The sequence below is a fragment of the Bos taurus genome, chromosome X (assembly GCF_002263795.3).
Source record: "Bos taurus isolate L1 Dominette 01449 registration number 42190680 breed Hereford chromosome X, ARS-UCD2.0, whole genome shotgun sequence".
NCBI lineage: Eukaryota > Metazoa > Chordata > Mammalia > Artiodactyla > Bovidae > Bos > Bos taurus.
This window is the reverse complement of record NC_037357.1, coordinates 18097435-18169523: the sequence shown is the minus strand read 5'-3', so window position 1 is coordinate 18169523 and position 72089 is coordinate 18097435. Positions and strand designations below refer to the sequence as shown.

The following is a 72089-nucleotide window of genomic DNA, read 5'->3' as shown; positions in this document are numbered from 1 at the left end:
ATTGGAGTATAATTGCTTTACACTGTTGTGTTGGTTTCTGCTGTACCACATGAATCAGCCACATGTATATGTATGTCCCATCCCTCTTAGACCTCCCTCCTGGTGGCTCAGACGGTAAAGAATCTGCCTGCAATGCAGGAGACCCAGGTTCGATCCCTGGGTTGGAAAGATCCCCTGGAGAAGGCAATGGCAACCCACTCCAGTATTCTTGCCTGGAGAATTCCATGGACAGAGGAGCCTGGCGGGCTACAGTCCATGGGATCGAAAAGTCAGACACAACTGAGTGAATAACACAACACCCGCCTCCCCCAATCAGTTCCCTCTAGGTCATCACAGAGCATCAGGCTAAGCTCCCTGTGTCATACAGCAGGCTCCTTCTAGCTATCTATTTAACACATGTAGTGTACATTCGTCTAAGCTACTCTCAATTCATTCCACCCGCTCCTTCCCCACGTCTGTTCTCGGTGTCTGTGCCTCTATTCGGGCTCCCCTGATAGCTCAGTTGGTAAAGAATCCTACATTGCAAATAGGTTTATCGGTACCATTGTTCTAGACTTCATATATATTTAGCCACATTTCAAATGCTCAATAGCCATTTTCAGCTAGTGGCTACTGTATTAGTGTGGACACAGAACATTTCCATCACTGTAGAAAGCAGAGTGGGTCTTCTGGAAGGAATGCCAAAGAACAGTCTCAGAGCCTCATGAGAAAGGAAGCAGGCTTCTCAGTGTAAGCGGATACTGATCCCAGGTGCATAAAACTGACAGACTGTTCCAGTGTACCAAAGATTCACAATTTCCAGGACTATTTTAGTGTAGAGGGAGATGAGTTCACAAAAGCAGATGACTATGGGGGGAACACATGTATACCTGTGGGTGATTCATGTTGATGTATGGCAAAAACCATCACAATACTGTAAGTAACCTCCAATTAAAATAAATTAATTAATTTTTTAAAAAGTAGATGACTACTCCAAGTGGAAAACAAAATAGGACTGAGTAAAATGGATGAGATATCTATGTATGGCAAAACCAATACAATATTGTAAAGTAATTAGCTTCCAATTAAAATAAATAAATTTATATTAAAAAAAAAGAAATCTAGTTGTGGTTGTTTTAGACTCTTTTCAGAATTGCTTTCAATATTCTATTTTCCAACAAAGGCCCCATTCTTTTTGCTTCATTTGTAACCCTCAGTTTAGCAGGTGGCGTCAATGCCCTTGAAATGAACATTTGCTCAAAAATCACTATCAGTGGACTTCCAACTGAAACAATATTTCTAAAACAAAAAGCATAAATTCCTCAGACTGATACGTTATTTTTCCATTATCTGAGGGAGGAACAGAAACAGGAGAGTGAGAGTTGTGGGCAAGGATACAGAGCCCCGGACTAATCTCCTGCAGGAGTCCTGCCTTCAAGCCCGGATGACAAGATTTTGTATTCTGGTATCCCTGGCTACCTGGGAAGATGGGGAGTGGACCCTCTCAAGCTCCTATCAGTCAAGCGCAAGAAACCAGAGGTCCCTGTGGAAGGTACACTTGGAGCTAATGTGGGATGGGGGCATAGCTAGTAAGGGGCCTGGCAGGGCACTGCCAGCTCAGAGCCATAGGCTACACAAAATAGCTACCAGTGGAAATGAAGTATCATGGGATTTTCCTTGGAAACACCTTCCTAATATAGGAAACTAGTTTGAAGGAATATTATCAGTATAACTAAAAATAATGCTAGAAATGACTTTGTTACTATATAATTAAGACTATGCCTAATTTCCACCATTTACTAGAAGCAGCTGCTTTTTAAATAACTCATTTTCACCAGTAGCTATTGCAAAATAATTTAATGTTTGGCTGAATCCAGGTAAGATTCTGTAATTTTCATGAACATATAGAAATGTTTCCATTCAACTTTGTGTGTGAACTTTTAAAGGTATAGTATCTGACAGACGTTTGTGATAATTATTTAGCAATTGTATTTTGCCTCTATTATTTTAATTGTACCTCCTAATATTCTTAAGTATCTTTGGGGAGTTTAAATTGGCATTAAACTAGATAAATAAGCACTTGATTTTATATATCTACCAGAATTGCCTGTAACATATACCTATATAACACATAATATAGGGGTACTTACATATGTAAGTGAATTTTGACCTTTAAGATGATATCAAACAAAACCCCAAGAACTTGTGTTTGCTTCTTCCTCCTCAAATCTGGGGAAATTCAGATAATAGCAAACACTTAAATAGCACTTACCATTGGAGAAATTTAAACACTGGAGGGGTTCAATAATATTATTGTGATTATATTTTTTAAAGTCTTCATGCTATATATATATATATATATACATATATATATATAAAATAATGGGATTTGATTCAAAATAAACCATGGTGTGTGGGAGAGGAATAGGTAGGGGTGTATATGAAACAAGATTGGAAATTAGTAATTGTTGTATCTGGCTACTGTGTTCACAATAAAAATTTTCTGCAGGGCACTTAGTTATGTGAAATAACGGACTTTAAAAAATGTGCACAGAACTTTGACTTGGGAGTTTCTGTTAGAAATTTACCTTAAGGAGATAATCAGACAGGGAAGAAAGCTGTATGTTTAAGAATGTTCATCTCAGCATTATTTTTAAATATTTTTTACTCATGTATCCTATAAGAAAAAAAGAAATGTTACTTTAATAAAATGAAAAAGGAATCTAAGATGAAGACATGAAATACAAAGCAAAACAGTGGCAGGTGACGGGTCAAAACAGCTCAAAAGACCAGTTCCCTCTATTTTGGGTGTATGTCAGTAGAAAAGGTAGAGAATCCTCTGATTCTTGATTCCCTGATTCCTAAATGGGAAAGGAGAGAGTCCTCTCTAGGCCACCTGATCCAAATATAGTTTATACCCTTTCCTCCAGATGTGGTTCCTTAGTGAAACATCCTGATGACTCACCAAGGCTTACTCATATTTCCTGAGATCCAGCCTTCTTCAGGCTCCCTTAACAAGAACTGCTGTTTCTGCTGGTGTGTTTAACTTTAAAAATAAATAATAATTTCAAAATTACAGATAAGTTACAAGAATAGTACAAAAAAAAAAAAAAAAGAATAGTACAAAGAACTCCCGTACATCCTTTACCAAGACTTACCAACCTGTGACATTTTGCTCTATTTGTTTTATGTCTTTTTATACATACACACACATGGATTACTTTTTGAACCAGTTAAAATGCAGACATGACACACCTTTACTCCTAAACAGCTCAGTATGTATTTTCTAAGAACAAGGATATTCTCTTATATAACAATAATAATCACAATCAGAAAATTAACATTGAGACAATATCATCTAATATTCAATCCATATTTACATTTAGTTCACAGTCCCCCAAATGTCCTTCATAGCGAGAATTCTTTTTCTGAACCAGGATCCAACTCAGGATTGCACATTGCTTTTACTTGTCATGTCTCTTTGGTCACTTTTAACTTGAAACAGTTCCTCTGCCTTTGTTTTTCAAGACGTTGATTTTTCTGAACAGTACAGGCCAGTTGTTCTGTAGAATATTCTTCAATCTAGAGTTCCCTGTTGTCTCTTCATGATTAGATCAGCCCTCTTTGCACTTGCAAAATAATGGCAACCTAACCTGCAACCAACTTAACTGTATGATGATAGGGAAATGGTTAAATAAACTGTGATACAACCACAAAATGTACTATCATGCAACCAACAAAAATGATAGAGTATATTTACTGAGCTGTGAAGACACTTTCAATTTTTAATTGAAAAAAAGCAGAATACAAATCAATAGTTATAACATGAGCCCATTTTATATAATTACATATATGCATAGAAACCCTGAAGATTTTACAAAAAAATATAATGGTGACCTATGGTCAACAGGAATATGATGGATTAAATTATTTTTTTCTTTTTTTTTTGGTGCCATGACTGAGATGATGGATTAAATTTTTTAAAATTTATCTGTATTTTCTATGACTATACTACCAAATGCAATCTACAGATTCAATGTGATCCCTATCAAATTATCAATGACATTTTTCACAGAACTAGAACAAAAAATTTCACAATTCATATGGAAACACAAGACTCCAAATAGCCAAAGCAGCCTTGAGAAAGAAGAATGGAGCTGGAGGAATCAACCTTCCTGACTTCAGACTATACTACAAAGCTATAGTCATCAAGACAGTATGGTCCTGGCACAAAACAGAAATACAGACCAATGGAACAAGATAGAGAACCCAGAGATAAACCCATGCACCTGTGGGTACCTTATTTTTGACAAAAGAGGCACAAATATATGATGGGGCAAAGATAGCCTCTTCAATAAGTGGTGCTGGGAAAACTGGACAGCTACGTGCAAAAGAATGAAATTAGAACACTACCTAATGCCATACACAAAGATAAACTCAAAATGGACTAAAGACCTAAATGTAAGACCAGAAACTACAAAACTCTTAGAGGAAAACATAGGCAGAACACTCAATGACATAAATCAAAGCAAGATCTTCTATGACCCACCTCCTAGAGTAATGGAAATAATAACAAAAATAAACAAGTGGGACCTAATTAAACTTAAAAGCTTTTGCACAGCAAAGGAAACTACAAATAAAGTGAAAAGACAACCGTCAGAATGGGAGAAAATACTGGTAAAGGAAACAACTGACAAATAATTTCCAAAATATACAAGCAGCTCATACAACTCAATACCAGAAAAGCAAACAACCCAATTAAAAAGTGGGAAAGGGACCTGAAGAGACATTTCTCCAAAGAAGACATACAGATGGCTAGCAGGCACATGAAAAGATGCTCAGCATCACTCATTATTAGAGAAACGCAAATCAAAACTACAAGGAGATATGCCTCACACCGGTCAGAATGGCCATCATCAAAAAGTCTACAAACAATAAATGCTGGAGAGGGTGTGGAGAAAAGGGAACCCTCTTGCATTGCTGGTAAACTAATGGATGTAAACTGGTAAACTGGAATGTAAACTGATACAGCCACTATGAAAGACGGCATGGAGATTCCTTAAAAGACTAGGCATAAAACCACCGTATGACCCAGCAATCCCACTCCTAGGCATATACCCTGAGGAAACCAAAATTGAAAAAGACACATGTACCCCAATGTTCGCTGCAGCACTATTTGCAACAGCTAGAACATGGAAGCAACCTAGATGTCCACTGACAGATGAATGGAAAAAGAAGTTGTGGTACATATGTACAATGGAATATTATTACTCAGCCATAAAAAGGAACACATTTGAATTAGTTCTAATGAGGTGGATGAACCTACAGCCTAATATACAGAGTGAAGTAAGTCAGAAAGAGAAATATAAATATCGTATACTGACACATATATATGGAATCTAAAAAGATGGCACTGATTAATTTATTTTCAGGGCAGCAATGGAGAAACAGACATAGAGTACACACCTATGGACATGGCGGGAGGGGAGGAGGGAGAAGGGGAGATGTATGGAGAACATAATATGGAAATTTACAATACCATATGTAAAATAGATAGCCAATGGGAATTTGCTGTATGACTCAGGGACCTCAAACAGGGGCTCTGTGACAGGCTGAAGGGTGGGATGGGGAGGGAGATAGAAGGGAGGTTTGGGAGGGAGGGGACATGGGTGTACCTATGGCTGATTCTTGTTGATGTACTGAACAGAAAACCACAAAATTCTGTAAAGCAATTATCCTTCAATTTAAAAAAAATTTTTAAACTTAAAAAATTATCTGCATTTTTCTAATTTTGTCATATGAGCATCAAGTCATCTGTGAATAGTGAAAATATCTTTTAAAAACTTTAAAAAGTAACAGGATGGCTTCACTTTTATATCTGAAGGATCACCATGTGGAAAAGGAAATACTTATTACTTTCCTGTACCATGAACCAGCTAATTTCACTTAAAATCACTTCATCTTATTTGCTTTTTATGACAACCCAGTGGTTTAAGGGATATATATTACATATAACATGGATACTATTTTGACAGAGGTGTAGGGGCTGAGACTGAGAGGAGGAAGGTACCTTGCTCAGAGTTTACCACTTACTGGACACAAAGCTAGGACTCAAATCCAGGACTTTCAGACCATAAAGTTCCTAATTTATCCACTTCACTCTGCTCTTGTGTGGCTCTTTTTCAGGTGTCTGCTGCCTGACTCTATCTCATAATGGGCTTAGAATTTTGACAGTTTCCCAGATTTTGGTCTTACCATCATACCTCTGATGATTTTCATAGGTTTCATAAATAGGCACATACCTTAACTTTTATTTTTCTACTAAGCAAGATTTATATATGTGTATCTATGTACATTGGAGGAGGAAATGATAACCCACTCTAGTATAGTCTTGCCTGGAAAAATCCCATGGACAGAGGAGCCTGGTGGGCTTCAGCCCATGGGATCACAAAGAGTCGGACACAACTGAGTGACTCAGCATCGGTGTACATTAAATGACTTTGCTTTCTGATGTGCCTCAAGCTTTGAGTTATCTTTATTATGTGGCATTTTCCCAAGCAAGGTGGCTAATCAAATTCATTACCTCATGACAGCGCTGGCCTCAACATCTTCCTTCTCTCAACTTTCCCTTCCACCATTTTACCTCTCAGGTACCTACGGTTCCCTCCACTCTGTCTTTGTAGGTCCTCTGCCAAGGAAAGGAAACCAGATGGTGATTTTGCACAGGCACCTATTAAACCTCTGCTATTGGGGAGGGGCTAGGTAGACAGTCCATGCACAGTCCCAACCAACAGAAGGACTTTTCAGTTTCGGTCTTGTCATCTAGTGGGTTACTCTTCTCTTCGGGTCATCTGCAAAAGCAGATTGGCAGAGAACCGTGTGATGGAGCGTGGACTATATGGACACTAAATAGAGTCAAGGAAGTCAAGTAAAACAGGAACTCAAAAGCGCAAATTGGCTTTAGCAACAGTCACTGGTGAACTGTGCCCGAGTGGTTTTAGTGTAGTTGAGAGAAATGGAGAGATGTAGACAGAAGTGCGTACAGTGAGCTAAAGAGTGTATAATAAAAATATTGAAGTGGAAATATCAAGTGAAGACTTGACTTTCAAGAAAATTATATGAAAAGAGAAGGTAAAGTAAAACTAGAAGGAAGCACAGGAACAAGGGACAGTGTATTAGGGGATGGAGATCTTCAGTCTGTGTTCTCTCCTCTAATTCTCACAGCTCTATGCACAGAGTACTAGTTTCAACTGCATTTAAAAGATGAGAGATAATGGAAGTGGAGAGTCAGCAACCTCATCAAGGCCACCGAAATCCGGAGGCCATCTGTAAGTACAAAGGACTGCAGACTGATATGGAGAATCTGAGACCAAACACCAGTATTTATGGGGCATGAGTCTGCATTGGGATTTCCTCTAGCAGGTCATCTTCCACCAAAGTAAGAGTACGGTAAACTCTAGGCAGAGGAGAAGCAAACAGTGGAAGAGAATTACGAGAAGTGGGAAGCTGAGGCCAGTGGTGTCAAGGGGTAATGGAGCTCATTAACCATCTTATCCAAACTGAGTATTTAAGGAAGCAAGACCAAAGAAAATGAAGGAACTAAGAGTCTGGTGAACATGGGCACAGAGTACAAGTTAGGAATCTTGGCCAAAAGTTCAAAAGAAAAACATACAAACAAACAAAACCCAGTAGAATCCAAATTAGTTTATCAGTGGTAAAAATAGATCCAAAAGACAGAATGAGATTCTAAAGAAGTATATGTGGAAATCAAAGCAGATCAATTTTATCACTATGATTGATGGTATCATTAACAGGCAGATAAAATTCAGGTCAGGACAATTTGATGTGACACTCATGCTTGAGTAGCCAGCACATTGGGTAAAAATGTCCAGAAGAATAGCATAGTGTCCCATTTGAGACGCAGCTTCAGTGAATGGAGCAGACTGCCGATAGGGACTGGAACTAATCACCTGCGGTCACACAGGTGACAGTTTGATCAGTTGATTGTGGTGACAAGTAAGAACAATACAAGAGGGCAAAGACCAGGACACCATGGAACATTTAGATCAAGGTAGGGGGAAGAGTCAGGAAAGGAGTAGTCTTGAAAGAGTGGTATAGATCATGGAAATAGTTTCCAGGAGGGCATCAAAGGAAAAAAAGAATAAAGATAGGAACGTTTTAAAGTTTTATGTCAACCACCTTTCTAGGAAATGGCCTACAAACAGTTGGCTGCATTTCCAAGTTTCATGAAATGGAGTGACTCTGGTTATTAAATGCAGTAAAGGCAGCCTAAATCCTTTCCTACCTTGCCTCTTTCCCAGGGAAAAAGAAAACCTGTCAAGCCTTTTTCCTAAGCAACCAAGGTTTTTTTAACCCCTTTCCCTGCCCCTTGGCCCCCACCCTCATCTCCACCCCCAGCATACTGGATTCCTGCCCTAGGCTGCTTGGACACATGGGATAAGGTGAATCACTTAAGAACCATTCTTCCAAGGGAGGTCTGAGAAGACTATTGTGTTTGAGGATAATGCCAAAATTTCAGCTCTTTGATCTGCAAACTTTCAGACACTGCTTATCTTCTATGCTTGCTCTCTAACAGAGAACATGAGACCAGGGTCCAAAGAATTACTGCTTCCTGGTAATACTAAATCAATACTAAATATAGAACATCAGCCTATTGGGCTTAAGGATCAGGAACATTTGAAAATAAGCCTTTCTGTTAAGTTGTCTGGCTAAACTCTGAAATGAAAATAATACCAGTCTTCATTATTACTAAAGTTTCAAGTTACAAAAATGAACTCTCTAGTGTAGTTATCCTGTTTGTGGCTACTCCTTAAAGACTTAATTATTTCATAAGCATATGAAAAAAAGGGGAGGAAACATAACCAAAGGTCAAGTTATTGGTAAAATATTCAAAAGAATTTTTTGTAAAAAAAAAAAGAAAAAAGAAAAGCTATTTGTAATATTATACATCTGACTTAAATCTATTTAAGTAAAATAATTGGCTAAAGTCATAAATACCCAATTAGCACAAAATGTTAAACTAATGGCATCAAGTCCTGGTTCCAAATCAGGAAAGGAGTATATCAAGGCTGTATATTGTCACCCTGCTTATTTAACTTATATGCAGAGAAGGCAATGGCACCCCACTCCAGTACTCTTGCCTGGAAAATCCCATGGGTGGAGGAGCCTGGTGGGCTGCAGTCCATGGGGTCTCGAAGAGTCAGACACAACTGAGCGACTTCACTTTCACTTTTCACTTTCATGCATTGGAGAAGGAAATGGCAACCCACTCCAGTGTCCTTGCCTGGAGAATCCCAGGGACAGGGGAGCCTGGTGGGCTACCATCTATGGGGTCGCCCAGAGTCGGACATGACTGAAGCGACTTAGCAGCAGAGTACATCATGAGAAACGCTGGGCTGGATGAAGCACAAGCTGGAATCAAATTGCCAGGAGAAATATCAATAACCTCAGATATGCAGATGACACCACCCTTATGGCAGAAAGCAAAGAACTAAAGAGCCTCCTGATGAAAGTCAAAGAGGAGAGTGAAAAAGTTGGCTTAAAACTCAACATTCAGAAAACTAAGATCATGGTATCCAGTCCCATCAGTTCATGGCAAATAGATGGGGAAGCAATGGAAATAGTGAGAGACTTTATTTTGGGGGTCTCCAAAATCACTGCAGATGGTGACTGCAGCCATGAAATTAAAAGACGCTTGCTTCTTGGAAGAAAAGCTATGACCAACCTAGACAGCATATTAAAAAGCAGAGACATTACTTTGCCAACTAAGGTACATCTAGTCAAGCTGTGGTTTTTCCAGTAGTCATGTATGGATGTGAGAGCTGGACTATAAAGAAAGCTGAGTGCTGAAGAATTGATGCTTTTGAAATGTGGTGTTGGAGAAGACTCTTGGGAGTCCTTTGGACTGCAAGGAGATCCAACCAGTCCATCCCAAAGGAAATCAGTCCTGAATAGTCATTGGAAGGACTGATGCTGAAGCTGAAACTCCAATACTTTGGCCACCTGATACAAAGAACTGACTCATTTGAAAAGACTCTGATGCTGGGAAAGATTGAAGGCAGGAGGAGAAGGGGACGACAGAGGATGAGATGGTTGGATGGCATCACCAACTCAATGGACATGAGTTTGAGTACACTCCAGGAGTTGGTGATGGACAGGAAGGCCTGGCGTGCTGTAGTCCATGGGGTCGCAAAGAGTTGGACACGACTGAGTGACTGAACTGAACTGACTGAGTGGCATCAATTCATTCTTGAGTAAATTCAATTTATTCTTTAGAAACTTTCTTGATAACCAAATATTCACGTTATTTTTTCCCCTAATTTATTTATTTACTTATGGCTGTGCTGGGTCTTCCTTGCTGCTCAGGCCTGTCTCTAGTTGTGGCGAGCAGGGGCTCCTCTCTAGTTGCACTGTACAGGCTTCTCATTCTGTGGTTTCTCTTGTTGAAGCACAGGCTCTAGAGCACTTGGACTTCAGTAGTTGCAGCACCTGGGCTCAGTAGTTGTGGCTCCCGGGCTCTAGAGCACAAGCTCAATAGTTGTGGCTTATGGGCTTGGTTGCTCCATGGCATGTGGGATCTTTCCGGACCAGGGATCAAACCCGTGTCTCCTGAATTCACAAGTGGATTCTCTACCACTGAGCTACCAGGGAGGCCCCTATTCATGTTATTTTTACTCTTATTTCTTATTTTATATTCAGACATGCAGGTAACTGGTGCTTGAAATTCTTAAATGAAAAAAAATTCTAGCAGATAAGCTAAAAGCATGTTATGTATATCAAGTCATTTTTTCTAGTTAGTCTTAGATTTTATTCATACAAGGACAAACCAACTAGTTGAAAAGGTCAAGTGATTCTACCTTATTTTTTACATAATTGACCAGTTGTTAGACAGTGTTTGGGGAGTAGGAACCATCTCAACAGAAAAAGGTCATAGGAATTCTTCAACAAAACAGTACACAACCCCTTCAAGTACACTGAACTGAGTCACATCTGACCCTGGACACACAGTAAATCCATCTGGCAACAATGAACAGCTATGAGCAAGCTGTTACTTTTCAGAAAGCAGAATGAAGGCAAATGATTCACCAATAATTAATACAAATAATAATACATACAAAACTGTTGATAGTACATATGAAACAAAGCCTTTTGACTTAATCTTTTCACAAATGAAATATAATGTCCAGTTTCTCAAAGATAATTCATATTCCACTTTGAGATATAGTCTATTTGGTCTTTACAGCAAAATCAAAACTCCACAGAATTCTCTATAGAGCATGTATGTTTTTTTTAAAGGCTCCACACCTCTTTTTCATTAAAAAGCACTCCTTTGGAGTAGCAGAGCAGGGAAGCTTAGTCCCTACAGGTGGACTTTTAAATTGGTACTAATTTTTTGGATGGTGATTTTTTTAATCAAAATTTTAAATGTACATACCCTTTACTTAGAAGTTCCACTTCTGAAATATAGCCTAAGAAATTACTTAAGAACATGAAGATGTACATGAGACTGGACAGAACTGCAGTTCATCCATACACTCCAATGCCATGGCGCTGCTAAACAGAATGTGAGAAATCTCGTTGTGCTGACACTTTCTAGTGTTGTTCAAGTGAAAAAGACAAGGTGCAGAACTGGAAGTACAGCATAAGACTATTTATGCTAGGTTATATCTTAACATAAGCATTTGGCAGAATACACATCAAGTACAGGGGAATAGGCTGGTGGAAAAAGGGGGATTTTAGCATTTTGCTTTATACATCTGTGTATTTTCATGTTGCACAATGACTACATTTTTTTAAACTGAGGTAAAGTTCACATAACATAAAATTCACCCTTTGAAGTATATAATTTGTGGTTTTTAGTATAGTCACAAAGTTGTATAACCATCACTACTATTTAATTTCACACATTTTCATCACCCCCAAAAGAAACTCCATGCCAGTTATTTCTTACCCGCCCCCGCCCCCCACAGATCCTGGCACCCACTAATCTGCATTCCGTCTCTATGAATTTGCCTCTTCTGGACATTTCATATAAACAGAATCCTACACTATGATGATCATAGTGTAGTAAGCTGGCTTCATCCAGTTAGTATGAATCAGCACTTCATTTCTTCTTATGGCTATATATGACTTTAATAGCTCCAATTTTAAAGCTACTCAAACAGAAAAACCTTACTCTTTTGTATACACGACTTTATAGAAACTCAACAGCTCTAAATCCAGTGTCCATATTACAGTTTATTTCTACCTCCCTGCTCCTAACACTCCCTTGAACATTTACTCTCTCAGGTCCCATTTAAAAGGTTGCCTCTTCAAACAGTACTTTTGTTTTCACATAAATCTCTTAGACTATTATCATTCACACAGCAGAACGCTTTTTGCCCAGTTGTACCTTCCCTATCTCCACACCACTGGCCCCACCCCCAACATAAAACACATTTGTAAGTCTATAGACTTTTCACTTTCACTTTCATGCATTGGAGAAGGAAATGGCAACCCACTCCAGTGTTCCTGCCTGGAGAATCCCGGGGATGGGGGAGTCTGGTGGGCTGCCGTCTATGGGGTCGCACAGAGTCGGACACGACTCAAGTGACTTAGCAGCAGCAGCAGACATGTATAGGCAAAGGCAGAATTTGGGAGTTTATGGATCCGCTATGTTGACAAGGACCCAGGTCTGGCTGACTTCAGTACATTTACCACAGGCAGAAATGTCTGCTACAGTGTAACAAAGTAAAATGCTATCGTTAACTTCCATAGTAACTTATTATTAACTTCCATAGGTATTTTATAGCTTTCATCTTCTGAATAAAAATCAAGACTATATTTTTGCCTTGTCCTTCAAGTTCGGTTACCTCATTATCTGAACAAGGCAAAATTATGTAATACTGGTTGATACATAAAGCAGCACTGTCACAGGGACTGGGTTTTTCTCTTAAAAACATGGACTGGCCATAGAATTTTCCTAGGAAATTCTACCACATTTATGCTTTGGAATGACCTCAGCAATGCTGAAAAAAGAAAACAAAAATACCCCAATCCCAAACCCCAGCTGTGAATAGTTTCAATTAGCTAAAGAAAAACCACATAATTCTCTTCTCCATATTTTTATTGGGTAATTAAAATGAAGCTCAGTAATGGATTTTCAATGTGCGCACACATGCACACACACACACACTCACTCACTCAAACATGACAGGTAACATTTGCAATAAAGCACACTATAGTTCTAGTTCCAGCATTAATCAGCAATCTCTTGCTTGATTTCTTTTTCCTCTTGAGTAGGGATGCAGGCATGCAGGTTAGAAATTATATGTATGGAATGAGTATATTCTACCAACCAAAACTTTGATTTCTGCCCTCAATAGGACCACCTCAATATATGAGCACTACTGCTAGAAGTGTCCACAGTAAAGGAAGTATATTTAAATCTTTAAGATGGAATTCCTTTATGACAAGGATATTAACCTTGCACCCTTATGAGCAAGCTGATAAACTATACTAGGAGTTTGGGTTTATCTTTAAAATCGCCTTGTAACTAGGTTTCAGAGGATCTGATGTAAGTCATAGGTATCTGAATCATGTAATGATAAAAGAAACAAGATGTAATGCAGTTCTATTATACTTTTGAAAGATTTGCTGTTTCTCTCCCTGATAAAGCCTTATGTGTGAAACGTCAAAATTAACTCAAATTCACATTTTTCTCTCTTTCATACTTATTTAACCACAAAGTTATTAAACAAACTAGGCATTTCACCTTGAAATAATAGCAAGACTAAAAGGAACATAATACTATTGCAGTTACAGATAAGCTTCATCATACCCTTGTACAAAAAAGACATAAGTACAAACATGAAAGTCATAACTCATTTATTGAATGAATAGTATATGCAAGAATACCAATAAAAGGAAACTAATACTACAAACTACAATTTTGAAAATAAAGCCAATATAACAGGAACAAAATATACATAATATGAGAGGAATGTTTGATTTTGACCCATAATGCATTCCTTATCTTTACAATAACCTAAATGTCTGTTAGAACAAAACTGTATACCTTGGTCTAACTTTAGTGCTTCTTAAAAAAGCAACAACATTCTAGAACACTTTTCTTTTGCTTTGAGATATTTAAGATTCACACATTTGTTCAAGTACATAGATTCTGATTTAACAGTAGATCTACATATCTTGTTATTCTCTTAATATCTTGAGTAACATGTACTCCAGAGCAAGTACTATCTGAAATTCTAAAACTGATGATCATTGAAATAAAATGTACTTCAGTTGTGGGTTTTTAATAAATTGAGATGAAAGTAAAACTCACCCTTCCCACCCCCCTCCCCCCAGGAACAAAGAGCTCATTAAAGTATAGAAACTCAAGTCTATCTTTCTACTCTAAAGAACATTTCTTACTAACATTTCTGGTAAGGCAATAAATGCTCCAGAATAATCTTCAATATATGCTTGCAAAGATTACACTGTTTAATATCGATAACAAAAACAAAACAAAAAAAAAGGAAAAAAGAAAAAATGCTTCAAAATTTTAAGCTAAAATATGCATAAAGGACAGTCATGGCAGTATTTTTTGAAATGATGTAAATGTTATATACTTATCAAATAATGTCATGCTTATTAAAACTACAGTTAAGGACTTAAGAGATGAACAGTAAATACACTGCTGAGGTCCATTTTTCTAAATATTCATACCACAATGTAATTACTACCCAAAAGATGATGATGCTACTTGGGAACATAAGTACTGTACAATTTTTACATTGTAAGGCACTTTTACTCAGCATGTGACGAAAACATGGATAGAGAATCAAAATATTGGAAGTTTACAACCGAAGGTGATTTTTCATGTGACTTCAATTTACATTTCAATTTTTAATGAAAGACTGTTTAGCCAATGACACCACAGTGAGAAAAATAGGTAGCCAGCCACTTATCTAGCCAACCAAATGGTAAAGTGCTATTCTGGTTGCTAGTGGCAGAGAAAGGGTTGAAGAAACCCATACAAAGTCATACACTTTATTACATAACAAATTTATTAACTGACAGCTATAGTATTTGAAGTTCATTATATGATTATTGACTGGCCATTATTACCCCTTGGCACCTTCCATTTTTCCTAAAAATATCATTACAGTAGTTGTCCAAAAATGAAGGTGCTCTATTATTCCGTGGGTAAGTCTATGGCACACAATGTAAAAATGATCTAGACACAGTGATTCAAAGATTTAAAATAATGGGTTTCAAGCTGCTGTAAGGAAATAAAGTACAGATCCTTTGGGAAAAGTCACATAGCTTGGTAAACAAACATCTAGATCTGTCGTTGCACTTCAAGTCATGGTGAATTTTGAAAATTCATCACATACATACACAAAAAAATCCAATGGTATATTTAGAGCAAAAGGAGAACAACGTATAGGGCAATCCACTACTAAAGCTAGTTTCCTTCTAAAAATAATAAAAGATGGTTAAAATAAAGCAATCATTGAGTCCCTTGATTTAAGTAAATGTGTGAATACACACTTGACAAATGTGACTTTAAGGGACTGGCAGTTAAAAAAAATCAGTCATTAAGCACAGTGTAATTTTCCACCTGTTACATTTTTAAAATGCTTTTCCATAATCTGCAGAACATCTCAATGTACAGTCAAGTTAACATGTTATTTCTTGTTGGCTAATCTGCTTTAATGTGGTAGGTTAATAAACCAGAAATCAGAATCCCTACCCTTGATACTGAGGTGCTATGGTAATATTAGGCAGAACACAACTAAAGTTTTTTTGGTTTTGCCACAAAGAAATAGATAAATGTGCTTCAGCAGGTAAATGGAAGAAAATATCACTAGCTAGAAATGCCAGTGTGAAAATCCTTTCTAAAAAGCTGGGTTCTTAGGCTTTGAGAAACAATTCTGATGATCAATGAAACAATACCGAACATTACCAGAAGGAAAATAGGACACAGAAGCCTATTTTATAGATAAGCAAAGCAATGAATGAAAACATTAAAAATATTAAATAAAGTTTCTAAAATAGTGGTCACAAAATTAAAAATAAATACTGTTTTATGCAAAGACTGTTTTTTTTTTTTTTACTTCTACAGCACATGAGACCTCCTTACATACTTTGGGCCAATATATGAAGTGTTCCACAAAAACACGGCACTTGAGAGGAACAAGTTTCAGACATGGTGGCTAAAGTCCTTAGTAAGTGGTAACCCCTTAAATCTTAAAGAGGTTTCATTTGCTGTTGCCAAATGTTAGTTTAAACTTGAAAGGATCCAATCATTTTGCTAGAAGCTCTTTGTATGACATGAAAAGAGAAGAGGTTTACTGTCAAGAGAATTTTGGCATAAGCACTGGAGCTCAAAGCTTATAATCACCAGTTGCCCGAGTCCATGCTGGTCAGTGAAAACAACTTTAACAGGAACCAAATGAAAAGCTTTAGCACACTTCTTGGAAGAGATTTTTTAGCATGTGCTGTCAAAGCCAAGAGAAAAAGAAGGTTCTCTTCATTTCTAGCCTCCGTTACTTGAGCGTGGAAAAAAAAATTCAAAAATTCCCATGTGTTGCCACCAGAGGCATGTTTGTACTGTAAAGTGAAATTTGCTTACGCTTTCCCTTGAGTATGAATCCACTAAACAAACTTAGACATTCTAAACAGTAGAACTTTGTTCAGTCCAGAAATATAGCTTACTTCATTTCAATGTCTGCTTTAACTGTTGACACTATACACAGGGTTAATAGTGTTTCAATTGCTTCCCAGAAACTGCAAACTACAGCTACGTAATATCAACATGTCAAACTCTGCCATCTAGTGAAGGCTCATAAAACAAACAAGATGCTTTTAGGCAGTTCAATGAAGGATCTAAGAGTTGGGCAGTAAAAAGTTACAAACCCTTTTTGATTTTAGAAAACAGTGAAAAAAGAATAGTAGTTATGGATGTCTTATTCATTCCCAGTTTTCTAACTCTGTCCCATGAACCTGTTTAAAAGATGATAAAAAAATGTAAAATATGATGCTTGAGGGGAGCACAATAAATAAAATGTTATTGAGGAGCAAGAATATCTTATTGGTTTGACACTACAACTACATTTATTGATAAAGTGGATAGCTTGTTTTTACAGTTACAAAATCAGCTAGTTAAAAGAAAAAAAAACTATGCAAGCCTACACATCCTCAGCATTCTAGTAACATGCTTAACTAAATATAATAGCATTAAAAAAAAACCAAACTGCACATTATTAGTTCAATATATATTTATCAGTGTGTACTGTATTCTGACAACACAGCCAATATAGTTAACTTTCATACCTAGTTTCCATTAAGCTGCTGCTGAGTTAGTTGTTGCTGATCAATTTCTACTTTTCCTCGGCTTTTACTCTCTCGTTCTTCATCTTCTTCATCTCTCTCATCATTTCCACTATGATTTTTACAATATAGTCTACAATGATGAAAGATAAGAATCTCAAAATGTTTTGTCATTATTGATGAGAACATATTTACATCATTAGTGGACGAGGTTGACGCCCATTTAAAATATGGTCTCCTCATCCAAAAACTCTCCACAATTAGGTAAAGGTTCATTTCTATTTAATAGAAAGGAAAGCACTCTATTAATGAGATACAAAAAGTTCATCTCAAATAAAACCTCTGGTTTAGGATGAAAGTTACCACATATGTTCAAATATAAGGCAATTCCTCACTTTGCCCAATGAGATTAAAAAGGTTTTCAGCCAACATAAAAATATCAATTTTCAGTATATATGTGAAAATGTCAGTTGCTCAGTTTTGTCTGACTCTTTTTGACCCCATGGACTGTAGCTCACCAGGTTCCTCTGCCCATGGAATTCTCCAGGCAAGAATACTAGAGTGGGTAGCCACTGCCTTCTCCAGGGGATGTTCCCAACTCAGGGATCGAACCCCGGTCTCCTGCATTAACAGGCGGATTCTTTACCATCTGAGCCACCAGGGAAGCTTTACTATTGGTGTTTTACTATATACGCACCAATATATTTTGCATAATCAATCATCTCCACCATAGTCAGAGAAGGGTGGGGGATGATCTGAGCTTAGTTTTAAGGCAATTATACACAAGATGACAAGATGGAACAATGCTTAAAAAATGTTCAGTAGATGCCCTCTTGTGGGCAGCAATGGATAAAAGATGATCACGTAAGAATTCATCTGCCACAGATGATGTAAGAGTAGCTTTAACATGAACGTTTCTAACAAGTGAGTAGAATAAACGGCAGAGGTGGGGTTGGGGGGGCAACAAGGATAATTGACTTCTGACATAGTTTTGCTCGTCACTTTTTATTCTTAAAACATTTTCAATAATTTTCAAAGAACTATGGAGAATTTCTACTCTTCAAACACTGCACATTAGGAATCACTTTTTAAATCATGACTTCAAGTATCAAGAGTGAGACTTTTTTATAGTGTACCTGTGAAGTATCTTCCTCCAAAATACAACCTGAATCTAATTAAGCCTTTGAACCAAGTTATAAATACAGGAAATACAGAGGGGTAGGAAATGAGGTATATGGTATATGAAACCACGAACAAGCAAATAGATAAAATCTAGAACAAGGGGCTTTTCCAAGACAACTTATCAGGGTTCTTCAATAAGGAGGAGGAAAAGGCAAGGGTGGAGTGGGGACTGTTCTTTATTGACAGAGACTTACTTAAGAGACTTCCATTAAATGCTATGTAAGGACTGTGAATGTATTGAAGTTTGAACAAATCAAGGCCAAAAGAACATTTTCAAGACAACTGGGGAAAGGTGCAAGCGGACTGGGTATGAGATGATACTAAGAATTTACTGTTAATTTTAAAAAGTGTGATAATAATTGCACAGTGATACTAAAGTATCTAAGGATAAAATGACAGAAGATCTGGGATTCTGCTTTAACATACCTCAGAAAGAAAAAAATGTAGATGAAACAACTGTGCAATAACTTGGTACCTGCTGAGACTAGGAGTTGTGTAGTTTTAGAAATTTTGATAACAGAATTTTATCTAAAAGATGAGCTCTTTGTTAGAAAAATATTAATCTTCTCTGGGATTATTTTTCACTCAAGGACTATTTCCCATAGATCTATTATGTGTCTTTCCTCAGTCGGGACACCCAGGCCACAGGTGTTGACCAGTCAAAGATCTCTGCTGTCACAGAACTTACTATTTTATGGTGGGAGGCTAACATTTTAGAAAACTATATATTTATATAGTTTAGAAATACAATAAAACAGGATACAAAGATCACTATATAATCTTCCCTTGCCTTTTTAATATGAATATATTCATGATCCATCCTAAAGGAAATCAGTACTGAATATTCATTGGAAGGACTGATGCTGAAGCTGAAACTCTTAATACTTTGGCCACCTGATGCAAAGAACTGACTCATTTGAAAAGACCCTGATGCTGGGAAAGATTGAAAGCGAGGAGAAGGGAACAACAGAGGATGAGATAGTTGGATGGCATCACCAACTCAATGGACATGAGTTTGAGTAAACTCTGGGAGTTGGTGATGGACAGGGAGGCCTGGCACGCTGTAGTCCATGGGGTCGCAAAGAGTCAGACATGACTGAGCGACTGAACTGAACTGATTAATGATCCAGAGAGGACTGGTAAAGAAAGAAGGGAAGGAAGCCATTTCATGTAGAAATATTCCTCCTTTCATTTCCTCCTATCTGCCCATTCTTCTCTCCCCAAACTACTCGGTTATGGACTTATTTGAACTCAATGGTGTCCATGAAAAAAGCTAGATTCCACCTTCTAATTTTAGAAACAAATTTCAATGTGAAAAAATAAAAAGAACATTTCAAATCATCGTAGATCCCAGTCCAAATATTTTTGTTCAGAGATGACCACTGCAACATGGTGTTCTAACAACTAAAAAAACCATCTAAACGTCTAAAAGAACTGATTAAACAGGCTAAATCACGCATTCAGTGGAATACTAGACAACCATTAAAATGGTGATGTGCTACTGTTTAACATCACAGAAAAAATGCCTCTACTAAAGATACAGGAAGTGGGAAACAGGTTATAAAATATTATATATAAGAAAGTTTGGTTTTTTAAATGTATACATGTAAATAATCACATAAATGTCTAGAAGAAAACATTCCAGAAGATTTAAAAGTTATCTTTGATGCTAGAATTAAAGTTGATACTAAGTTTTATTTTTATCTGTAGTTTCCATTTTCTTTCTGAAATGAAAATGGATAACTATTGTGAAAAGAATATCTAAATAAAGTTAAATTTTAAATACAATAATTCTCATATATTTGATTTTAAATATTTTAAATGAGCTTGTTATTTTAAAATATTATTGGGGGACTCCCCGGTGGTCCAGTGGCTAAGACTCCATGCTCCCTATTCAGGGGGCTGGGGTTCAATCCCTGGTCAGGGAACTAGGTCCCATATGCCACAACTAAGACCCAGCCCAGCCAAATAAAATAAATAACTAAATAAAATTAAAAATAAAACATTATTGGCTACTTTAAAAAATAATGTATTGCTCATGAACTATATAAAGGAGAATATAAAATTGTCTCTTCTTCCCTATGCAATGAATAAGAGGTGACAGCTATTACATTTGCTGACGATACTCCAAGAAATTCTTTTATGTATAAAAACCATGCGACTTCTCTGGTGGTCCAGTGATTAAGACTCTGTGCTTCAAATGCAGGGAGCATGGGTTTGATCCCTGGTCAGGAAGTTAAGATCCTACATACTGTGCAGTGTGGCCAAAAACAATCCTATAATGTGACGGGATCTAAATATAATTTGGACAAATAGGCTTTAAAAAATACACATATCTTGTATGCATGTACTTTTCATATGCTAAAATAGAATTATGCAACTTCCCCCCCTTGACTGGAAATACCTCTTTCATAACTCTACACATGGGTCTACTTTATTTAACTGCTGCATAGCATTCCACTAGATGCTTGTATGTACGAAAATTCATTTACTAAGTCTCTTGATGGAATTCTGATTTTTTTCCTTTCTTTCTTTTCTTCTTGCTATTGTAGGTGAAACGTTAATAAAAATATTTCCCCTTTCTGCATGAGAATTTCACCTTTGGTTAACTCTTTAGCTCTGTTCCCCTGGCAACTTAACAAACATTCAGTTCAGTTCAGTTCAACTGGTAGACTATATCTGGACTGGGGGCTTCCCTGATGGCTCAGCGGGTAAAGAGTCTGCCTGCAATGCAGGAGACAGAGGAGACACAGGTTTGATCCCTGGGTCAGGAAGATGCCCTGGAGAAGAAAATGACAACCCACTTCAGTATTCTTGCCTGAAAAATTAATCCCATGGACAGAGGAGCCTGGCGGGCTATAGTCCAAAGGGTCACAAAGAGTTGGATACGACTGAGTGACTCAGCACATGATTGAAACATTACAACTTCTCTAAGCAGAAAGCCTCCAACTCTGTGAACATTTCCATTTCTAAAATTAGTTTTAATGGTGTCCAAGTCCTTACTGGCAACACACACAAGTTAACCAGGAAAGGAAACTTCCCCTGTAAACTCTGCCTCCCCCCAAATAAAAGTAAAATATTTAAATTCTCTAAAGAACCACAGATATAAAATGGAGAGCAATTTATCATTGGAGACCTAAACCCTAAACAATATATATCTTTTACTACTAGTCTGCTTGTGTGGACTGAGCAGACAACAGTGCAAGAACATGTATGTGTAAGAAGTTTCATTGCATTGTTAGTGATAGCAGCAATACCCACTAAGGCATCTTCTTAGATTCTAAGATTCCAACAAAGATATGGATCTATCTTCAGTGATCTTTATCCCTGGGCCAGTACCATACTATTTTCATTACTATACAATATGATTGGCTTTGATATATAACAGGAAGATTTCTCTTCTCAATTGCATTAAAAATTTTCTTGGCTTCATGTGATAAAGATTAGTTGGCTGCTCCAATATCTATCCCTGCCCTTACCTACATAGTACTAAACCATAGTTTGGGTAGCAATGTGTCCACTAAGAGTATATTTCCCAGACTCCTTTGGACACATGACTAAATTCTGGCAAATGAGATGCTGAGTGTATGGAAATTCCAGGAAGGCTGATTAAAGCCTGACTCAGGTGGAGCAACAGCAACTTGGCCCTTTCATCTTCCTTTGCCCCTGCTTCCTCCTGCTTCCTATGGAAGGAAGAGACAATGGGAAGAAGGAAATGGGGACCAATGATAACACTGAAAAGCTGCCTACCAATCTGCATTGCTTTCCCCTGGACGTCTTTCGGGAAAGAAACAAACTTCTATCTTGTTTAAGTTTCCATTTCTTTTTCCAGGTATATAAGGTAACAATCATTACTAATAGACAATAATACTACATTTACTTTTTCAGATAAAACTGTCAAAAAGTTGGATTTCATTAAAATTGTATTAAAATGTATAACTTGGGATGAATAAGTATCTTTCAAAGTTGAGTCTATCAAGGATCATAATATACTTTGTCATTCATTGGGGTCCTGTGTAAGATGCTATTTTTTTAAAACAAAGTTCACCTTTGGTGTGTGTGTGTGTGTGTGTGAAGAGGAGTAAGAGTTTGGCAGGGGGAGTGGGAGACAGTTTTCCTTTACATTTTTTAACTAGCTATTTGTTGTTTAGTTGCTAAGTCATGTCTGAGTCTCTTGTAACCCCATGGACTATAGCCTGCCAGGCTTCTCTGTTCATGGCATTCTCCAGGCAAGTATACTGGAGTGTGTTGCCATGGAACTGTGGGGGTTTTTCGTCATGGAATTGTTTTTAAAAATTCATCTCATACTCAGCAGTCTTACTGAGTGAGCTCTTATAAACTGTTAATAAATTCAGAGTTGATTTCTTTGGATTTTCTTGGTAGACAATGAAATCAATAATATTGACAATTTTTTCTCCTTCACAATATTTACTATACATTTTCCTTCCTTTCCTTGTTGTACCAGCTTAACCCTCCAGAAGAACAGTGAAAGTGACTTTGGTAGTTGGCACCCTTGTCTTGTTGAAATGATCTGAATGAAATGAAATGAAATGAAATGATCTGAATGAAAGTGTATTGGTATAGTGGTTCTTAATTAGAGATGAACTTGAGAATCACTTAAGTGAAGTGAAGTGAAATCACTCAGTCATGCCCGACTCTTTGCGACCCCATGGATAGTAGCCTGCACCAAGCTCCTCCATCCATGGGATTTTCAAGGCAAGAGTACTGGAGTGGGTTGCCATTTCCTTCTCCAGGGAATCTTCCCAACCCAGGGATCGAACCTAGGTCTCTCACATTGTAGACAGACGCTTTACCATCTGAGCCACCAGGGAAGTCCTGGCAAGTCATAAAATACAAGGTTTGGGCCTCAACCTACTGTGAGGGTAGGGCCCAGGCATGACCATTTTTAAAGAGGGCTCTCTCTACCTTCTGGTTAAGAACCATGGTCCATTTACTTTAATGCCAAAGAAGCTGTTTTTTTCTTTTAACACTCTAGTAAGACTCCTAGCTTACAACCAAGAGTACTTTTGCTACCTTACTTTAAAATTCAGAAATGAATGTTGAATGATATCAAATGTCTTTTCAGTTTCCACTAGGAAAGTGCTAGGATTTTTCTTTATTAATTACAATGGGTCACAGTCCTAATTTTGAATAATCTTGAAACTGTTAGACTACAGCCCTGGATTTGATTTTCTAATATTTTGGATTTTGGTACATATATTTATAAAAGTAAGATCAGTCTCTAGTTCTTAAATTTCTGTTGTTAAATGGTATCTTTGTCAGATTTAGTGTCACAACTATGCAAGTGTTACAGAATGAATCAAGAAGTTTTCCATTTTTTGCTGTGTCCATGGGGTCGCTAGGAGTCGGGCACGACTAAGCGACTTCACTTTCACGCATTGCAGAAGGAAATGGCAACCCACTCCAGCGTTCTTGCCTGGAGAATCCCAGGGACGGGGGAGCCTAGTGGGCTGCAGTCTATGGGGTCGCACAGAGTAGGATACGACTGAAGCGACTTAGCAGCAGCAGGACTTAAAAATAACATTGGAATTATCTGTTCCTTAAAGGCTTGATAGAATTCATTTGAAAAACATGTGCCTTTATTATTAAGCAAAGTTTGGCCAAGTTTATAACACAGCATTAGCACCTCATGCAGTCACCCAAATGGCTTGGTGACTGCTGACACAAACTGCTTTGTCCATGAAGTAGCTGACTCTGGGTCACTGGTTTACTGCACACTGGGAATGTGAGAGCAAAGAAGTCCTTTACAACTTGCAAAGACAAACCAAATAAATATTCAGGGATCCCTATCAACTTACTCTCCATTTGATTAAACAATGGGAACCATTAGAGATTCATATTGATACCACTAGTCCAATGCAGCACAGGTAAGAAGACCATAAAAAAATGAAGGTAACATAGAATCCCAAATCTCCAAACCTTACTCTTTCATCAGTCTTCCAAGAGTACCTTTAGACTTCTATCTTCACAACTACTATTCTAATCTACCAGCAGTTCTCACCTGGACTTGCAGCAGTAGTCTCCTACCATCACCTCCCCCCTCCCCACCATTTGCACCCTGGCTTGTGTACCATCTTAGGGCCTTGCACACACTGTTCTCTCTGCCTAGAACACCTTCCCAACACCCACATCCATTTTGCCTTTGATATCTCAGCTCAAGCACTATTTCCTTAAGGAAATTCCTAGACACTTTTCCACTACAGACTAGGTTAGCTCCTCCTCCTTATATGCTCTCACAGCACTTTGTAACAGAACTTTTACATCAGGGGTCCCAACCCCTACCAGTACCAGTCCATGGCCTGTTAGGAACCAGGCTGCACAGCAGGACGTGAGCAAACCAAGCTTCATCTGTATTTACAGCTGCTCCCCTTTGCTTGCATTACCGCCTGAGCTCCACCTCCTGTCCGGTCAGTGGCAGCACTGAATTCTCATAGAAGGGCGAACTCTACCGTGAACTGCACATGCAAGGTATCTAGGTTGCACACTCCTTATGAGAATCTAATGCCTGATGGTTGGAGGTGGAGTTGAGGTGGTGATGCTATCGCTGGGGAGTGGCTGCAAATATAGATTATCATTAGTACAATAAATGTAATGCGCTTGAATCATCCTGAAACGATCCCCCCACCCCCACCCCAGTCCATGGGAAAATTTTCTTCTGGTTCGGAACCGGAAACCTGGTGCCAAAAAAGTTGAGGACCACTGTTTTATACCGTTTATGAAGTTTGTGATTGTATATTTATTTATGTGGCCATTTGACTGATATGTTTCTCCCACTAGACTGTGAGCTTCCATGAAGACACAGTCTGTGTCCATTTTGATCACTGTTGTATGCTCAGCTCCTAGCCCAATGCCAGGCACATAGGAAGCATAACAAACACTGGATAAACAAATGCTAATCCAGAGATGTCTAGGCAGAGGAAAATGCCACTGCAGTACTCATACAGCGTCCTCAGTATTCTATACGTGGCTAAACATCACCTAAGAAGCGTGAGCAAGTAAACTAATGTCATCTATTTAAGGGTGGTTACTTACTGACAAGTTTAGGAAAATGGACAATTGTTGTTCTCTTACTTGTAAATTCCTCGTGACATATTTTCAATGTATTTAGCTTTGTCTTGTACTCCACAGTGGTAATGGTAAGTCTTAACACAGGCTTTTATTTCACATCCAATAGTAGCACCAGGCTGACTGCAAAGTGTACATTTCTGTTTAGGGGAAGAGAAAGAATAATTATAAGCAGTATTTCCAAGTTTATGCAATCTTATTTTTTCTATTTTAGCCATATTTCAGCCAAACATTCCATGTTACAAAGAAAAGTTTTTCTATTGAAAGAGAGTACACTGAACTTATAGTATAGCATATATATTAAATAGTGTTACAATCTAAATCATACTTTGACTTTCTAATATGTAGTCACCCCTGATGTTTCCATTATTTAACTCTAGTAACCATTAGCAATCTGACATTGAAACATAAAGGGAACACTCCTTAATACTGGCAAACACACATAAAAATATATTCTATATTTTAGTGGTTGGCTTCTTCTCTTCCCTGCAATCAGTCCCTTTCTTATTATGACCAGGGGGAAGAATGAGAAGATAGGAAAGCAATGCCCCCCAGAAAGGGATTGCTACCAAGTAGGCAAAAGGGCAGAAAGAGACTAAGGGGCTGAAATTCTCGTAAGACTTAAGGTGATTGTTGGCAAAAGAGTTTCATACTCAAAGAAGTTTGAGAAATGCTAGTTTTAAACAGATTACTTGATTGCAGAACTTCTGACAGCCTTTCCTCCAGGAAGGAGGGTATAGTAAACAGTTTCCAAGTTTATTGAATTCCAGATGCCCTTTTAATTTTGGAGCAGTGGGAGAGCATCTTGATGGAGCGATTTCCTTTGAAGCACACATGGGAAAATGCTAGGTTAGTGCTGACACTAACGGTCAATAGTGTAGAAGCAAGCAAGCTGATCAAGAGAACTGAATGGCTATCCTAGTCACCTATTGGACTTCAGATGTATGACATAACAACATTGCTCAACATCATATGACTGTTTTCCCCTTTATTTTTTTTTAATACTCCACATTCTGTTTTAAAGGAGTTTCGTTTTTTAAAAGAATAATCAAAGTATCAAGAAACTGAACTGGATTTAAATGGAACAGATGATATCAATAATTTTTATACCTTCAAAAATGCAGTTCCACAGAGAAAAAGTCATTTCTAATCAATTCAGACAAAGATCAGCAATGTCTGAAACAGATCAAAGGGGAACTTCACAATGGAGGGATTGACTCACCACCTGAATCCAAGGATCAGACATTATGACTTGTCTGATGTGATAAAATATGGACGATATAGTCCCACCTGTGAAGAGTTCTTACCCCCCAAAATGTTGAAAACTGAATCTAATCAGTTTTTTACATCTAACTTCCACTTTAAAAGAAAATCTGGTGGATAGAGGGACAAGTTAAATGGCATTGTGAAAAAGCAAACAGACAAATAAAACATGTGGGATGTTCTATAGGACAATTAATTCATTTTCTTCACCAAACAAGTCAATGGCATACAACAAAACAGAAACAATAAAGACAGGGAGGACGGAGTGCCCTAAATTACCTAAGGGATATGTAACAACCAAATGCAATGTGTGAACCTCCTCTGATTCACACAAACCAACTTTAAAAAGATAGCTTTAAGACAGTTGGGGAAAAACAAATACAAACTAGGTATTAAATGATACTGAAGACTCATTGTTAATTTGTAAGTTGTAATAACATTGTGGTTAGGTAAGAAAATGCCCAACTTTTAAGAGATACATACTGAAATATGTAGAGGTGAAATGATATGAAGTCTCAGCTCTGCTTTAAAATACTTCAAGCAACAAGAATAAAAGGCATAGATGAAACGAGTGCCGCAAATTCTTGATGAGTCAAGGTGATGGACAGACATGTATTACTAGCCTTTCTAATTTTGATGTTTGAAAACTTTCACAATAAAAATTTTTTAAATAAAGTCATTTCTAGAGACAACTGCTGTCTTAAATATTTTGCATTCCTAGAACATTTTATAATATTCATAAACTGTAAAGGAGTAAGTGATCAAATAAAGATGCCAGTATTTCTTAAAGCTATTTATTAGTAATTCAGTATGTTTAAAAACACGAGATTTAGGCACATTTTATAAAGGAAACTTTAAAGCTATGATAAACATATTAAGAGACAACTATGTATGTGAACTTTAAACAGAAGGCTCTGAAAAAAATCTTTTCCTTTTATTTAAAAAAAAAGAATGAATAACAACATGGGGAGGTTCTCAATACTCTATTGGGGTCATGAAATTGTTCTTAAAGCGAGCTTAAACAATTTAACATTTTAAACTTAATAAGGTGTGTCACATTCACATCTTCATTTATTTTATTAAAAGACTCTCAAAATACCCTGAAATATAAATCTCTGTATAATTCTCTTAAGTAATGAAGTTACATAGAAAGAAGAATAACTTTCAGTAACATCAGCATCCTTTATTATATTACAAATGAGTCAAATATATACTTTGCTTTAACACATGAGCTACTTTATATTAAAATTTTTGGTGACTGGATGAATTTAAGATGTGTTCTAAATTTAAAGCACAAAGTCAGAAGAGTAACGGTGCATAGCATAAACATAAAAGCACAGACCATTCTTTTCCCTCGTTTAATCTCCTGCAGTACAGTTTTAATATCAAAATCTCCAAATTCTGCTCTTGAAGTTGTTGTGAGCTGCACGGTGCCAGAAGAAAATAACTAGAGAAGAAAAATGCAAAAACATGTAATATTCAGAATCCTTGTGAGGAAAAGATTAAACAATGTGTGCACAAATGTGTTAGATTATTTTAATATCCTGAGAAAGATGACTTTTCCTTAATCAAATACGACTCAAATATTGTTTTAATCTAGTCACATGTCTGATTAAAATATAACTCAAAATAAGAACAATGGAATAAAACTAATATTGCCAGTACAGGAACAAGATTAAATGCTTCATTAAACAAGAAGAGTTCAGCAGTGTCATCCTGTCATCTCAACTATTTTACATTTCCACAAAGTTTAAAAAAATAGTTTCAAATGACAAATTTCAACCACAGATACAGATCAGAATCACCTGGAGATTTTTTTTTCCAACTAGACATGTTTGGCGGAGAAGGCAATGGCACCCCACTCCAGTACTCTTGCCTGGGAAATCCCATGGATGGAGGAGCCTGGTGGGCTGCAGTCCCTGGGGTCGCTAAGAGTCAGACACGACTGAGTGACTTCCCTTTCACTTTTCACTTTCACGCATTGGAGAAGGAAATGGCAACCCACTCCAGTGTTCTTGCCTGGAGAATCCCAGGGACGGGAGCCTGGTGGGCTTCCATCTATGGGGTCACACAGAGTCGGACACAACTGAAGCGACTTAGCAGCAGCAGCAGCAGACGTGTTTGGGATCTACTCCAGGGATATATATTTTGGAAAAACCTCCCCACATAAATTTGATATGCATCTCTGATTAAGAACTCCTGAAATAAGTAATATAATTTTAAAAAAACTTTGGGGCCATGTCACATGACTTGTGGGATCTTCCTTCCCTGACCAGGGATTGAACCCAGGTCCTCAGCAGTGAAAGTGTAGAGTCCTAACCACTGGACCACTAGAGAATTCTATAAATAATATAATTTTTAAAAGCTAATCATCAATGGGATAAATAATTTCAATACAACCTATTTCAAAAATACTTACATATATTATGTGTCAGGCCTGTATCTAATGATGCAAAGATATAGTTTTTACCCTCAAGGAATTAAGGCTCATAAATGAATAACTGCAATACAGTATAAGAAATACAATAAGAGAGATTTTTACCAGGTTATAGTGGGGTCTAAACACAGCTTCCAAGACAAGTTCATAAAGGTGATGTTTTTAGTTATAAGACTGTTAATTATGGATTATCTGGAACACAGTAACTACAATCAGGATTACTTTAAATCCCACTAAAATCATAAACACTATATATTTTAAAATCTAGAGTTTATGAAGATTTGGGATTATAGAACATAATCTAAAAGAGACGCTCAGAGGGCTCAAACAAACTTTGTGTGCACCAGGACCCAGAGACCCCACAGAGACTGAGACAGAACCATGTTTGAGTGTCTCCTGCGGAGGTACGGGTCAGCAGTGGACTGCTGCAGGGGCAGGAGCTTTAGATGCAGCAGACCTGGGTGTGGCGTAAGCCTTCTTGGAGGAGGCCGCCATTAACCCCACCATAGAGCCTCCAGAACTTACAGAGGACTGCGGAAACAGACTCTTGGAGGGCACAAACAGAACCTTGTGCATGCCAGGACCCAGGGGAAAGGAGCAGTGACCCCACAAGAGACTGACCCAGACTTGGCCGTGAGTGTCCAGGAGTCTTGGCAGAGGCCTGGGTCGACAGTGGCCTGCTTCAGGTATGGGGGCACTGAGTGTAACAGTGCCTGCATGGGACCTTTTGAAGGAGGTTGCCATTACCTGTATTACCTCCACCATAGTTTGGCCCCAGGTAAATAACAGGGAGAAGGAAATGGCAACACACTCCAGTATTCTTGCCTGGAGAATCCTGCGGACTGGAGGAGCCTGGTGTGCTGCTGTCTGTAGGGTTGCGCAGAGTCCAAAAGGACTGATGCGACTTAGCATGCATAGCAGGCATGCAAATAACAGGGAGGGAACACAGCCCCACCCATCAACAGAAAATTGGATTAAAGATTTACTGAGCATGGCCCTGCCCACCAGAACAAGACCCAGTTTCCCCCTTAGGCAGTCTCTCCCATCAGGAAGCTTCCACAAACCTCTTATCCTTCTCTATCAGAGGGCAGACAGACTGAAAACCAGTCACAGAAAACTAATCAGGGCAGACAGACTGAAAACCAGTCACAGAAAACTAACCAATCTGATCACCTGGACCACAGCCTTGGCTAACTCAATGAAACTATGAGCCATGCCATGTAGGGCCACCCAAGACGGATGGGTCATGGTGGAGAGTTCTGACAAAATGTGCTCCACTGGAGAAGGGCATGGCAAACCAAGGCAAGATATTCTTGCCTTGAGAACACCATGAACAGTATGAAAAGGCATAAGATAGGACACTGAAAGATGAACTCCCCAGGTCGGTAGGTGCCCAATATGCTACTGGAGATCAGTGGAGAAGTAACTCAGAAAGAATGAAGAGATGGAGCCAAAGCAAAAACAACACCCAGTTGTGGATGTGAGTGGTGATGGAAGTAAAGACCAATGCTGTAAAGAGCAGTACTGCAAGGGAACCTGGAATCTTAGGTCTGTGAATCTAGGCCATGTAAGTGGTCAAACAGGAGATGGCAAGAGTTAACAGTGACATTTTAGGAATCAGCAAACTCAAATGGACTGGAATGGGTGAATTTAATTCAGATGACCATTATATCTACTACTGCGGGCAGGAATCCCTTAGAAGAAATGGACTAGCCATCATAGTCAACAAAAGAGTCCGAAATGCAGTACTTGGATGCAATATTAAAAACGACAGAATTATCTCTATTCGTTTCCAAGGCAAACCATTCAATATCACAGTAATCCAAGTCTATGCCCTGACCAGTAATGCTAAAGAAGCTGAAGTTGAACAGTTCTATGAAGACCTACAAGACCTTTTAGAACTAACACCCCCAAAAAATGTCCTTTTCATTATAAGGGACTGGAATGCAAAAGTAGGAAGTCAAAAAACACCTGGAGTAACAGGCAAATTTGGCCTTGGAGTACAGAATGAAGCAGGGCAAACGCTAATAGAGTTTTGCCAAGAGAACACACTGGTCATAGCAAACACTCTCTTCCAACAACACAAGAGGACACTCTACACATGGACACCACCAGATGGTCAACACCAAAATCAGATTGATTATATTCTTTGCAGCCAAACTTGGAGAAGCTCTATACAGTCAGCAAAAACAAGACCAGGAGCTGACAGTGGCTCAGATCATGAACTCCTTATTGCCAAATTCACACATAAATTGAAGAAAGTAGGGAAAACCACTAGACCACTCAGGTATGACCTAAATCAAATCCCTTACGATTATACAGTGGAAGTGAGAAATAGATTCAAGGGATTGGATCTGACAGAGTGCCTGATGAACTATGGATGGAGGTTTGTGACACTGTACAGGAGACAGGAATCAAGACCATCCCCAAGAAAAAGAAATGCAAAAAGGCAAAATGGCTGTCTGAGGAGGCCTTACAAATAGCTCTGAAGAGAAGAGAAGCAAAAGGCAAAGGAGAAAAGGAAAGATACAAGCATCTGAATACAGTGTTCCAAAGAATAGCAAGGAGAGATAAGAAAGCCTTCCTCAGCGATCAGTGCAAAGAAATAGAGGAAACAACAGAATGGGAAAGACTAGAGATCTCTTCAAGAAAATTAGAGATCCCAAGGGAACATTTCATGCAAAGATGGGCTTGATAAAGGACAAAAATGGTAGGGACCTAACAGAAGCAGAAGATATTAAGAAGAGGTGGCAAGAATACACAGAAGAACTCTACAAAAAAGATCTTCACAACCCAGATAATCATGATGGTGTGATCACTCACTTGGAGGCAGACATCCTGGAATGTGAAGTCAAGTGGGCCTTAGAAAGCATCACTACGAACAAAGCTAGTGGAGGTGATGGAATTCCAGTTCAGTTATTTGAAATCCTAAAAGATGATTTGTGAAAGTGCTGCACTCAATATGCCAGCAAATTTGGAAAAATCAGCAGGACTGGAAAGGGTCAGTTTTCATTCCAATCCCAAAGAAAGGCAATGCCAAACAATGCTCAAACTACCGCACAATTGCACTCATCTCACACGCTAGCAAAGTAATGCTCAAAATTCTCCAAGCCAGGCTTCAACAGTATGTGAACCATGAATTTCCATATGTTCAAGCTGGACTTAGAAAAGGCAGAGGAACCAGAGATCAAATTGCTGACATCCATTGGATCATCAAAAAGCAAGAGAGTTCCAGGAAAACATCTACTTCTGCTTTATTGACTATACCAAAGCTTTTGACTGTGTGGATCACAACAAAGTGTGGAAAATTCTTCAAGAGATGGGAATACTACACCACTTGACCTGAGAAATCTGTATGCAAGTCAGGAAGCAACAGTTAGAACTGGACATGGAACAAGAGACTGGTTCCCAATCAGGAAAGGAGTACGTCAAGGCTGTATATTGTCACCCTGCTTATTTAACTTATATGCAGAGTACATCATGAGAAATGCTGGGCTGGATGAAGCACAAACTAAAATCAAGATTATGGGGAGAAATATCAATAACCTCAGATATGCAGATGACACCACCCTTATGGCAGAAAGCAAAGAAAAACTAAAGAGCTTCTTGATGAAAGTGAAAGAGGAGAGTGAAAAAGCTGGCTTAAAACTCAACATGCAAAAAACTAAGATCACGGCATCCAGTCTCATCACTTTACGGCATATAGATGGGGAAGCAATGGAAACAGTGAGTGACTTTATTTTGGGGGGCTGCAAAATCACTTCAGATGGTGACTGCAGCCATGAAACTAAAAGACGCTTGCTCCTTGGAAGAAAAGTTATGATCAACCTAGACAGCATATTAAAAAGCAGAGACATTACTTTGCCATCAAAGGTCCATCTAGTCAAAGCTATGGTTTTTCCAGTAGTCATGTGTGGATGTGAGGTTTGGACTATAAAGAAAGCTGAGTGCCAAAGAACTGATGCTTTTGAACTGTGGTGTTGGAGAAGACTCCTGAGAATCCCTCAGACTGCAAGGAGATCCAATCAGTCTATCCTAAAGGAAATCAGTCCTGAATAGTCATTGGAAGGACTGATGCTGAAGCTGAAATTCTAAAACTTTGGCCACCTGATGTGAAGAACTGACTCATTTCAAAATAACCTGATGCTGGGAAAGATTGACGACAGGAGGAGAAGGGGATGACGGAGGATGAGATGGTTGGATGGCATCACTGACTCAATGGACATGAATTTGAGTAAACTCCAGGAGTTGGTGATGGACAGGGAGGCCTGGTGTGCTGCAGTCCATGGGGTCACAAAGAGTCGGACACGACTAAGAGACTGAACTGGGGATGTAATATACAGCATAGGAGACCTAGTCAATAATACTGTAGTAACTTTGTATGATGGAGAAGGCAATGGCACCCCACTCCAGTACTCCTGCCTGGAAAATCCCATGGACGGAGGAGCCTGGTAGGCTGCCCATGGGGTCACTAAGAGTCGGACACGACTGAGCGACTTCACTTTCACTTTTCACTTTCATGCATTGGAGAAGGAAATGGCAACCCACTCCAGTGTTCTTGCCTGGAGAATCCCAGGGACAGGGGAGCCTGGTGGGCTGTCATCTCTGGGGTCGCACAGAGTCGGACATGACTGAAGCGACTTAGCAGCAACTTTTTATGATACATGGTAACTAGTCTTATTGTGGTGATCATTTCATAATATATAAAAACATTGAATTGCTACGGTGTATGCCTGAAACATATAATGTTACAAGTCAATTATACTTTTTAAAAAGATTTGGGATTATAGGATATGCTATTCCTAATTCTAAAATATGAATACTGTGGAGGGAAGTTCTATATTTGGTCACTAGCTAAATGCCTTTCCAAAACTTGGATTTAAAAGCATATAAAAAGAACCATACTTACCATGCACTTATAATGTGCAGCTGCCTTCTTGGCATTAAATATATGCAGTTTTCCTCTTGCTTGATTTTCTTCCTCCCCTACATGACAAAATCCACATTTAGGCCTGGTGTCACTAGGGCTGCTTCTATGTGGAGACCGATCTCTCTGCAAACGTGAAAGAAAAAGAAAAACTTGAAAAAAATCCATAAAAAATATGCTATCAGTACCTCAAGCTTAGTTAACACTTCAAATGATTAACTTTACCTATAAACACAGGTATACTCATGTTGCCACAAAAGTAAGAATCCAACAATTTTCTACTTACATAGGAACTACTTTCCATTTCATCCGTTCCATGAGAGGATGTAGACCTGGTATCTTCCGACAGTCCTTTAAAATTAGTTTTTCGTGGCCTTCCTTTGCGACTTTTCTTTTTACTTTTAGGCGATGAAGGCTCCAGTTCATGTTCATTAAAACTTTCTTCTAAATCAGCTGCTTAAAAATGAACAAAAGCTTTATTAACATGGACCAATTTTAAAATGAGCATTAGTTCATGGGTCCTTAGAACATACGTTTTTCCTCAGAATATCACCTCAAGATATGAGGAGAAATGGTCTGTGGTATGTTTGATGTAACAGCCTAACATTTCATATAAATGCAATGAAAATCAAATACAAAGAAACAGTTTTATTATAATCATTGTAAATTATTTCCATCAAATATATAATTCTATGCAAATGAGTCTTGTGATCCCGACTGTGCACATAATTCAGTAAACATTTCAAAATACCAATAAGGGAAATTTTAGAGTTAGATCTTGTTGGACTGCCTTGGTGGCGCAGTGGTTAGGAATCCGCCTGCCAATGCAGGGGATACAGGTTTAATCTCTGGTCTAAGAAGATTCCACATGCCATGAAGCAAGCAAGCCCATGAGCCACAACTACTGAGCCCACAATTTAGAGCCCGTTAGCCACAAATACTGAGCCCATGGGCCACAATTACTGAAGCCTGCACACTCTAGAGCCTGTGCTCCACAAGAGAAGCCATCACAGTGAGAAGCCCACACCACAACTATAGTCCCCACTTGCCACAACTAGAGAAAGCCCATGCAAAGCAATGAAGACTCAGTGCAGCCAAAATGATAATAATAATAAAAGAAATTACTATTTTAAAAAAAGAATTAGATGTTGTGTTGTTGTTTTTACCATAGGTTTCAAAGAGTTTTCCCTCACACTACTGGTGAAATTAGAAAAATTACCCAAAATTTAAACTTACAATAACTTGGAAAACTACATGAAAATCAAGTAGGTATAACATGCATGTGTGCTCAGTCCCTCAGTCATGTCTGACTCCTTGTGACCCCATGGACTGTAGCCTGCCAGTCTCCTCTGTCCTTGGAATTTTCCAGACAAGAATATTGGAGTGGTTTGCCATTTCCTCCTCCAGGTAGTGGTGGTGGTTTAGTCACTAAGTCATGTCTGACTCTTGCGGTCTCATGGACTGTACCCTGCCAGGCTTCTCTGTCCATGGAATTCTCTAGGCAAGAATACTGGAGTGGTTTGGTTTCCTTCTCCAGGGGATCTTCCCAACTCAGGTATCAAACCTGGGTCTCCTGCACTGCAGGCGGATTCTTTACTGACTGAGCTACCAGGGAAGCTCAGTCACCTCCTCCAGGGGATCTTCTCCACCCAGGGATTGAACCTGTGTCTCCCGTGTCTCTTGCATTGGCAGCTGGATTCTTTACCACTGTGCCACCTGGGAAGCCCATGTATATCTGTGCTGTCTAATATAGCAGCCACTGGCAACATGCTTTTTTTTGAAATTTAAGTCATTTATAATTAAATAAGATTAAACCATCAGTTTCTCAGTCTGACTGACCACATTTAAGTATTTATTAGTCACATGCAGTAAGCTGAGTCTCTACTGGACATCACAGATATAGAATGTTTCTATCATGGCAGAAAAGTTCTATTGGGCAGCACTGTTCTAGATAGCTCTTTAAACTAACATGAAAATCAAAAGACCTAATTCAACAAAGAAGTCATCTACAAATGAGCTAACCAACTGATCAAGTAAACAAATATTAAGCCCTGGTGGCTCCCAGATGGTCAAGAATCTGCTTGCAATGCAGGAGATACGGGAGACCTTGGTTCAATTCCCAGGTTGGGAAGATCCCCTGAAGAAGGAAATGGCAATCCACTCCAGTATTCTTGCCTGGAGAATTCCGTGGACAGAGGACCCTGGCAGGCTACAGTCCGTGGGATCGCAAGAGTCGCACATGACTGAGCAACTAACAGTTTCACTTCCTAAGTATAAAAGGAATTTCTAACGTAAGTGGTAGGAAAGCTATGTTGCAGGCTGTCTGTACATACTTTAATGGATTAAACAAAATTAATGTAGAAGTTTCAGAATTGTACTTCCCAGCAATTTGAAAAGAATTTGTACCATTAATAGAGGTGTTTCATTTGGTTATTCACTACAAATATTTTATTCATTGAGGGTGTACAGTATATAAGACAATGTATTTAGTATTCAAAAGATATAAAAACCAAATATTCAGTCTTAGAGTCAAACTACAGAAAGTTTTAGGTACAGTTCTAATACCTATTTTGATTTTTCTTTTACCATAAATTATTGACTATAATTCCATGGACTAATTTCTCCATGAGAAAGCGTATTAACTCCTATTCTCAGATGCTGATCTTTCCTAATAAATATTTTAAGGGTTTTTTTAAAGCAATAAAAGCACATTCATTATGATAAGAAAAGGGTAATTTAAGTAGTGTACTTGCATATATAAACTCCAGGAACTGAGAGCATTAGATCATCTGCAAAACAGTTACTAAAACTTGTATCAATGTAACTTTACCTAACTATGGTAGAATCTGAGAGAAGAAAAAGGGGAGGGGGAGAGTTTTACAGACAAAAATCTGGATAACTCTCCCTGTGAAGACAGACAAGTCAATTAAAGATATATTCTAATCTTAACACTATAGCAAATTTAACATCAGAACACACCATCTACTTTCTTTAAACATTTAATCTGAGAATTCTTATGACACAATTTCATTAAAGGTACTAGAATTACTGTATGTACCAAAAATTAAAATGAAAAATCATAACCAAATGTTTCACTCATCCTGGTACATACTATATCATATATGTAAAATACATAATATTCTGTCATTTACAATGAAAACAAAAGTCATTAGCTATAATACCTATATTATAATCTATATATAGATTATATATAGAATATATATAGACTATATAACTATATTATAATCACTATAATAACACTACATTGTCAAATACCTATAAAGAAATTACTTAACTGATTCCATTATCAGGCCAACATGTCTAACTTTCTACATGGCAAATCTGTCTGTCCTAAATATGAAATCATTCAGTATAAAATTTCAGGGGACTTTAATAGCAATAGTAAAAAAAACAATCACAAAAGATTGACAAAATTTAACTATATTAGACTCTTAAACTTCTCAAAGTAAAAATATAAGTGATAAACTTAAAAGGCAAACAATAAACTGGAAAAATATCTTCTGTACTTATGACAAAGGATTAGTATCTTTATGATCTGATAAGCTCATAAAAGATTAAGAACCCAACACAAAAATATGATCAAATAATTCATAGAACATAAATAGTTAAATACACTTTGAGAAAATTTGACTTCTCTAGAGTCAAAGTGTAAATTAAGTGATATATCATTTTCACCTATCAAAATAGCAATCTTTAGTTATAAAAAGCTACAATAAATCCAACAAGAAGTGTGTTAGAAATACAAACATAAAAGAAACCCTACAAATATACTGAGATAAATGATGCTTCTGGAAGAACCAGATCAAAATGAGAATGGTATCAGTTCTTGCTAACCTTATTTAATGAAATGTTGAAAAGACAGAACTTAAGTTGATTCCCCAGTTTTCTGGAACAGTAAATGTATAATACTATCTTTTTAAAAAAGATATCAAAATATACCATAAAGCAAAAGTACTTAAAAACACTGGCATAGGAATAGACACATATCAGCAGAAGAGAAAGCTAGGTTGAAAACAAACCCATATGGATATGGGAAATCAGAGTATGATAATGGTGGCATTTCAAATGAGTTGGGGAGAGACATAATGGCACAAATGGCTACCTATTTTCTAAAAACTGAGATTCCTATTCTCATACCATATGAAACAATTAGAGATGGAGCCAAAAAATCTAGTAAAATAACAAACTATAAATGTAATAGAAGAAAATGGAAGAGAATTTTGGGATTAGGCCACCTAAGAAGCCATTTAGTGGCAGGGAATGAATATCTATACTTTACAGAGAGCACTTCAAATCAACTTTGAAAAGATAAACCTTGAAAGAAAAACATGTAAAAGATAGAACTGACAGTCCACAGAAGAAATATAAATGACCAAAAAAATGGGCAGAAGCACAACCTTATTAGTGATAAGGGAAATGGAAATTAAATGAGATAATCATATGGGTAAAAGTTATAAGGCTGATAATATCCAGCAGAGGTACAGGGAACTGGACACTCTCATACAATATTGGTACATATTATAGTACTTATTTCCAATGTTAAATGCATAGACTGTCACCTGCCATCACCATTTCTAAGATTTTATCCTATAGAATCACTTGCATAAGTACATAAGCACGTATGTATAGGGAAGATCAATGCAGTTTTATTTGTATGTGGAAAAAGTAGATATAGGTGTTTTTAAAACACTTTGTTTGTATTTATTTGGTTGCACTGGGTCTTAGTTGCAGAATGTGGGATCTAGTTCCCTCGCCAGGGATCAAAACCGGGGCCCCTGCATTGGGAGCGCAGTCTCAACCACTGGAGCATCAGGGAAGTCCCAAGGTGATTTTTTAAAGTAGAGAAATCTGTAAGTAAACTACAGTTCTATTTATTCTATGGGATATAACACAACAATTAAAAAGAATGAGGTTGATCTGTATGCAGACAGAGAAGGGTGTCTGATATATCACAGAAAGAAAAAAACAAGTTGCACAACGTCACCTCTATATATACTATGATGCCATTGTATTATGAACAGTGCATATATGGATACATATGTAAGAGTGTATGTATCTAAGAAAGGTTCCGAGAAGATATACAAACCATTATTAGTAGTTACTCACAGAGGGTGATTCTGGGGTGAAGAGAGGGCTTTGTGAATTAATTTAATAGTACCATTGTACTATTTAAATTTTTTAACAATGGGCAGTATACTACCTTTGTATTTAAAAGAATTCGTAACATACAATGTGCTGAAAGGAGGGGGTAAAGTCAGCCACTGCTGACGGGAATATAGTCTAGCACAATCTTTCTAGAAAGTAGCATGGCAGTGTGGATTGAGGACCTTAAAAAGATTAAACCTTTTGACCCCAGCAATATTATTTTGGGAAATTTATTCTGAAAATTATTTGCACATGAAAATGTGAGGAGGAAGCTAGTCACAGCACCTTTGTTTAAATTTTTCATGGTTGCTTACTGGTTTTTTTCCTATTCAGAACTGTGAAATATTTTACATTTTTTAAAGGTATCATTTTTAATAATAATTGTAAAAGAATTATCTGCATGAAAGAAGGAAAAATCTTCCTTTCCACCTTCCAATTCCAACTGCTCTGCACTCCCAGCTCTTGCCCTAATTTTCTTGCTTCCCTTTCTTCATATTCACTCCCTCCCTTCTCAAGGTACTACTGTTACGTAGTATCTGATATTTCTTTTCTCAGTCTCAAGGGTAGAGAGCTTGGTTTTGAATCCTGGATCTCTTGTCACAGACTTTGTGTCCTTGGACCTGAGACCTACCTCAGAGGGTTCCTGAATTAAAAGAGTTAAGGTACTTAATCTAGAACAGGGCCTGGCACATAAGACACGCTCAATAAATGTCAGCTGTTATTTTCTATGCATATGCAAATCCAAGCATACTGCTCTACATCTTGCCCTTTTCCATTTAATATATAAATGCAAATACCCAAAATATAAGACCTAACATTTGAGTTTTTACTATACCAGATGTGCTGTGCAGTTTACATGCATTATTTCATTTGCGTCTCGAAACTGCCCCATGAGGTTATATCAGTCATCATCCCCATCTCCCATTTTACAGAAGAAAAGTAAATTCAGAAAAGTTAAAATTATTTTGCCCAAGATCACAAAGCTGGGGAAGAGCAGAGCTGGGACAGACACATGTCAGTGAGTGACTTTATGTTCTAGAAGTATTAATACTGACTATCTAGGAAATAAACATTTTTATAAGCTCCTGCAAGGTAGAAAACTGCTAGCTATACATATGCTTATGTATGCATATTAGTGCTCTTGAAGGACACAAAAGAAACTGATCCTAGATGTTGCCTTCAGCGAAAAAATTTGGAAACTGAGAAACAAGGACAAGGATGAGAGGAAAGCTGCCTTTCCAGTACTTAGTAAATCTATTCTATGCACCTAAACTTAAAAGGTTTTTAAAGACCTTGATACCACATTAGGATCTCCCTAAATTTCCATTTAATAAAAGTAATGGAGATTGGAAATTGCCAACATCCTGGGTGATTTCACTGTCCACATGGACAATCCAAGCAACACGTAGTCATTCAGCTCCTTAATCTTCACTAATGTCCTCCATCAACCACCTAATCCCTATAATCACACCCAGATACCTCATAATCACCTAAAAGGATTCTCTCTCTGAAATCACTGCCTCATACCGTGGGACCACAGATGATTGCTTTCCTAAATAGTTTCATTCTCATTGTTCTCCAATCTTACCAGGACCTCCAGTCTATTAATTCCTTTCAGTTTATTTTTCTCTAGCAAATATTCTACACTTCCTATCCCTTTACTTCTTGGTTGAACTCACTTGGAAAAAATCCTGATTCTGAATGAACCAACTAGCCACTCTCTCTGTGCTACACCCAGGATCCCGAGTTGCTGGAGGAAATGTCACACAAGCTGACAGCATCATTTTATAAATTCAGGGTTACTAACCTCAACTGCTCCAATAAGGTCTGGAAACTTTACACTTCTTTAGGTCAACTTTCTCCCCTGGTCTTCACAACTAGTATTTCAAAACTTTCTCCTTCAACTTCCAACCCTCACCCATCTCCCTACACTTTCCCCCACAGAGAAAACAGACCTAATAGGAACCACCTATCTTCCTTCTCTCCTATTACAGTAGAAAGGTTCTCCTTATCACAGGGCAGTTGTTCCACCTGCACTCAATCCTCCTCCTTGTACCTCCAATCTCTTCTTGTCCATTGAATCCTTTCTTGTAAGCATTAACAACTAATCTCCCTCCCCACAAAGGCCAACTAAGTGAAAGAAACCAAGCTGAAAAGGCTACATATTGTATGATTCCAAGTATATAACATTCTGGAAAAGGCAAAAGTATGGAAGATGGTACAGAGATTCTCAAATCTGATATTTCAAAACACAGTTCATGTTATATCAAGCTAACAGAACAGACTGAATTATATAGTATTTATCACTTTAAGTATTAGTAAAGTAGGTACTGAGCCACAGATGGCAAATGATCAATACACCACCAAAGGTATCAATTCCTCTTTGCTCTATAGACTAGTGCTGTACAATTCTCAAAGACAGTCCCTGAAATACAATCCTATTACCCCCACCATAAATTATAATCATTAAGTAGAACATATGTTTCCCATTAGAATAATGAAGTAAATGGAAGTTGTTTCTGACAAAGCATCCGGTATCTAATAAATTCAAGCTAGATAAACGTGATAAAAGTCTAAATTCAATAAATAGAAATTGCCATATTTTTAAATTGCAAAGTTATGCTCCAAGTTCTACAATATGAGTATATACACACACTACATATGTCACTAATACAGGGAACCCCAATATGCTATAAAGTATACACCGAACCCAAATTTCAAATCAACTGTATCCTAAGTTTGAATTGTAGTATTCCTGCCAGTTCTACTAAAAGAAAAGTCCTCTCGAAAAGTATGAATTTAGATCTTCCTCATTAAAAAGTTTCTCAAAGCAAAACGGTGGTTAAAATTATTTCACTTTGTGTAGTCTGCAGTGACTTATCCCCACCACTAGATGGTACTATCAGCTTCAGAAACTGAGGGAATAAAAGGGGCGATGTCTATAGGACTCATTGTTGTCACCCTTAAATACCCTGCCCCAGTATGTTGATACACTTGCCAGATCATTAAGTCTCAATCCTTGGTTTACTGCATGTGCTCACTAAAATTTTGAAGAGAATCAAATAAATACATTGTTAAAATCTGAAGCAATGAAAGGTGAGAAAGCTTACTCTTAACCTTTCACTAAAGGTTTTTCAACTCAATTCTAGAATTAAATGAAAAAACTGAAGGAAAACACTATAAAGTTTATCAGTTGTACTTTATCAATCAAAAAAGATTCTGTTCTTATATTTGTCCAGTATCTTTATTAATAATAAGTTTTTGCTAAAGACAGTCTTTAACCAGCACTTCTAAAGTATTTAGATTAATCTGGTCCTAAAGGGAAAACAATACTATTTTGTATTATAAAACCAAGACCTAAGAAATCAAAAAGGGCCACAAATTTTAATGTGCTAACACTGATAATTAGGTAAGTCTTTATAAAAGAGACAACTTCTTAAAACAACAGGCTCAAATCATTCTTAATTCTAAGCAACATGCTCTCAGAAGCTAACAAAAACTTGAAAGATCTCTAATCTAAATGAAAGGATAGAACAATCTCAGATTAAATCTGAGCTTTTCATATTGCTAGTAAGAGTATCAAAACCATCTGTATGAGAAATTTGAAACAAGTCAGAATTCAGTTTCAGAACTTTCCCATACATTTTAAAGACCAACTATACAGCTTGGCTAAGAATATATAAACATGACTGTTCTGGTTTTGTACAAATTTAAGTGGAAACAAACCATAAAATAATTTTAAAGGTTTGTATTTTAAAATTGACTATTTCTTATGAACATGTCTATATTAAGGGGAGTGAAAGTACTTCAGTGTGAATAAAAATTCAACAGAAAGGTTGTTTATCACAAAATGTACCAGTATTTCTAGTCCACATTTTCTTTATCTGACAGTAGCAAGGACTCTCTATAATTATTACCTTTACAACCCACTAACATAGTCACCTGAACACAGAAACCCATAACCACTGGCATCATTTCCCCCTAAAGATAAATATATTCTCCATGTACTCTTTACAGGAATTTAAGGTAAAAGTTTTCTTTAAAAATTCAGATCTTTTTCACTATTAGTTTAATGTAAACTTTTCACATTAGTTTATCCAAATGCTTTTCTCTTTTTTTCCCATTGTTCTGGTTCATTCATAACTTGAGTAATTTTTATAGTGCCTTAATTTAAAATGAACAAACATGTTCTCTTAAAATGAACAAACATGTTCTCTATACTTAAGTATCTTCATTATAAATCTTAATAATAGGAATAAAAATTCATTTGCAGATATAATAAAACTGCTCTCAAAAGGCTTTGAACCTCTGTAGGAACTGGGTTAAGTATTCTTTAAAAAAAAACAACTGAAGTATAGTTGATTTACAATGTTGTGAAAAATATGGAATGCTTCATGAATTTGCATGTCATGATTGCACAGGGGCCATGCTAATCTCCTCTGTATTGTTCCAATTTTAGTATATGTGCTGCTAAAGCAAACACCCGAGTGCTTTTCTTAATTCTTCAAATAGCATTCAATTTTAAGACACCTCTTGTGGTGAAAATATAGTATAATTCGCTCATATTTTACTCAAATTTCCTCTTGAAATTAAAAAGTAGCTGAATGACGTACCTTCAGAATTATGTGCAGTTTTCTTGTGTTTTCGACAATAAACCCTACAAGAAACGAAAAAATTAAAAATTACCAAGTAAACAAACCAACTCATTTTTCAAACTAAGAATGAGCAGTATACTTCACCCCATTCACTAGATTCCAAAAACCTTATCGTTAAACTTTCTATGCCATTTCTCGGAGCAGTCAATTCCCTACCAAAAACACCCTTTGCAACGGATGATGAGATGCTTGGAATCAGGCACAAGTTTTTTACAAAGACCTAAAGAAAGTATGACTTTAAGAAAGCTAAGAGAAGTTAAATAATTACATGTATATCCCTTGTGAAGGTTTCTCTCGTATCTGAGCTTTGTCATGCAACGCACAGTGGTAGTGGTATGTCCTGTGACAAGTCTTCACGTCACAACCGATTGTTGCTCCGGGACAATGGCACAAAGAGCACATCTACAGCAAAACAATAAAATAGTATTATTAGTGTGTGCTTTTGCTACAGCTATGATATCAGGTTAGAGGCATAGCAAATCTCTGTCAAGGAAAAGAAACTGGTTATTGAAAAGTTCTGTAACTAATATTGTTATTTTTCTTATATTTCTCACCTAGAAATAATTCAAATAAAATTCTACTGGGAGTATTTTTTCCCATGTTAAACAACGACAAAATTAATGGAATATTATTGATGCTACTGTTGTATTGTGGTCAAGAGAAAATCTGAAATGCTGCAGGAATGTAAACTGTAGACCTTTTCACAATCCAGATCTTCCTGGAAATGAGTAACTGGGGAAAATGGCTCATACCAGAAAAAACTGTCCTTCACATTTCCACTTATCAGTGAGAATTTTTAGAAAAGAAATCTCACATACTATTTGGGAACCTGGTAAAATCAATTTCAAGTGAGAGAGGGAAAGAAGATAAAAGAATTAGGTAGATTTTTAAATCCCTCAAGCCCTAAAAATATTCTATGATGTCAAACTGATTGTGAAAACATGCTCATCTATTTTAATTTAATCTGTTACTTACCTTTCACATCATGAATTCAAGCAAATAGATAAAACAGATGCTTTCAACATATTTTAATACAATTTACCTCTGACTTTACTGGATAATTCATATTGTTTAACTAGCTCACGTTTAAATTTAGAAAAAAATTCTTTAAGAAAAGTACATAACGATGACTGTTAGTGGTTTTGATTACCATATCATAGTATACTGTACTATGGTGGTGGTTTAGTTGCTAAGTCAAGTCCAACTCTTGCGACCCCATAGACTGGAGCCTGTCAGGCTCCTCTGTCCATGGGATTCTCCAGGCAAGAATACTGGAGTGGGTTGCCGTTTCCTTCTCCAGGGGATCTTCCCTACCAGGAATCAAACCCAGGTCTCCTGCATTGCAGGCAGATTCTTTACCCACTGAGCTACGAGGGAAGCCCATTATGAGTGGACTTTTAATGAGGCTCTCTCCTAAGCTATAAATGCCATGCCAAAATAAATTCACAGGAAGGTAAATCTTAAAAACTGTTCACTTTGTTTCTTGGTAGGGATGCCTCATTGGGAACTGTTCTCATTCCTCTTTACTTGGCCCCTAAGTAATTTTGGTGTACCAAGAGGCTAATGTAAATTCTAATAAAATACCTTCTATTTCTCTAAGCAAGTCAAACACTCAACCTTTCATTCAAGCTATCATTTAAAAAAGACTCCTATATAAGTCAGAAACAGAAACATTCTCAATACAGGTACTTCCCAGAAAACACGAGGGCCAGTGCCCATTATTAATGCTAAAGAAATACACCACTTCCTTAAATAAATACAGAAACTTCAAAGCAATACTGTAAAAAGAAACACTGTGCCAAATTATCAAGCAAGGCAAGTTGTTAAATCCTTTTGGGTGGCTTATAAATTGTTAAGGACATGGAACATTTGTACTCAGCTTATGAGGTTCTATTATTTTAGTAAATTATACTTCTAATTAAAAAAACATAGACTGATTATAGAAATTGCAGAAAACACAAAAGAGCACAAAGAAAATTAAAAAATCATTCATACCAACCAAGTGTAGACACCATTACAGTGTTGCAATGCTTATGTGAAAATATTTTTCTCTGTAATTCTATACATATTAGTCACCTGGTTTTTAACTTAATAAATTGAACATTACCACTACTTCATTAAGAGCTGTACTGAAAGTAGCTCATTTCGAAATTACACTGAAAATGGGTTTGCACAGGTACATTTGGAAAATATTGAATGCAATGAGCAAGCAAAAATAAAAGGAGAGGTACTGTTACAAATCCCGTACCAGCTCAGCACTGGCATACATATAGTGAGATGGCCACTTTCAGATACTGCTGGAAATTGGTATACTCTCTGGACAGCAACTTGCCTTATTTATCACAGAGCTTATTAAAAGTGTATATACTCTCTGATCCAGTATTTTTCCTTTTATTAACCTAGTCTACAAAAGAAATCAGACTTAATTTATATGCAATCATATTCACTGAAGAATTATTTAGAATAACTCCAAATGTAAAACCACCTGTGGAAAACAGCCATTGAAAAATGTTTAAATAAGTTATAGTACAACCATATGTAGGAATGTTCTTTACTCTTTTCAAAAACATTTTAATGGCAATGGGAAAAGGTTTATGCATAGTATCAAGTGAAAAAACAGGACACAAAGTTAGGTATGCAAATTATGACCCCAATTATGTTTATAGCTTTATTCTTTGAAAATAGGTGAAAGTAAACACAGTGAAATGCTGAGTGAGTATCTCTAATTGGTTTTCTGTCTCATAATTTCCTATATTTTCTGATTTTTCTACAATGGGCAAATTACTTTTGTATATGAAAAATTATTTTAAAACCATTGGGAATACTCCAGCAAATGATTTCAATCCCCATCTCTCAGTTTATTGAGAATGAGAAGGAAACCAAATACCAAAATATATCAAAATGTGTTTTGGTTGGTTATAAATTCAAATCTGCCTAAAGTATAACCAGTTAACTTCAGCAACTCAGGACAAATAAATTTTTTGAGTGAGAAAAAGCTTATTCTCATTTTTATTTTGTCAGTTTCTCTCAAGGAAGAAAGGAAAGAGGAAGATATACCAATAAAAATGTTTTCAGAGAGGAAGACTCTTCTCAAGGTTAGGAGTAGGAATTTTTCTTCATTAGAATTTATAGGAAAAATAAAGAATTTACAAGATTTTATGCAGCATTCATATACCAGCAGATATTTCTGCTTGTAAATACATTCTGGGAAGGTATGAAGAAAATACCAAAATATTATCCAGAATAAAACTAAATATGAAATGTAAATTTGCTTATATACCTGTGAGTACAGAATGGGAACACTACTGTTATGTTCAAGATATCATTGCTATGTTGCAACCCATATCATTGCTATGCTGAACCCTTGAACGCCTATGGGACTTAAGATAGCATATTCATTTTGGCTCTTACCATTTTACTTCTTTGTATGACTAATTATCTTTGTAAATGTATAGATTTTATCTACTGATTGCTTCTAGACCAAGTTTTTTGAAAGATAAACACTGTGACTACCATGTAGCACTCAATAAACATTTTGATTTTAAACTATGTTACTGAAAATTTTAATATCATATACCATATTTTTTTCTCATTCATGTTTTTAACATCTGCAGACTTGACTACTTATCTTCAAGTATGTCTAAAAAATATTTAAAAGTCTGATTTGAAAAGGTAAAATGGAGAACAATCCAGTTGAAGGGGCAGAGAATGAGCAGAGAGAATGAGGAAGAGATAAAAAGACAATTAAAGACATAAAAATCCCAATTAAAGTTTGGAAACTAGATAGGTGGCTAGTATTCTTTTCTTTAAAAAAAAATATGGATAATAAAATAGAGAGGACTTCTACTGGAAAAAAAAACAGTTGAATAATAGGAAAATAACCCCTGCCCTGACACGGCAAGGCACTACTAGCTGGCTGGACCAGAGTGATGTTATCCTGTGTTCCTCTTTACACACACCATTTATTTGCCCTTCAATCAGTTATAGGCTCTACTGGGCCCTCACCAGAAGTGTGTTAACCTGCCATTTAACATCATGCTTGCACTGCAGTCAGAGTGCTCTCAAATGTGGTGAAATGCAAGTTAACCTGATGGGAACACATTTTTCAAGGACAATGGTGGACTTCCTCCTTGAAAAAAGGTCTTTTCCCACATACCAAATACACATATCAAATATTCTGTTGAAGGCCAACTTCCTGTCTTCAGGATAGGTATAATGTCAATTCTCAGCTTATCCTGCCTATACCCTGATTTCAAGTTCTTTAAATAGAGGTGAAAATGTCTTTGTTGTTAATGATTTTTCTTTTACTTTTATCCCTCTATTCAGTTTGCTATCTAGTAGACCTAACAAATTCAACAATTTGTCTTCCAAAATAGAGAGATTAGAAAATAAGACTCAACAGATGTTTGCATAACATGGTATCTTTTTTAAAATTTTTAATAAAAATTACATATATTTAGGATATATAGCATGTTTTAATGTACATATACATAGTGAAATAATTACTATAGTTGAGCTAATTAACATACCCCTCTCTCCAATATAGTTGCCATTTTTTGGTGCATTGGTATAAGCCCCTGAAGTCTACTGTCAGCAAATTTCCAGGATACCACAGAGTATCATTAACTATGGTCATCATGTTGTACAACAGATCTCTAGACTTATTCATCCTACATTAAGTGCAACTTTGTACCTTTTGACAAACATCTCCCATTTCCCCGACTCCTCCTGCCCCTGATAACCAGGGTTCTACTCTCTGGGAAGCTATACTATATTAATATTCAGTTGGGCCAGACAAGCAGAGTCTCAAGGAGCTAATCCACAAACAAAAGAGGAACGAAGTCACGCATGAGAGTAGATGAACAGATCTGAAAGGACTATGACTTAGCTAAAGTCCTGCAGGAGCCCGAGGTTGGAACTTATCTGCTCCTCAGTCAGCTGATCAAGGCCAGGACTGAAATTCACTCTACAGAAGGAAGAAGTCTTAAGTAATAAAAAGACAAATACTGCTTTGTTAGTAGCTATGGGGGAAACACAGGGAAAAACTCAAGACCACAGACAGAGACAAGGTAAAACAAATGAGATGCCAACTTCTAGGACAGGTAGAAAGAAAAGGCTCTTGAAGACAAGTTCTAAGACTTAGTTTGCCCCGCTCAATTGCTGTGTATCTACTATGTATGTCAGTAACTGACCACAAGTGTATAGGTATAAATTCTCATAGCCAAGTAGTTACTAATCTCAAGACACTTGTTCCAAGAAAACTGCTACAAATGTACAGAGAATGCAACAGATTTCCAAAAAAAAAGTCTGTAGAGAAAAAAATACCAGAAGCACTTGGAGTTGGGACTAGGGTACCTAAGATATTTTCACAGGAGAGATGAGACAAAAATTAAGTGAGAGCAGTTTACCTTACACTAGTGTTTGTCACTTTGTATTTTTTTTAATAACAGAAAACATTACCTCTAGTTATTAATAATAAAATAATTAGGTCTAAATGGAAAGCTAGAAAGCAAAACTGAACTCTTAAAGTTGTCTAAGTCATTTTAAAAATAACTTGATAGATTAGGACCTTAAATTCTCCAAGTGCTTCTAAAAAACAGGGCCACTGAAAAGTACTTTACTAGAGTGACAGACTAAATCTAAGCAGTTACTGAATAAATAATTTCAGAAGTCTTTTAGAAATCAGAGGGCAAGGAACTAATAATAAGTAAGCCTAACAAGCTCTTACTTAACCTAGTCTCCTGACCTTGCTCTCAATATCACATACTCCAACTCCATCCAACTTTATGAATCATCATTATTCTTACGATTGAAACTGCCCACTCTGGCCAGGCACCATAGTAACCATTTGCATGAGTTGTTTTATGACAGGAGATCCTGATAAGGAATACAGAACTAATAAGCCACCACCAACCGGAAGAGTTCAGGAAAGGTCGAAAGGAGACACCGCGTGTCCGTCCACTTCCCAGAACTCCTCTCACTAGCGTCCATCTTGACTGAGCAATGCGTGCGCCACCAGGAAAGACTCTGAATTAGAATGATTGGCCAAAGACCACTCGGAAACTAATCCCATCACCATAAAACCCGAGACTGCGAGCCACACAGCAGAGCAGTTCTCCTGGGTTCCCTTACCCTACTGCTCTCCACCCGGGTGCCCTTTCCCAATAAAATCTCTTGCTTTGTCAGCACATGTGTCTCCTCGGACAATTCATTTCCGAGTGTTAGACAAGAGCCCAGTTTCAGGCCCTGGAAGGGGTCCCCCATCCTGCAACATTATGAGGAATATAAATTCTCTTATTGGAGCTTTTGAAATTTGTTTTACTTATCTGAAAGATTCAGATTCAGAGTTTTTCGGAGCTCAGATCTCTATGTTTAAGCTCTAAGATGTAGGTCTTACAGGCTGAGGGTACTCTAAAGTGCCATACTGCTTGCTATACTTAATCTGTGAACACCAAAAATCCATGCTCAAATAAGTACCAAGACATCCCCCCCAAATCAGACATAGATTATTTTATATTATTGGTTAGGTTATCTTCCATTACCACAAGTAATTACATAATGACATAAATTTACAGTATTCTCAACTGCAAAGAAGTATTAAATGAAGGCAAAGGAGAAAAAAATTTGAATTTTTAAAATATTAATTTGTTCAGTAATAGCCAAAGACCTGATTTTCTCCACCATTAGACTTGAAGTTTCTCTTTGGCCTCACATTTATTCTCTTTAGTCACCTCCAAAGTAAAACAAAGTTATTTTTCTTTTTATAAATGACAGGTAAAATATCTGTGCACATTTAATCTGCATGCCATCATCCGAACTTTGAAAACAATTCACAGCTCTGTGAATACCTTCATGCTGCATGTACACTTAGTTACACAGGTGACGATGAAGCCAGGGAAATCTTCCGGAAAAAACTTACCTGTTTTCCCCCCAAAATACTCTAAGGCAAGCCCAATTCGGCCCATCTCCTGTCTTCACAAAGAAAGTTTTACTGGAACACAATCACACTCCCTTCTTTGGGTACTGTCTATAACTGCAACTGCAACAATATGGCTAGCAAAACCTTAAATATTAATTATCTAATCCTTTATACAAAGTGCGCCAACCCCTGTCCTAAGGCAATGATCCATAACTGAGTGCTCATCAAAAATCATTTGGGAACCTTTTTAAACCCACTCACCCTCCTTTCTGATTGCTGGTTAAGTATCCCTGATCTAAGGATTTAGTAGCACTATTAAGTCCGTGGGCATTTTGTGCTTCTTTGTATATAGTAAGCAGTGGTAACATTCTATACACTTTGGGTGCTTCATTTTACCCTTAATGAATGCCAAATAAGCCACATACTCTAAATAGCACTGGAGGTGATATACGTATAATTATGGCTGATTTGCATTGTTGTATGGCAGAAACCAACACAACATTGTAAAGCAATTTTCTTCCAATTAAAAAATAAATTTAAAACATAGCACTGGCATTTACTACTCTGTACTTGTTAAAAAGTACTTCCTCCTCCTTGAAACTGTTCCCTCTTTGAGTTCTACAGTATCATTTTCCCAGTGGAACACACTTTAAATGTCACTCTCTCGGAAGTCTTCTGATTTCTCAGGTAAAATTAATTATGGTCCTCTCTCCCAGATCTCCTGTGGCATTCTTTACATTCTAGGCTAAAGTACATGTATTCATGATCGCATACAAAGTGCCTAACATTGTGCTTGGTACAAAGTAGGTGCTTAATTAAGTATCTGATAAATGGACAGACAGATGATTTCTAGACTCTGGATAGAGGCTTTGAATACAATGCCTAAGGAAAACAACAAAAATTTAACACCCTACTGGGAGAGTGAAGGTTGAAGAAACATGGAAACGCCCTTGTTTGAGGCATACACAGCTCTTCACCATCCTGAACAAATAAGCAACCCGATCTTTCCTTCTAGATTTCTCTCATTCCTCTTCAAACAGCTAGAATTGCAAACAACACTAAAACACTGATTAACCAAAACAGAGGAATTTTATGCCTATACTCTTATCTCCATGGGCAATTTACACCTAGCCCATTATTAAAGCTTCACACTATTGTCCCATTGAAGCCCTTCCCTCCTTCAAATTCAGCCAATTAAGGAGTGCCCACTTAATAGAGTACAATTGAGCACAAATGAGATGTCAAGCACCGTGCTAAGTGTTTTCCATGCATTCCCCAGCCCCCACCCCCACTTAATCCTATGCTGGGCAAAAAGAATAGTCTTTGCTCTCCCAGAGCTCACAACACAGTGGAGAAGAAAGGCTTGCGCACGTGTAACAAATACAATGCAGGGTGTCAAACCCTGTGTCAAAGATGAAGGTCGAGTTGGACTCAAAAACCAGAGTTCTGAGAGGCAGCTAGGAGATGAATAACGTCAGTACATGCACAGCAGTGGGGGACAAGTGGAGGATATTCAGGAAACAGCTAGAATGAGATAGGGGATGAGATAAACAATGGAAATGGTGGGTTAAGTTATGCATTCTGAAGGGTAGATATTCTATAGGCAGAAAGGAATCAGTAAAGGTTTGGAGTCAGGGAGTGAGTGGTATTAGGTTATAAAGGTAGAGATCAAGTAATTACCAGCAGTATGCTGGAAGGATGGAAAGAGGAAGACTGGATATAGGGTCGCAATAAGAAAGAATGCTGAGACATCCCAGAAATAGAATCGATGTGAGTAATATGGAAGGAAGGTATAAAGGATTCAGAAAGAGAATCGGGTTTCAGGGCAGGGAGATGATGAACAGTGGAATAGACAGGTTGAGTTTAAGATGCCTGCAGGACATCCAGGTACAGCAGACAAGTATGCTGCCGTTATTGTATTTCACTTTCCACAATGTATATCACTTGTCTCCTGAAAAATCCTGCTTTGCCCTTCCCTTCCCTTCTTACCTGACTTGAAATCCTGTCTAACGTTTACAGACCCTGAAATCATCCCACCTTTCTCAATTCTAATCTATTACTGCCAGTCTCAGTGGCCCATTCTCATATAGTTAACCTATTTCATGGACTCATACTTTTTTTCCCTTTTAAATCTTACCATCTCTGGGATATAGTCTTAGCTACTTAAATTGGCATGACTCCTCCCACACAAAATAAAAAGGTGTATCTATAAATTGTCATACTGCAGATTCATCTATGCAGATCATATCTAGATTATGATCTCTCAAAACCAGATATCCTGTTTCGCTGGGGTGCCAAGCACTCAACTGGTAGTGAGTAAACAACAAAGTCAATATGTAGAATTATAGAATTGGTCTTTTTATTTTCAGAGGCTACTAAAAATATCTTGCAAGTAGCAGAGACTCAGAATATTCTTAGATAGTATGTAGGTAGGATTTTTGTTCTAAAAACTAACAATGCTATTAACAGACTATATTAATAGCAGCCTGATAATGTCCCAAATTCAGTATTATTTCCATCTTTATTAGAAAACTATTAAGCTTTAATTGTAAAATGTGATTTGGGGTTAGGGAGCTTAAAAACAGTCTAGTATAGCCTAGTGATTAAGAGTTCTGGCTTTGGAGTTAACTGGCCCTGGATTCAAATTCTAGCTCTGCCACTTACCAGCTATATGATCACAGTCAGGTTACTTCTCTGAGCCTCAGGTTCCTAATCTGTAAAGTGAGACTAAATACCTTCCTATCTCACAATATGACTGTGAGGATTAAAAAGGATCATGTATTTAAAGTACTTAGCCCAGTCCCTAGCACATACTAAATGTTCAATAAATGTTAGCTATCTCTGCTACTGAAGAAGAAAACAGGAAAAAATGTTCAGAGGATTTCTCAAGACGTGAGAAAAATTTAGTTTAAAAAGGAGAAAGTTTAGGAATGATCTGAGGATAGTTATCAAGTATATGAAGGACTTTTCATTCTTAACACAGGAAAAAAAATACTTCCCTTAATGGAAAGAGACAGACCTAGAATAAATGACTCTAAATTAAATGAGATATTTGATTTATATAGAAGGACGAATTTCTCAACTGTGAAGAGTGTTATATAATACTGGTCCTGTTTCAGCTTGCTTGGGTAGAATCACAATTTCTTAATATATTTAAATATAAGATAGACAAAAAAAAAATCTGTTATATGGCTTGTAGGTAATCTTGCCTAAGGGGAAGGAAAGTGAAATGGCTTCTTAACCCCTTTCGGTCTTAAGAGTTCTTGATACATTTGACACAGGTACCAATTAAAACAGTTCATTATTTGATGTAGATATTTTTTTGGGGGGGAGATGGATTTTGGTTCCCTGACCAGGGCTCGAACCTGGGCCCAGCAGTGAAAGCGAGTTCTGATCACTGGGCTACCAGGGAATTCCCGCATAGATACTCTTAACGATCTCAACACCTAGCTCCATTCATCAAGAGTATGTTCTTCAATATTCCTCCCAAGTGTCTCCTTAAACAAAACGAAAACAGCAACAATAACTCATAATTTTACTTGGAAATTTGCATTTCTTGGCTAGATAGCTGGAGAATAAGAGTAAATGGTACAGATGTTGTATCTCCACATATGGATTCAACAGGAACTAGAAACCATTCTGGAAAAAACAATTTGTCTTAATTGCAAAAAGACTTTCAAATTATAAAAACCTTATATGCTGGCAAATGTCTTGATGTAAAAGAGATAAACATGTTCATGCAGAATGGCTTTTCTCTCCAATTCTTATGGCTGACGTGATAATCTTGGAAAGTGGACTATGGCAGCAAGAACACAGAAACTAGCCACCTGTACCCTTCTTTTTTGTGGCTTCCCATCCTTTCAAGACTCTGACGCACCTGGCCACCTATATATTCACACCTTACATCCAAGCCTCTTCTCTTCATGGTTTTCTTTGGGGCAAGCATGAGATACAGACTGGAACCTGCCTTAAAAGGACCTATGGACCAGCACTCTTGCCTTTCATTACTTTCAATGGATATTGACCCACTTCTCACCTAGGAATCTAGATGAAAAAGAGCCAGGGCAAACAGACTCACAAGATAAAACGCCTTAAAAAGTGAATTGTGCTTAGTTGCTCAGTTGTGTCCAACTCTTCGTGATCCCATGGACTGTAGTCCACCAGACTCCTCTGTCCATAGGAATTCTCCAATCAAGAATACTGGAGTGGGTTGCCATGCCTTCCTCCAGGGGATTCTGCCATATGGCAGGTGGATTCTTTACCATATGAGCCACCAGGGAAGCCCAAAAAGTCAATTAGGGAAGCTGATTATCTAGTTTTCACACAGTTTACCTACTTACATGAAACTCTTCACTTTTTGTCTTTCTTTCTGATTTATGCCCTTTTAATTGCTTAGATAAATCTACACAGGGAAAAGTAAAGAAGAAAACCAAAACCTGGAATTTTGGTTACTCAGTAATATTTCATGTAAAAATGATATAATGGAAGGGCCAAAACTAAGGGTAAAAAGGAGACTTAAAAATTATTTCAAAATTTAACATATAAATGCTACTCTAGTCCTAGGCCCTATGTAAATTATGCAAACCTGGCTCAAAAGTTCTCTCCTTCTGCCACTATTACTCAAGGCTGGATGCCCACAGCCTCAAAATTTAGGCTGCAGAACACCTTTCCTAAGGAACTTCCCTGGCAGTCCAATGGCTAAGACTCTGCTATATCACTGCCAAGGGAGCGGGTTCAATCCCTGGTTGGGGAGTGTCAAAAAAGAAAAGAAAAAAAAAAAAAAAAACCTTCCCTAAGGTAAAACTCTTTACATCTTCTCTAGCATGTTTTAGTTATGCAACATCACTGTATAGCAAGCAGTGATACAGCATTATCCATTTATACTGCTGGTAAAAATACAAATAAGATAATGACTTGTCTAAAGTTACATAATGTATCAGTGGCAGCTATTAGCAAAACAGGCCTCATGAATTCTCAACCCAGTAGGCTTTTCATTAGCCTACAATGTTAGCAGGGTCTTATTATTACTTATGAACAATAACTACAACAGGGCTGCCATTTTTAAAATCTTAACTATGTGCAGGCACCATGCTAGGTCCTCTACAGTTTCTTTTTAATTCTCACAATATCCCTGGGAGGCAGGGACTGTCGTTATATCCTTTAGGCAGGTGAAGAAAACACGGCTTAGAGAAGTAAAGAACTTGTGCAGAGTCACCCAGCTAGTCGGTAAGAGAGCTGGGATTCAAATCCCCGTCTGTTACTACAGCTTGTGGTCTTAACCTCCAGTACTGTTCTACTCCCTAGATCAAGGAATAAGCTTAGTTATGTATAACTCAGTAGGGCAAAAAAATTAACTCCCTACATCTTGCCATTAAAAATTAATCAAGACAATTTATAATAGTGAAATCTGTACAAAGTTCTGATGCTGTCTGCACAAAGGGGAAATTTTACCTAATTTAAGTAAATTAAATCTCCACTGAATTTAGCAATACTGATAGATGTATGTTGCTGCTTCTTATAAAAATAGGCATCGCATTTGTTAGTAACACAGTAACCTCAGGGACCAAAACTGCTCCCGTTCTGACTAGAGCAGCCGCATAGAATAACAACAATGCTAACAAGTCAGGGTGTAGACACGTTTTCCATGAATATTCATCAAGCCAAGGAAAAAACAATGGGTGATAAGGGTTACAGTACTACTAGTTTCGAGTTAGTAGTATTCTGTCTTTGTATCCAAATTGGTTTTTAAGGACTAGGAAATAAAAACATACTGCTCTGGTTCTCAAAACTCAGCAAGCACAGTAACATAAAGAAATCTAAAACCACCAAATGAAAAAAAGATCACATTTTTTTTTTTAATGGAGCATTCTAGTGTTATCTGCAGTTTTGGGGCTGGGAAAGATAAACGTTGTCATGGTTAAGGTCTCACTGCAACAACAACAAAAATGTCTGGCCTCTGAATTCCCAGTTCTGCCTATAGTGACTCTAGAGTTTAAGACTATGCGAAGGGTTGACTCATTGGAAAAGACTCTGATGCTGGGAGAGATTGGGGGCAGGAGGAGAAGGAGACGACAGAGGATGAGATGGCTGGATGCCATCACTGACTTGATGGACCTGAGTCTCAGTGAACTCCGGGAGTTGGTGATGAACAGGGAGGCCTGGCGTGCTGCGATTCATGGGGTCGCAAAGAGTCGGACACAACTGAGCGACTGATCTGATCTGATCTGATCCTAAAAACAAATCTCAAATGTTCTCTTTGAACTTCTTCATACTGCTTTTATTTTTAAACTATAGAAAACTGACTACTTTTCAAAATAGATTATTCCCAATATCAAAATGAGAGCCCTCCTTCCCATCAAGATTCTTTATGAGTATGAGATTACTCAGTGTCTAAGGACATAGATATATGTTCTGCCAAACCCATCTTTAAAATAAACACTTGACAGTGATTCAATAAAGAGCTCAGAAGAGAAAAATAACCAAAGAAGAAGAAATTATTTCAATGTAAACTATAATGTATCAAATACCACTTGAGACAATACTACTTTTCCACCAGAACAATACAGTATCTTGCCAAACTGGTTACTTGGTAGCGAAGACAACTGCAGGAACATTACACTGGTGAAGTTTCAGAAAAACTGTAAAATTCACCAAAAGTTATCCAAAGTCATAAATACTGTGTTGTATAACTGAATCACAGTAAAATATGCTGTTCTGACACTGGTAACATTTTCTTGTTGAAAGGGTTCTGTCATCTTCATTTGTAATGATCACAATTACTTTATCATGGAAAGTAAAAACATTTCAGAATTTTAATTTTAAAAATAAGCTTGAATGATGACTTTAACATAAAACATTCAAATTAAGCAAACTGCTTGTTTCTAAGTCAACACAGCTCGCAAAAAGATTTTAATACTTTTGGGGGAAAAAAAAGATAAATATACATATTGATTTACTCCTTTTTTGTTCATTGGCAGACAAATTAAAACTAGCCTTGCAGTTTGCTGATTTGGGGGGAAAAATAAGACTGCAATTTAAAAAAAATTACACTCAGTTAATAAGGCAATACACTTTAAAATAAGCAATTTCCTCCTTAATGAGCTTAAAATAAGTTTTATTCTCAAGAGGCAGAAATAGCAACTTACCAGCTTCGTGCCTCTTTTAATTTCCTTTTGGACATCTTCAATAGAAAATCCACCAAGACTTTCGTTATCAGAGTGTGATGAAACCAAAGCAGATGAGAACAGCTATAAATTACATTTAAAAGAAATTAAGGTTCATATAAAAAGAAATTACAGTGAAACGTAATTTATAGTGAATAAGATGCTAAATTTAAAAGGAAATAGTAAAGTAAAAATGACACAACATTAGTGAGGAACCATTTAGCCGTTTAACTGGTTTTGTTGTTGTTCTGTTTAGTATTCAGGAATATTCATTGTTAAGATTCTCCCGGTTTCAGGTCTCCTGGTTGCCGCGAGCATACTTACCATACACTTATGGTGTGCTGCCACCTTCTGGTTTTCAGATATTAGTAACTGTCCACATTCCTTGTCTCTATTTGACTTACAAAAGCCACATTTGCGCTGTCTTGTAGGCCCTTTTTTCTGTTCAACAGAGCTTGACATGATTTTTAAATTGCCTTTAGAATGCCACTTTATGCCTCAAGAAAAGCTACAGAGGATAAGAAGGGCAACAAAATGGTTAATTTGTTTTAAAAATCAATTTATACATTCATGTAAATTGTTTCATATTTGACCTAGGTTTTAATATGTGTAATTAAAAATAGCTACTTAGTATAGACAAATGAACATTGAAACCTCTGTAATTTTAAAAAGTGTACTATCTATGCATAAAGATAAATTAATGAAGTAACTGGGAAAAATCAAACTGCTCTCAATTAAGGGACATGTGAAATAATTAGAACTACTTCTGCATGGATAAATAAAACATGAACAACGTGTGAAATTAAAATAGTCATCTGCTGACATAATTAATGAAAAATATTTTTCATGTATACCAGGGTGCCCCTTCAAGGAGACAAAGAATTATATATCTAAGAGCAGAGCAAAAACCATTGAGAACTACACAATATCCAGAGTGAACAGAACTCTTTAATTGCACAATTCTGTAAAGTTCACATATTGATAATCCAACAAATGAGAAATAAATTTTATATAACCATGACTTTGGAACACTTATTTTTAAAATTTGAGTTCTTTTCAAGTTTAAAAAAATCATTTATACATCTTTATTAGTTTTTGCTACTGTATTCCTTTTGCAAGTAAAGGAAAACTTAAGTTTTACCGCAGTCTATTAAAAAACACAGACTTTAAGAACCAATCATTTATAAAAACAACTATGTTATCTGACTCTGAGATTTACTCCAAAAGTCTGCTTATTAAAGTTACAAACTGACAGTGGTGTTCTATATGCAGTAACTTTCATACTTAAATTAGTAATACTGTATAAAGGGTGGGAAATTTTTCTGAATGAGCCTTCAATTTAGTCAAAATTATAATTATAGGTAGTATAGTCAAACAAAAAAAGGGAAGAAAAGTTCTAACATGGAAGGTTTCAGATTTAGATCATCAGTCTCAACATGGATTCTTCAGAAGAACAAAAACAAATGTAAAATCAGTTACTTGAATTGTGCCGTTTTCCCAAATCAAAAGAACTAAGTAGCTCAGGACCTAGGTTACCATAACACACATTTCAACCAATAAAATCTCAATTTTTTATCTTAAAACTGACTAAATTCTTTCCATTCTTTCATATATTTGGACCTTTTCATAAAATGCTGAAAACATGGACTCACTAACACTACACAGTGTCTTTCTGAGGAGCGCTTGTTCACCAAGAGAGCGGCAGCAGCTGGATGCCAGCAAGGTGGTAGCTGCAAACCATGCAGTGCTTCACAATATAAAAACACAAATACTGAAAAGTGAACATAAAGTCACAAAGAAACAGGTCTTCTCATCAATTTTTATCTAGGATTTTCGGTGTAACGAAACTTCACAGGCCTTGACAGTCTCTACATTGATGGGTTTAACAAACTCTTAACGCTATCAACAATTTTAAATACCTCCCCCTTTCAAATGGCATCGGATACTTTACAACAGTACTGTATTCACAGCACTGGCTATAAACTGTGAAACTGATTGAAAACAGGCAGCAAATACTTTTAGGATTAAAGAAAAAAAAAAGAACATAACAGAGAAACAAAAGAAACAAAAGGGGAAGTGTGTTTGCATTTGCTCAGGCAAATATGTGTTCAGTTGCTTTATCAAGAATATAGCTGCCAACATCTTTAGAATTAAACATGCAAAACACCAAAATTCATAAATAGCACCAGAATTTGCTACTTGGAGTTCTAAATTAGCTTTCTTTACTACTGTGCAATGAACAGTAAACACTCTGAAAGCACTGTAATGTATTCAGCATTTTTTCCGGTCATCCTTGGCCAGTTGAAAGGATGGCACCACTACAAATCCAATCTATACAGACATCTTAATGTGTAATTTCTGTACAACCCCAGCATAAGCTATAAAATCAGCTTAAGATAAATTCCTAGATTAGAAAATTCTTTATTCTTAAAATTAATTCTGAAAATGGTGTCCCTAAAATCTACCCATATTGAATTCTACCTCTTTCCGTTTATAAACAGATAAATGTCTCATCCTAATTTTGATATCTACTTTACTAGATATCAAAGACCCCAAAATCTAAAAGAGAAAAAAAAGTACACTTTATTTTGCATTCAAAAATATTCTAGTGTATCTTTTCTATAATCAGTTTAAATATAATTTGTTAAGTGAACAGAAACGCACACAAAAGTGCACCAAACCAATTAAAAACTTTCCCCAACGTGCAATGACTAAATGGATTTTTCCACTAAAATTCAAATAATGCATCTGTGCATATCTTGCTAATTTTTTTAACAACCTCCTTGTAAAACATGAAGTGGAGAACATCATGGAAACAATGACTCCTAGCAAAAAATGTCTTTATCATAAAAATATAGATTTTTATCTAATACTGTCACATTTGTGGTTTCTACTTAAGGAGAAAAAGGGCATTCCAAGGACCAATATTAAGTTCATAATGATCCATACAATACATGGCATTTTAGTTCTAGTCTAAAAGGTTTTTCCGGGCATGCAGAGATCAAACTTTGATGCTTTCGCCCAACAATGAGACCTTTTCCTTAAAAGAAATACAGCATTATGAATAATGTTATAAAGCACAAATAAATAGGCAAAGATGCCTGAGAAACATTGTCTGAAAAAATAGAAAAGCCTGTTTAGTTAGGCTGAAGCAATCAGTGCATTTCTGATTTTCCAAGATGCTGTAAAGCACCAAGCTGGCAATAACCTGAAACATCAAGGAGAGCCTTCAAGAACCAACTCGAGAGCTCATTCAATGTCTGGTATCTGAAAGACCATTTTCATAGAAAAACAAAACAAAAACTGCAGTTCCGGAAGATCAAACAATTCCACACGCAAGCAAGTTGAAATATACAGATCAAATATATATATAAACATGATCCAAGAAGCAGTATTTCTATCAGTTACACTGGAGAGAAATTAACGAGTAAGAGACGAACCGGAAGGGCACCTGAATTTGGTTGCACGATATTGTTACATGCTTCGCACTGTTTTTGCGGTTATTCAAAAGGAAACTGAAGGAATTTTCCAGTTGTTTCAAACCCAAGGGTAGAGAAAGAATTTGAACTGTATGAAGAAGACCTGATATTACGTAGTAAGCCGATGAAAAGAAAAAGCATTTGAAAAATAAAGGATTTTTCAACTTCCACGCAGAATATCGAAACGAAGAAATTTCAAAAGAATGCCGAGCTGCTCGTCCATATAATAAAGGATGGTACACAGAACGTACCGGATCCTCTCCGTTATTTATTCCTCAGTACAAACTAGACTCCAAGATCTCCCTCTAATCAAGCGCTAGATAAACTCGCAAAACTATCTTCCACTAAAATACTTTAGCAGGTTCCTTTCGGTCGTGAAGTCAGGGTCCCCTAATTGTCCTTTTCCAATCCTCCTGGATCCAGGAAAAGATCACCCTACCACTTTCTTGAACCCTCCTCCCCCCAGGAGTTCGCCCTCTAATAGTCTTCGTTTCGTATCTCAGTTTCACCCCCAATTCCCCCCACCCCGGAGTTTTTCCTCATTCCGAAAGGCTAACCTTCTTGTCATCCTAACAATTTTTCCTCTCACTCTTCCCAAACTGCGAGTCCCCCTCCTCCCCAAATATGTCCTAAGCGATGGGAAAGACTAAAAATTCCCTGTATTTTGTCCTCCTTAAATGTCGCGCCCCCTCCCCCGAAGTCTAGGCTTAAGCCTAACGTCTCCCTCCGCTCCTCCGAAGCACTTTTCTCAGCAGCCTCTTTGCCAAGCGCCTTCAATGAGTGGCGCTTCTGGGGTCCCTGACAATAAAGCGAGACCACCAAGAGTCCCCCTTAACAACGGGCAGGGGCGGCGGCCTGGCCACCGCCATCCTCCTTGTCTTTCCCCGCTGGGCAGAGAATGGGGGGCCCCAGGGTACCGTGGGGACTCACCGGCGGGGCCCAGAGGCGAAGGGAAGGGGAGAAGCGCCAATAAGGGGAAAGAGAAAGAAGTCGATCTCGGTTCTCCGGCAGCGCCTGGGAGCGGGGCTCTGTCGCCGGAGGTTGTTTCCTTTCATTCGAGGAGAGACGGGCTCGCGGAGCGCCCTTACGTCGCCCCCCTCGCACGCAACGACACACTGAGCGTTAATACGTCTCGAGCGCGCCGCGGGCCCTGATTGGCCGCAGAGGGGACAGCTGAAGCCGCCCAGCCAGGACGCATGTGTAGAAGCCACCCCCAGGATGGATCCAGGCAGCAGGCCCCACCTCCTGCTCGCGCGCGTACCTTCTATTCTCCGGTCCACCGCTTAGCCAAGTGTTTGGGGGCAGAATCCTAGGAGATGAAGAAAGAGATTTAAAGATATCGCTGTGTGTTGGGCGGAGAAGGGACTGGGCTGGGACTAGAAACCGTTGACCAGGGGCCCTGGGTAACCAGTTTTCAACAGTGATTCAAGTGGGTAGGCCTTATCCCTTGCACTTGTTCACTGAGGCCTTTTCACATCCATTATTTCATTGTACTCTCGTGGCATCTCTTTCAGGTCCTCCATTCTCTCATTTTACTGCCAGGAAAAACTGAGAACCTGGTAGTGGAGTCAGTCTGCCTGGATTTCAGTCTGTGGGCCAATCATGTTTCACCTCTGTGCCTTAAATTTGTGTGTATCTTTAAAATGGGGATAAAAATAGTAGCTCACGGGTTTATTGTGAGGTAGAAATAAGATAATGCCAGTAAACCGTGTATTAGGGCCCCTGACGTATACCAGGCCCTGTGTAAGTTATGAGATTTTCACAATCCGAAAAGATAAGTGATTTTCTTCATAATTCGCACAGGTAAACCCAACACCTAAACTGAGCACTTTTCCCCTTTAATGAATGACGCCAGACTGCGTGGGTTTGAAACTCAGCTCCCCCCACTTCTAGTTCAATGACCTTGAGCACATTGTATTACCTCTGTCCCTCAGTTTCGAGACATCGAAAATGGAGATCACAGTGGTATCTATCTCGTAGGGTAGTTAAGAGAAATGGATTGAGATGTGTAAATCACATAGAATGATGCTTGCACACATAGTATGCCATGCTGCTGCTGCTGCTAAGTCGCTTCAGTCGTGTCCGACTCTGTGCGACCCCATAGACGGCAGCCCACCAGGCTCCCGGGTCCCTGGGATTCTCCAGGCAAGAACACTGGAGTGGATTGCCATTTCCTTCTCCAATGCATGCAAGTAAAAAGTGAAAGTGAAGTCGCTCAGTCGTATCCGACTCTCAGCGACCCCATGGACTGCAGCCCACCAGTCAGTGGGAGTTTCCAGGCAAGAGTACTGGAGTGGGGTGCCATTGCCTTCTCCGTAGTATGCCATAAGGGTCAGCTTTTGTTATTTTCCTCCTGGGCTCACAGACTGCTAACTAGTGGTTTAAAAGAACAACAACAACAAAAAGCCTTAATAAACCGATGAAAATTTAAAGATCTCCTTCAGGTAGCTATTTTTCCCGTCTAAAAAATAAAGAGGGGAGCAGTGGATTTCCATTGTTTTGATCCGCTACCGTTTCGATGCTGTTTCACCATTTTTTTTTTTTTCCGACCTCAATGTCAACATTAGATTGTAATCCTCAAGAAAACGGGAACCGCATTTGATGTAACACTGTATCCCGTTTGAAAGTGTTAGTCGCGCAGTCCTGTCCGACTCTTTGGGATTGCATGGACTTACGCCTGTCAGGCTCCTCTGTCCGTGGGATTTTACAGGCAAGAACACGGGAGTGGGTTGCTATTTTCTTCTCCAGGGGATCTTCCTGACCCAGGAATCGAACCCGTGTTTCCTGTGTTGCAGACGGATTCTTTACCCTCTGAAGTGAGTGAATGAGTGAGTGAAGTCGCTCAGTCGTGTCCGACTCATTGCGACCCCATGGACTGTAGCCCATCAGGCTCCTCCATCCATGGGATTCTCCAGGCAAGAGTACTAGAGTGGGGGGTGCTATTTCCTTACCCTCTGAACATGTACCCAATAAGGGTAGACAAAGCAGGACCCTTTGCCCTTTCATCCAGGCCCTGTACCCTTGAAAGGGAGAAACTAGAGATTTACATAAGATCCAGAATGTGTATTCCAAATATTTACAGCGTGTTTGAAAACAGGTTCTCCCCCCACCCCAACCCCTAGCATCATTTCCCACCAACTTCACACACTTACTGATGTGAGGATGAGACTGATGATTGTGTAAGTGACAAAATGTAGTGCCTGTGCAGTATGTCATCATTTTAGATTTCCTCACAAATCCCCATATTTTGCTCTCTTTTATTCATTCTCTCATCCATGCATTCCTTCTAACACCATTTGATTGAGTAAACATCTGCACAGCTACTAAGTTCCAAACACAAGAAGAGACATAGATCAACTCAATCCCTGACCTTGAACTCATGGTCTAAAAAGGGAGACAGACAAGCAAACAAAAACATTATGATGTGAAATATGCTGTATTAGGTGTGTGCCTGGTACAGATATCCTCTATTATGTACAAAGTATTATGCTAAGGCACAACGCAACTGTGAATAAGACACAGTCTTTGCCCTCAACTCTTTACAGGGTACCAAGGTTAAGATGAATAGCTGCGATAGGGATGGACTATAGCAAGTGCCTTTACAGTGGAAAGGAAGTGCAAGGAGAGTTCAGGAGAAGAAGAGATCAGTGACCCCAGTTAGTTTCAGGTCCCAGGTCTGGTAACTAGTTCCAGTTAGCCTGACTGATCCATGCAACCTGTTATTTCAAGGGCTACAGAAAGGAGTCAGATGGTGGTAACTTGCTTTTAACAATGCCTGAGGATGGAACATCAGATCTCTTAATCTCTTACTGATTCACCAGCACACTCCCACCCAATACTCTTTCTTTTCCTTTCACTTTTTCTTCAGGCTCTAGGTCTGGTTTTTTGTACCTGATTCTCAGCAAAGTCTTTAACTTCCTGACTTATTTAGTGTAGGGCTATCTGAGCTACGCTACTTTATCTTGTACACCCATCCTCTCTGGCTTCCTTCAAGATGCAGAGAGAGAATCGTCCTTCCTGCTTTTTAAAGTTAAAGCTGTAGGTTTAATCACATTGTTTCTGTACTCTGGAGGAACTGATTCCCTACTTATTTTCTGCTTCAGCAGCATCAATTGCCCTGCTCTCATTTACCTTCACTGCCAGACTCTACCTTCACTGGTAGACTGTGTTATTTCTCTCAAATTGCTTTCCCATCACTCATTCAGCAAGCATTTGCAGGTATTTTCTATATGCCAGGTATTATGCCAGACATTGCATGTTTGAAAAGGAGTAAGACACAGCTCCTGCCTTCAAGGAATTCTCAGTCTAATGAGAAAGACAGAATTTCTTTCTGTCTGTAGGTGAAATGCTACAATAGAATTACATACCTCCAAGATTTATGGACTCTGTCCAGTGGAGCAGGAAATACATCCCTGCAGAGGAAATGTTTTGAGTTGAGTCTTAAAAGACAGGTCCTGGTCTAGAAAAATCTGGATCCCGTCTTCATGACTCTTCTGTCTTCATTCTTTACATCTTTGTTTCATTTGACTCTTAGGCCATTTACTTGTTCTGAAACGTTCACCTTCCTTGTCTTGTAAGGGACTCTGACTCTGGCTTTCTGGCTGTTATTTCAGTCTCTTTTGTAGGTTTCCCTTCTTCTCTTTTTAAATGCAGGCTTCTGCCTAGACAGAATCCTGTACCCTCCCCTGGTCTACTGTTCTATAAGCCCATGTGTGTGCTAAGTTGCTTCAGTCATGTCCAACTCTTTGCAAGCCTGTAGACTGCAGCCTGCCAGCCTTCTCTGTTCCATGGGATTCTCCAGGCAGGAATACTGGAGTGAGTTGCCATTTCCTTCTCCAGGGGCTCTTCCCAACCCAGGGATTGAAACTGCATCTTTTATGTCTCCTGTACTGGCAGGCAGCTTCTTTACCACTAGCGCCACCTGGGTTGAACCCAGGTTTCCCGCATTGCAGGCAGATTCTTTACCAGCTGAACCACAAGGGAAGCTCCAACCCAGGAATTGAACTTGGGTCTCATGCATTGCAGGCAGATTCTTTACCATCTGAGCTATCAGGGAAGCCCTGTATCAGCCCAGCCGGTCTTAAACTTTGGAGGTGAGAATTATCTGAGGAGTTTGTTAAAAATGCAGAATTTCTGGCACCCCTCCTCTGAGGATTCTGAAGGTTTGGGTCCAGGAATCTGTGTTCTTAAACTGGCCAGATAGCCTGATGTGGATATTCTGGGGATCACACATTAAGAAACTTCCCTGCATTCTTTTTTTGTAGAACAGATACTATCTCTTGACTTCCACTAACTTGTAAACAACCATTTAGCAACTGCGCTTGCTCTGCTTACATCAGCCCTGTCCTTGAGCTTAAATCACTAAGTCCAATATAAGCAAATTCATCCTCTCCAGCAACTACAAAGTACTTTTTCTTCCATCTTCAGTTTTTTGTGTAAGATACCACTAGCATTTCTGCTCCTGCCTAAACCAAAGGCTAAATTCGCCTAGTGCCATGACCTCCCTTCTAGCTGTAATCAACACCAGTGGATTATGCATTCATTCATTAAGTACCTATTGATTACCTACTACATTGTTAGATAAATATGGACATGGTCCATCTGGGTCGAGTGAGGGAGACAGACAGTAATCAATTAATCACATAAACCAGTGTAAAATTATAATTATGACAAATTTTGCACAATTTGTTCAAAAAAGCAAATGTCCCTTATATGAAACTTAAGTCTATTTGCATTTTGTATATTGGATACATATTTTTTTATTCTTTATTTTTAAAGTGGATAGATTAAGCATTTGAAATGTTTCTGTGAAAAAAATACAATGCTATGTATTTGTGTGAGATGAGTCAGAAGACCTGAGTTTGAATTGCTGGCCTGCCACTAACTAGCAGAGTTACCTCAGGTTATTCATTTGGCTTTGTTTACACATCAGTCAGATGAGATTACTGTTACTTGAAAAATTGATTGCAGGTTACTTGCAAGATTACTGTTACTTGCAAGGACAGATAATGAGGTACAAGAGTGTTCTTGCCCAATAAATATGAAGGACAATTTTGTATCCCTGAACTGCCATATCATCTGCTTGATCTACCTGCTGACATAGGCTCCCAGCACTTGGCCACTATACTCTTCTACGCTAAAGCGTCTGTCTACAATGCAGGAGACCCGGGTTCGATCCCTGGGTCGGGAAGATCCCCTGGAGAAGGCAATGGCACCCCACTCCAGTACTCTTGCCTGGAAAATCCCATGGACGGAGGAGCCTGGTAGGCTGCAGTCCATGGGGTCGCAAAGAGTCGGACACGACTGAGCGCCTTCACTTTTCACTTTCACTTTTCACTCTTCTACTTAGTTTTTGTTGTTGTTGTTATTGTTTCAACTTCCACTTAGTGTGTTGATGAGCCTTTATAATATTGTTAACTCTCTCCACCCTATGGAGCTATTCTGGTACCGAAGTGAGGAGATGGGGGCCTTGAGGGCCTTGAGGGCCCCCATCCTTGAGGAATTCCCCATTCCTTGAGGGAATTTGTATAGATCTCTTTCCCTAGTTTAGCAATTTGAAGCTGAATGTGGAGAATGGGCAATGGAAAAGAGAGTAGAAAATGAAGAATGGGAAAGAGACTGTAATGAAGAACGGGAAGAAGTGAAATTGGAATGGGATGACATCATCTCAAGAGTTTGTTAATAATACAGCAGCCCAAGCCCCTACCCCAATAATTCTGGCATAGGTATGAAATGAGGCCCAGCAACTATATTTTTAGCGAGCTCCCCAGGTAAAAAACTGTGATAGATATAAAAGTTTGAGAACAACTGACCTATAGCCATCAAGCTGAAAGCAAGAAAAAAAACACAAACACTTATCACTTGGGCAATTCATCAGTTTCACCTGACTGCCCAAGAGATTTCATTCTGATAAATATCATTCTTACACATAGATGTTAGTGAGGACACGTGCTTATAACTGGCTTTGCCATTGGGTCCCAGGTGATCTTGAACATTGTGGTTCTGTGGCCGGCCCTATTTTGGCTGTTGGCTAAGTAGCATGATCAGACAAGTCTACACTAATCGCACATATTATAATAATGTTTTAAAACAAGAAGAATTGTATATGAATAAGATTTGTGGGGAGCTAACATTCACAATGAGATATAGTCTGAGCCAGGAGACAAAAAACAAATGGTATGGACAAAAATCCTGGTTTCAGGTTAACTTTTCAGTGCCTTAATTTCCTCATCTGTACACTGAAGATGATGGAAGTGCCTGTCTCAAGGATCTGGCACAGTTCCTGGCCCACAGAACTCAATAAACATTAGAGCTAGCTTTATGGGCAGCAGTATGGAGTGTTCCACTTAATGAGCAGCTGTAGTAGTCTTCAGTGTTTCTGATAAGTGGAATGGAGAGACAAAAGACTTTTGTTTCTTTCTTTTTGCTGTATTTGCTTCCTACAACTCCTTTGACAGTTTTCTTGGACTTGCTAGGACCTAGCAGCCTTCAAACTCTGGTTCAGTTGTCAGCCCTTAGCTTCCCGAAGCTTTAATTACCCTTCCACTGGGTGAAGCTCCCACCCTCTGTTTCCACAGCATCCTGGCCAGACCTTGAGCTCGTCATTTTCCACCTTGTATTGGAGTTATTGTACTTCTGTCTCTTCCACTAGACAGTGAGCTCTTGGGGAGAACAGGCCATGTCCTATTCATTTTTCTACCCTTAGCACCTAGCACAGTGCTTGCCCCATAAATGTTTACTGAACTTTCTCAGAGGAACATGTTAGGGAGCCAATGGTTACTACTTTGGGAAGACTTTTTCCTGTCTGAGACTGCTGTCTTTATTATTTTATTTATTTATTTGGCTGCACTGGGTCTTAGTTGGGGCATGCAGATCTTTAGTTGTGACATGTGGGATCTAGCTTCCTGACCAGGGATTGAACCCAGGGCCCCTGCATTGGGAGTGCAGTCTGCCGCTGGACCACCAGAGAAGTCTCTGATTCTGCTATCTTGTACTCTGTGCCTTGGCTCCTACACCTTTCTGTTGTGCTGAGAATCATTCAATGCAATTTAGCAATTAATTATATATTGTATACACTATACTATTTTAATTGCTTCATATGTTAATCTACCGCTTATTTCCTCTTCCCTCGGGCATTAAGAGAAGACAGGGCTATAAATGGGAAGTGGATAATCTAGCTGGAAGCCACACCCAGTTGTCAGTCAGGCCTGCTTATTGAATGCCCAGGATACTGTGGATGATACTATCAATCACCAGAGGTGAATGCAAATGAAAAAGTAGCATAATTTACCACAAGTGCCTAGAACACTTAGGCACTCAGTATTTGTTAAATGAATGAGCAATTTTGTGAAAAACAGTAGTGTACTTGATTAGACTAGAAATCAGGAGCCCTGGCTTCCAAACTTCATTTTGAACTTGAAAAGTCACTTCATCTTCCTGGGATACCTTTTCTTGTTCTAAAAAAATATGAAATCAGATTAGATTATCTTTAAGATCTCTTCTAGTTTTAATATGCAGTTCTGCCCAACAGTTAGGCTCCTCAAGGGTAAACCTGGTAGATATTGCCTCTTATCTTCTCCATAGCACATAGCACAGTGGTGAGCACACAGGACTTGAGAAATACTCAAAGTCAGAAACTTCACCAAGATAGTTTTTTTTACCAAGATATTTTATTAAAAAGCACAACCGATGGACTCCAAGTGTGCCATGAAACATGCCTCATCTCTAAAAATGGGACCTCAAAAAAGTAGGAGAAAACCTGGAAACCTGAATTGTTGCACTGCAAAATCATTAAAATATTTAGGATTTGGAAGCCTAACTTAGGCTCCAGTTGACAATCCAGTGATTTCCTTTCCTTAATCCAAGTGAAAACTTGAGTGCATGTGGGATACAATTACAGCTTGATCTTAGACTCTGTTCTCTCTCTTACTTGGTAATCATCCACCCCACCACTTTATTTACCACCCACTGGGATTGACAGCACACTCATTTAGCTCTCTAGCCAAAACATCTCTCCTCTGAATTCTAGGGCCATATATCCAACTGCCTATTTGAAATTGCCTAGTCACCTCAAAAGCATCTCAGACTCAGTATGTCTGAAACACAACTCGTTATCTTCTCCCTATAACCTTGGTACTGCTCCACTGTTTGCTAACTCACTGACTGGTACCTCTGTCCACCAGTTCTGCAGGCTGGAGATCAAGAAGTCATCCTTGACACCTCCCTCTATTTCACTCCCCACACTGACCTCTAGTCTATCAATAATCATGGTAATTTTGACTCCTAATGATATCTAAAATCAGCCTACTCTTTGTTATCTCTACTGCCTCTACCATTTCCAACCTGGATCACTCCACCAGTTTACTGACTTGGCTATCTGATTTAATTGTCTCTCTTCCAATCTATCTCCAACACTCCTGCAAGTATCATTAATTCATTTATTCACCAAAAAATATTTATTAAAAAAAGAAAAAGAAAAAAAATATTTATTGAGTACCTAAAACTGATGTGCCAAGCACTCAGGATATAGCAGTGTACAAAACAAGCAAAAATTCCTATTTTCATGGAGTTTGCATTTTAGCAAAAGAGACACACACTAAAAATAATGTGTAGGGACTTCCCTGGTAGTCCAGTGGTTGAGACTTCGCTTTCCAGTGCAGGGGTTACAGGTTCGATCCCTGGTCAGGGAATGAAGATCCCACGTGCCTCGGGGCCAAAAAAGCCAAAATATAAAACAGAAACAACGTTGTAACAATTCAATAAAAGATTTTTAAAAATAAAAATAATACGGAGAATACATAGTATGGGGAATTTACTTCCAGCATGATGAATTAAGAAAGTTAACAAGTCTTCTCCACCCAAAGCAACTATGAAGCTTTACAAAACTATCAAAAACAGCCCTTTCAGTGCTCTGGAAAGCTGCCAAAGACATAACAGGGTGACCAATTATCCTGATCTTCTTGGTTTGTCCCAGTTTCAGCACTGAAAGTCCTACATCCCAGGAAACTCTTTCCCAGTATGCAAAATCAGTTTTCAGCAATGGCTGCCCAGGTTTGAGGGAAAGGTACCAAACTCATACTATGGCTCCAAATACAGGGGCTGAAAGCAATGCTATTTTCAGTGTCCAGTGAATATGGTAGCAATTATCTACCCCTAGTCACTGTTGCTGTTTTTAATCCTGACCACTGATATTGGCAACCATGATTCACTGTTCACAATATCCCATCATTCATTGTAATAGAGAGATGCAACTTTAAGTTTGCAGCTTATATACATTGTAGTCATGATTTGTAACATTCTGTCTTTGACTTTGCCTGTGGATTAACTGTTGTGATTTGTATGGAGATAGTGGCACTGTAATTTTTTTAAAAAATTTATTTTTTGTTGGGGTATAGACAATGTTGTGATAGTCTCAAGTGAACAGTGAAGGGACTCAGCCATACATATACATGTATCCATTCTCCCCATAATGGGCTTCTCTCATAGCTCAGTTGGTA

At 38.0% G+C, this 72089-nt stretch overlaps 1 protein-coding gene and 1 non-coding gene across 7 annotated transcripts; both read right to left on the bottom strand.

The window, feature by feature from the left end:
• Window positions 1–13849: 13849 nt before the first annotated feature.
• Window positions 13850–62678, bottom strand: PHF6 (PHD finger protein 6). 6 transcript variants are annotated; one of them, XM_024988002.2, is made up of 11 exons: window positions 62524–62650; window positions 58439–58622; window positions 58097–58198; window positions 44301–44434; window positions 43991–44034; window positions 34498–34667; window positions 34194–34337; window positions 28190–28294; window positions 25591–25724; window positions 17320–17449; window positions 13850–16989 (listed from the first exon to the last, which is right to left on the bottom strand). In XM_024988002.2, the coding sequence occupies exons 2-10, from the start codon at window positions 58574–58576 to the stop codon at window positions 17320–17322; spliced, it is 1101 nt and encodes a 366-aa protein (XP_024843770.1). In that variant the 5' UTR covers window positions 58577–58622; window positions 62524–62650; the 3' UTR covers window positions 13850–16989.
• Window positions 43754–43860, bottom strand: LOC112445305 (U6 spliceosomal RNA). The gene has a single exon (XR_003033662.1). It is a non-coding gene; the product is annotated as a U6 spliceosomal RNA (small nuclear RNA).
• Window positions 62679–72089: the final 9411 nt, after the last annotated feature.

Excerpts from the sequence above, each read along its gene's own strand:
- PHF6 (XM_024988003.2), bottom strand. The coding sequence starts at position 58,576 with ATGTCAAGCTCTGTTGAACAGAAAAAAGGGCCTACAAGACAGCGCAAA. Across the intron at positions 44,035-44,300 it reads CCTTCACAAGGGATATACAT|GGTTTATTGTCGAAAACACA; the intron begins GTAATTATTTAA and ends CGTTTCTTGTAG. Across the intron at positions 34,338-34,497 it reads AAATGGAAAGTAGTTCCTAT|AGAGATCGGTCTCCACATAG; the intron begins GTAAGTAGAAAA and ends TCACGTTTGCAG.